Source organism: Argentina anserina, unplaced genomic scaffold (assembly GCF_933775445.1).
Source record: "Argentina anserina unplaced genomic scaffold, drPotAnse1.1, whole genome shotgun sequence".
Lineage (NCBI taxonomy): Eukaryota > Viridiplantae > Streptophyta > Magnoliopsida > Rosales > Rosaceae > Argentina > Argentina anserina.
Window position 1 is genome coordinate 13,124 of NW_026089443.1, and position 72,089 is coordinate 85,212.

Here is a 72,089-nt window from a genome sequence, read left to right on the forward strand (position 1 = left end):
AACTCTCAAATACAATAGAAACTCGCATCAGAAGCCTTATAGAAAGATACTCAAACGAGAAATGAAAAGATACAGATTTGGAATAGTAAAGATACGCAAACGATGTAAAGATACACAATTGGAATAGTAAATATAGGCAAACGATGTAAAGATACTCAATTTGAAAGAAACACACTCCCACACTTGCAAAACTCTCAAATACAATAGAAACTCGCATCAGAAGCCTTACAGAAAGATACTCAAACGAGAAATGAAAAGATACACAATTGGAATAGTAAAGATACGCAGACGATGTAAAGATAGACAATTGGAATAGTAAAGATACGCAAACGATGTAAAGATACTCAGTTTGAAAGAAACACACTCCCACACTTGCAAAACTATCAAATTCAATAGAAACTCGCATCAGAAAGCCTTACAGAAAGATACTCAAACGAGAAATGAAAAGATACACCATTGGAATAGTAAAGATACGCAAACGATGTTAAGATACTCAGTTTGAAAGAAACACACTCCCACACTTGCAAAACTCTAAAATGCAATAGAAACTCGCATCAGAAAGCCTTACAGAACGATACTCAAACCAGAAATGAAAAGATACACAATTGGAATCGTAAAGATACGCAAATGATTTAAAGATACACAATTGGAATAGTAAAGATACTCAGTTTGAAAGAAACACAATCCCACACTTGCAAAACTCTCAAATTCAATAGAAACTCGCATCAGAAAGACTTACAGAAAGATACTCAAACGAGAAATAAAAAGATACACAATTGGAATAGTAAAGATACGCAAACGATGTAAAGATACTCAGTTTAAAAGAAACACACTCCCACACTTGCAAAACTCTCAAATACAATAGAAACTTGCATCAGAAGCCTTACAGAAAGATACTCAAACGAGAAATGAAAAGATACACAATTGGAATAGTAAAGATACGCAAACGATGTAAAGATACTCAGTTTGAAAGAAACACACTCCCACTCTTGCAAAACTCTCAAATACAATAGAAACTCGCATCAGAAGCCTTCCAAAAAGATACTCAAACGAGAAATGAAAAGATACACAATTGGAATAGTAAACATACGCAAACGATGTAAAGATACACAATTGGAATAGTAAAGATACGCAAACGATGTAAAGATACTCAGTTTGAAAGAAACACACTCACACACTTGCAAAACTCTCAAATACAATAGAAACTCGCATCAGAAGCCTTATAGAAAGATACTCAAACGAGAAATGAAAAGATACACATTTGGAATAGTAAAGATACGCAAACGATGTAAAGATAGACAATTGGAATAGTAAAGATACGCAAACGATGTAAAGATACTCAGTTTGAAAGAAACACACTCCCACACTTGCAAAACTCTCAAATTCAATAGAAACTCGCATCAGAAAGCCTTACAGAAAGATACTCAAACGAGAAATGAAAAGATACACCATTGGAATAGTAAAGATACGCAAACGATGTAAAGATACTCAGTTTGAAAGAAACACACTCCCACACTTGCAAAACTCTCAAATTCAATAGAAACTCGCTTCAGAAAGCCTTACAGAAAGATACTCAAACCAGAAATGAAAAGATACACAATTGGAATCGTAAAGATACGCAAACGATTTAAAGATACACAAATGGAATAGTAAAGATACTCAGTTTGAAAGAAACACAATCCCACACTTGCAAAACTCTCAAATTCAATAGAAACTCGCATCAGAAAGCCTTACAGAAAGATACTCAAACGAGAAATAAAAAGATACACAATTGGAATAGTAAAGATACGCAAACGATGTAAAGATACACAATTGGAATAGTAAAGATACGCAAACGATGTAAAGATACTCAGTTTGAAAGAAACACACTCCCACACTTGCAAAACTCTCAAATTCAATAGAAACTCGCATCAGAAAGCCTTACAGAAAGATACTCAAACGAGAAATGAAAAGATACACCATTGGAATCGTAAAGATACGCAAACGATGTAAAGATACTCAGTTTAAAAGAAACACACTCCCACACTTGCAAAACTCTCAAATACAATAGATACTCGCAACAGAAGCCTTACAGAAAGATACTCAAACGAGAAATGAAAAGATCACAATTGGAATAGTAAAGATACGCAAACGATGTAAAGATACACAATTGGAATAGTAAAGATACGCAAACGATGTAAAGATACTCAGTTTGAAAGAAACACACTCCCACACTTGCAAAACTCTAAAATTCAATAGAAACTCGCATCAGAAGCCTTACAGAAAGATACTCAAACGAGAAATGAAAGGATACACAATTGGAATAGTAAAGATACGCAAACGATGTAAAGATACACAATTGGAATAGTAAAGATACGCAAACGATGTAAAGATACTCAATTTGAAAGAAACACACTCCCACACTTGCAAAACTCTCAAATACAATAGAAACTCGCATCAGAAGCCTTACAGAAAGATACTCAAACGAGAAATGAAAAGATACACAATTGGAATAGTAAAGATACGCAGACGATGTAAAGATAGACAATTGGAATAGTAAAGATACGCAAACGATGTAAAGATACTCAGTTTGAAAGAAACACACTCCCACACTTGCAAAACTATCAAATTCAATAGAAACTCGCATCAGAAAGCCTTACAGAAAGATACTCAAACGAGAAATGAAAAGATACACCATTGGAATAGTAAAGATACGCAAACGATGTAAAGATACTCAGTTTGAAAGAAACACACTCCCACACTTGCAAAACTCTCAAATTCAATAGAAACTCGCATCAGAAAGCCTTACAGAAAGATACTCAAACCAGAAATGAAAAGATACACAATTGGAATCGTAAAGATACGCAAACGATTTAAAGATACACAATTGGAATAGTAAAGATACTCAGTTTGAAAGAAACACACTCCCACACTTGCAAAACTCTCAAATACAATAGAAACTCGCATCAGAAGCCTTACATAAAGATACTCAAACGAGAAATGAAAAGATACACAATTGGAATAGTAAAGATACGCAAACGATGTAAAGATACACAATTGGAAAAGTAAAGATACGCAAACGATGTAAAGATACTCAGTTTAAAAGAAACACACTCCCACACTTGCAAAACTCTCAAATACAATAGAAACTCGCATCAGAAGCCTTACAGAGAGATACTCAAACGAGAAATGAAAAGATACACAATTGGAATCGTAAAGATACGCAAACGATGTAAAGATACACAATTGGAATAGTAAAGATACGCAAACGATGTAAAGATACTCAGTTTGAAAGAAACACACTCCCACACTTGCAAAACTCTCAAATACAATAGAAACTCGCATCAGAAGCCTTACAGAAAGATACTCAAACGAGAAATGAAAAGATACACAATTGGAATAGTAAAGATACGCAAACGATGTAAAGATACTCAGTTTGAAAGAAACACACTCTCACACTTGCAAAACTCTCAAATTCTATAGAAACTCGCATCAGAAGCCTTACAGAAAGATACTCAAACGAGAAATGAAAGGATACATAATTGGAATAGTAAAGATACGCAAACGATGTAAAGATACACAATTGGAATAGTAAAGATACGCAAACGATGTAAAGATACTCAATTTGAAAGAAACACACTCCCACACTTGCAAAACTCTCAAATACAATAGAAACTCGCATCAGAAGCCTTACAGAAAGATACTCAAACGAGAAATGAAAAGATACACAATTGGAATAGTAAAGATACGCAAACGATGTAAAGATAGACAATTGGAATAGTAAAGATACACAAACGATGTAAAGATACTCAGTTTGAAAGAAACACACTCCCACACTTGCAAAACTCTCAAATTCAATAGAAACGCGCATCAGAAAGCCTTACAGAAAGATACTCAAACGAGAAATGAAAAGATACACCATTGGAATAGTAAAGATACGCAAACGATGTAAAGATACTCAGTTTGAAAGAAACACACTCCCACCCTTGCAAAACTCTCAAATTCAATAGAAACTCGCATCAGAAAGCCTTACAGAAAGATACTCAAACGAGAAATGAAAAGATACACAATTGGAATCGTAAAGATACGCAAACGATGTAAAGATACTCAGTTTGAAAGAAACACACTCCCACACTTGCAAAACTCTCAAATACAAGAGAAACTCGCATCAGAAGCCTTACAGAAAGATACTCAAACGAGAAATGAAAAGATATACAATTGGAATAGTAAAGATACGCAAACGATGTAAAGATACACAATTGGAAAAGTAAAGATACGCAAACGATGTAAAGATACTCAGTTTAAAAGAAACACACTCCCACACTTGCAAAACTCTCAAATACAATAGAAACTCGCATCAGAAGCCTTACAGAGAGATACTCAAACGAGAAATGAAAAGATACACAATTGGAATCGTAAAGATACGCAAACGATGTAAAGATACACAATTGGAATAGTAAAGATACGCAAACGATGTAAAGATACTCAGTTTGAAAGAAACACACTCCCACACTTGCAAAACTCTCAAATACAATAGAAACTCGCATCAGAAGCCTTACAGAAAGATACTCAAACGAGAAATGAAAAGATACACAATTGGAATAGTAAAGATACGCAAACGATGTAAAGATACTCAGTTTAAAAGAAACACACTCCCACACTTGCAAAACTCTCAAATACAATAGAAACTCGCATCAGAAGCCTTACAGAAAGATACTCAAACGAGAAATGAAAAGATACACAATTGGAATAGTAAAGATACGCAAACGATGTAAAGATACACAATTGGAAAAGTAAAGATACGCAAACGATGTAAAGATACTCAGTTTAAAAGAAACACACTCCCACACTTGCAAAACTCTCAAATACAATAGAAACTCGCATCAGAAGCCTTACAGAAAGATACTCAAACGAGAAATGAAAAGATACACAATTGGAATCGTAAAGATACGCAAACGATGTAAAGATACACAATTGGAATAGTAAAGATACGCAAACGATGTAAAGATACTCAGTTTGAAAGAAACACACTCCCACACTTGCAAAACTCTCAAATACAATAGAAACTCGCATCAGAAGCCTTACAGAAAGATACTCAAACGAGAAATGAAAAGATACACAATTGGAATAGTAAAGACACGCAAACGATGTAAAGATACACAATTGGAATAGTAAAGATACGCAAACGATGTAAAGATACACAATTGGAATAGTAAAGATACACAAACGATGTAAAGATACTCAGTTTGAAAGAAACAGACTCCCACTCTTGCAAAACTCTCAAATACAATAGAAACTCGCATCAGAAGCCTTCTAAAAAGATACCCAAACGAGAAATGAAAAGATACACAATTGGAATCGTAAAGATACGCAAACGATGTAAAGATACTCAGTTTAAAAGAAACACACTCCCACACTTGCAAAACTCTCAAATACAATAGAAACTCGCATCAGAAGCCTTACAGAAAGATACTCAAACGAGAAATGAAAAGATACACAATTGGAATAGTAAAGATACGCAAACGATGTAAAGATACACAATTGGAATAGTAAAGATACGCAAACGATGTAAAGATACTCAGTTTGAAAGAAACACACTCTCACACTTGCAAAACTCTCAAATTCTATAGAAACTCGCATCAGAAGCCTTACAGAAAGATACTCAAACGAGAAATGAAAGGATACATAATTGGAATAGTAATGATACGCAAACGATGTAAAGATACACAATTGGAATAGTAAAGATACGCAAACGATGTAAAGATACTCAATTTGAAAGAAACACACTCCCACACTTGCAAAACTCTCAAATACAATAGAAACTCGCATCAGAAGCCTTACAGAAAGATACTCAAACGAGAAATGAAAAGATACACAATTGGAATAGTAAAGATACGCAAACGATGTAAAGATAGACAATTGGAATAGTAAAGATACACAAACGATGTAAAGATACTCAGTTTGAAAGAAACACACTCCCACACTTGCAAAACTCTCAAATTCAATAGAAACTCGCATCAGAAAGCCTTACAGAAAGATACTCAAACGAGAAATGAAAAGATACACCATTGGAATAGTAAAGATACGCAAACGATGTAAAGATACTCAGTTTGAAAGAAACACACTCGCACACTTGCAAAACTCTCAAATTCAATAGAAACTCGCATCAGAAAGCCTTACAGAAAGATACTCAAACGAGAAATGAAAAGATACACAATTGGAATAATAAAGATACGCAAACGATGTAAAGATACACAATTGGAAAAGTAAAGATACGCAAACGATGTAAAGATACTCAGTTTAAAAGAAACACACTCCCACACTTGCAAAACTCTCAAATTCAATCGAAACTCGCATCAGAAGCCTGACAGAAAGATACTCAAACGAGAAATGAAAAGATACACAATTGGAATAGTAAAGATACGAAAACGATGCAAAGATACACAATTTGAATAGTAAAGATACACAAACGATGTAAAGATACTCAGTTTGAAAGAAACACACTCCCACACTTGCTAAACTCTCAAATTCAATAGAAACTCGCATCAGAAAGCCTTACAGAAAGATACTCAAACGAGAAATGAAAAGATACACAATTGGAATCGTAAAGATACGCAAACGATGTAAAGATACTCAATTGGAATAGTAAAGATACGCAAACGATGTAAAGATACACAATTGGAATAGTAAAGATACGCAAACGATGTAAAGATACTCAGTTTAAAAGAAACACACTTCCACACTTGCAAAACTCTCAAATTCAACAGAAACTCGCATCAGAAAGCCTTACAGAAAGATACTCAAACGAGAAATGAAAAGATACACAATTGGAATCGTAAAGATACGCAAACGATGTAAAGATACTCAGTTTGAAAGAAACACACTCCCACACTTGCAAAACTCTCAAATTCAATAGAAACTCGCATCAGAAAGCCTTACAGAAAGATACTCAAACGAGAAATGAAAAGATACACAATTCGAATCGTAAAGATACGCAAACGATGTAAAGATACTCAGTTTGAAAGAAACACACTCCCACACTTGCAAAACTCTCAAATTCAATAGAAACTCGCATCAGAAAGCCTTACAGAAAGATACTCAAACGAGAAATGAAAAGATACACAATTGGAATAGTAAAGATACGTAAACGATGTAAAGATACAGAGTTGGAATAGTAAAGATAGGCAAACGATGTAAACATACTCAGTTTGAAAGAAACACACTCCCACACTTGCAAAACTCTCAAATTCAATAGAAACTCGCATCAGAAAGCCTTACAGAAAGATACTCAAACGAGAAATGAAAAGATACACAATTCGAATCGTAAAGATACGCAAACGATGTAAAGATACTCAGTTTGAAAGAAACACACTCCCACACTTGCAAAACTCTCAAATTCAATAGAAACTCGCATCAGAAAGCCTTACAGAAAGATACTCAAACGAGAAATGAAAAGATACACAATTGGAATAGTAAAGATACGTAAACGATGTAAAGATACAGAGTTGGAATAGTAAAGATAGGCAAACGATGTAAACATACTCAGTTTGAAAGAAACACACTCCCACACTTGCAAAACTCTCAAATTCAATAGAAACTCGCATCAGAAAGCCTTACAGAAAGATACTCAAACGAGAAATGAAAAGATACACAATTGGAATAGTAAAGATACGTAAACGATGTAAAGATACAGAGTTGGAATAGTAAAGATAGGCAAACGATGTAAACATACTCAGTTTGAAAGAAACACACTCCCACACTTGCAAAACTCTCAAATTCAATAGAAACTCGCATCAGAAACCTGACAGAAAGATACTCAAACGAGAAATGAAAAGATACACAATTGGAATAGTAAAGATACGAAAACGATGCAAAGATACACAATTTGAATAGTAAAGATACACAAACGATGTAAAGATACTCAGTTTGAAAGAAACACACTCCCACACTTGCTAAACTCTCAAATTCAATAGAAACTCGCATCAGAAAGCCTTACAGAAAGATACTCAAACGAGAAATGAAAAGATACACAATTGGAATCGTAAAGATACGCAAACGATGTAAAGATACTCAATTGGAATAGTAAAGATACGCAAACGATGTAAAGATACACAATTGGAATAGTAAAGATACGCAAACGATGTAAAGATACTCAGTTTAAAAGAAACACACTTCCACACTTGCAAAACTCTCAAATTCAACAGAAACTCGCATCAGAAAGCCTTACAGAAAGATACTCAAACGAGAAATGAAAAGATACACAATTGGAATAGTAAAGATACGCAAACGATGTAAAGATACTCAGTTTGAAAGAAACACACTCCCACACTTGCAAAACTCTCAAATACAATAGAAACTCGCATCAGAAGCCTTACAGAAAGATACTCAAACGAGAAATGAAAAGATACAAAATTGGAATAGTAAAGATACGCAAACGATGTAAAGATACACAATTGGAATAGTAAAGATACGCAAACGATGTAAAGATACTCAGTTTGAAAGAAACACACTCCCACACTTGCTAAACTCTCAAATTCAATAGAAACTCGCATCAAAAGCCTTATAGAAAGATACCTAAACGAGAAATGAAAAGATACACAATTGGAATAGTAAAGATACGCAAACGATGTAAACATACTCAGTTTGAAAGAAACACACTCCCTCACTTTTAAAACTCTCAAATACAATAGAAACTCGCATCAAAAGCCTTATAGAAAGATACTCAAACGAGAAATGAAAAGATACACAATTGGAATAGTAAAGATACGCAAACGATGTAAAGATACTCAGTTTGAAAGAAACACACTCCCACACTTGCAAAACTCTCAAATTCAATAGAAACTCGCATCAAAAGCCTTATAGAAAGATACCTAAACGAGAAATGAAAAGATACACAATTGGAATAGTAAAGATACGCAAACGATGTAAAGATACTCAGTTTGAAAGAAACACACTCCCTCACTTTTAAAACTCTCAAATACAATAGAAACTCGCATCAAAAGCCTTATAGAAAGATACTCAAACGAGAAATGAAAAGATACACAATTGGAATAGTAAAGATACGCAAACGATGTAAAGATACTCAGTTTGAAAGAAACACACTCCCACACTTGCAAAACTCTCAAATACAATAGAAACTCGCATCAGAAGCCTTACAGAATGATACTCAAACAAGAAATGAAAAAATACACAATTGGAATAGTAAAGATACGCAAACGATGTAAAGATACTCAGTTTGAAAGAAACACACTCACACACTTGCAAAACTCTCAAATACAATAGAAACTCGAATCAGAAGCCTTACAGAAAGATACTCAAACGAGAAATGAAAAGATACACATTTGGAATAGTAAAGATACGCAAACGATGTAAAGATACACAGTTGGAATAGTAAAGATAGGCAAACGATGTAAACATACTCAGTTTGAAAGAAACACACTCCCACACTTGCAAAACTCTCAAATTCAAAAGAAACTCGCATCAGAAAGCCTTACAGAAAGATACTCAAACGAGAAATGAAAATATACACAATTCGAATCGTAAAGATACGCAAACGATGTAAAGATACTCAGTTTGAAAGAAACACACTCCCACACTTGCAAAACTCTCAAATTCAATAGAAACTCGCATCAGAAAGCCTTACAGAAAGATACTCAAACGAGAAATGAAAAGATACACAATTGGAATAGTAAAGATACGCAAACGATGTAAAGATACACAGTTGGAATAGTAAAGATAGGCAAACGATGTAAACATACTCAGTTTGAAAGAAACACACTCCCACACTTGCAAAACTCTCAAATTCAATAGAAACTCGCATCAGAAAGCCTTACAGAAAGATACTCAAACGAGAAATGAAAAGATACACAATTGGAATCGTAAAGATACGCAAACGATGTAAAGATACTCAGTTTGAAATAAACACACTCCCACACTTGCAAAACTCTCAAATACAATAGAAACTCGCATCAGAAGCCTTACAGAAAGATACTCAAACGAGAAATGAAAAGATACAAAATTGGAATAGTAAAGATACGCAAACGATGTAAAGATACACAATTGGAATAGTAAAGATACGCAAACGATGTAAAGATACTCAGTTTGAAAGAAACACACTCCCACACTTGCTAAACTCTCAAATTCAATAGAAACTCGCATCAGAAGCCTAACAGAAAGATACTCAAACGAGAAATGAAAAGATACACAATTGGAATAGTAAAGATACGAAAACGATGCAAAGATACACAATTTGAATAGTAAAGATACACAAACGATGTAAAGATACTCAGTTTGAAAGAAACACACTCCCACACTTGCTAAACTGTCAAATTCAATAGAAACTCGCATCAGAAAGCCTTACAGAAAGATACTCAAACGAGAAATGAAAAGATACACAATTGGAATCGTAAAGATACGCAAACGATGTAAAGATACTCAATTGGAATAGTAAAGATACGCAAACGATGTAAAGATACACAATTGGAATAGTAAAGATACGCAAACGATGTAAAGATACTCAGTTTAAAAGAAACACACTTCCACACTTGCTAAACTCTCAAATTCAATAGAAACTCGCATCAGAAAGCCTTACAGAAAGATACTCAAACGAGAAATGAAAAGATACACAATTGGAATCGTAAAGATACGCAAACGATGTAAAGATACTCAATTAGAATAGTAAAGATACGCAAACGATGTAAAGATACACAATTGGAATAATAAAGATACGCAAACGATGTAAAGATACTCAGTTTAAAAGAAACACACTTCCACACTTGCAAAATTCTCAAATTCAATAGAAACTCGCATCAGAAAGCCTTACAGAAAGATACTCAAACGAGAAATGAAAAGATACACAATTCGAATCGTAAAGATACGCAAACGATGTAAAGATACTCAGTTTGAAAGAAACACACTCCCACACTTGCAAAACTCTCAAATTCAATAGAAACTCGCATCAGAAAGCCTTACAGAAAGATACTCAAACGAGAAATGAAAAGATACACAATTGGAATAGTAAAGATACGCAAACGATGTAAAGATACACAGTTGGAATAGTAAAGATAGGCAAACGATGTAAACATACTCAGTTTGAAAGAAACACACTCCCACACTTGCAAAACTCTCAAATTCAATAGAAACTCGCATCAGAAAGCCTTACAGAAAGATACTCAAACGAGAAATGAAAAGATACACAATTCGAATCGTAAAGATACGCAAACGATGTAAAGATACTCAGTTTGAAAGAAACACACTCCCACACTTGCAAAACTCTCAAATTCAATAGAAACTCGCATCAGAAAGCCTTACAGAAAGATACTCAAACGAGAAATGAAAAGATACACAATTGGAATAGTAAAGATACGCAAACGATGTAAAGATACAGAGTTGGAATAGTAAAGATAGGCAAACGATGTAAACATACTCAGTTTGAAAGAAACACACTCCCACACTTGCAAAACTCTCAAATTCAATAGAAACTCGCATCAGAAAGCCTTACAGAAAGATACTCAAACGAGAAATGAAAAGATACACAATTGGAATCGTAAAGATACGCAAACGATGTAAAGATACTCAGTTTGAAAGAAACGCACTCCCACACTTGTAAAACTCTCAAATACAATAGAAACTCGCATCAGAAGCCTTACAGAAAGATACTCAAACGAGAAATGAAAAGATACACAATTGGAATAGTAAAGATACGCAAACGATGTAAAGATACTCAGTTTGAAAGAAACACACTCCCACACTTGCAAAACTCTCAAATTCAATAGAAACTCGCATCAGAAGCCTAACAGAAAGATACTCAAACGAGAAATGAAAAGATACACAATTGGAATAGTAAAGATACGAAAACGATGCAAAGATACACAATTTGAATAGTAAAGATACACAAACGATGTAAAGATACTCAGTTTGAAAGAAACACACTCCCACACTTGCTAAACTCTCAAATTCAATAGAAACTCGCATCAGAAAGCCTTACAGAAAGATACTCAAACGAGAAATGAAAAGATACACAATTGGAATCGTAAAGATACGCAAACGATGTAAAGATACTCAATTAGAATAGTAAAGATACGCAAACGATGTAAAGATACACAATTGGAATAATAAAGATACGCAAACGATGTAAAGATACTCAGTTTAAAAGAAACACACTTCCACACTTGCAAAATTCTCAAATTCAATAGAAACTCGCATCAGAAAGCCTTACAGAAAGATACTCAAACGAGAAATGAAAAGATACACAATTCGAATCGTAAAGATACGCAAACGATGTAAAGATACTCAGTTTGAAAGAAACACACTCCCACACTTGCAAAACTCTCAAATTCAATAGAAACTCGCATCAGAAAGCCTTACAGAAAGATACTCAAACGAGAAATGAAAAGATACACAATTGGAATAGTAAAGATACGCAAACGATGTAAAGATACACAATTTGAATAGTAAAGATACGCAAACGATGTAAAGATACTCAGTTTGAAAGAAACACACTCCCACACTTGCAAAACTCTCAAATACAATAGAAACTCGCATCAGAAAGCCTTACAGAAAGATACTCAAACGAGAAATGAAAAGATACACAATTGGAATAGTAAAGATACGCAAACGATGTAAAGATACACAATTGGAATAGTAAAGATACGCAAACGAGAAATGAAAAGATACACAATTGGAATAGTAAAGATACGCAAACGATGTAAAGATACACAATTGGAATAGTAAAGATACGCAAACGATGTAAAGATACTCAGTTTGAAAGAAACACACTCCCACACTTGCAAAACTCTCAAATTCAATAGAAACTCGCATCAGAAGCCTTACAGAAAGATACTCAAACGAGAAATGAAAAGATACACAATTGGAATAGTAAAGATACGTAAACGATGTAAAGATACTCAGTTTGAAAGAAACACACTCCCACACTTGCAAAACTCTCAAATTCAATATAAACTCGCATCAGAAGCCTTACAGAAAGATACTCAAACGAGAAATGAAAAGATACACAATTGGAATAGTAAAGATACGCAAACGATGTAAAGATACACAATTGGAATAGTAAAGATACTCAGTTTTAAAGAAACACACTCCCACACTTGCCAAACTCTCAAATTCAATAGAAACTCGCATCAGAAGCCTGACAGAAAGATACTGAAACGAGAAATGAAAAGATACACAATTGGAATAGTAAAGATACGCAAACGATGTAAAGATACACAATTGGAATAGTAAAGATACGCATACGATGTAAAGATACTCAGTTTGAAAGAAACACACTCCCACACTTGCAAAACTTTCAAATTCAATAGAAACTCGCATCAGAAGCCTTACAGAAAGATACTCAAACGAGAAATGAAAAGATACACAATTGGAATAGTAAAGATACGCAAACAATGTAAAGATACACAATTGGAATAGTAAGGATACGCAAACGATGTAAAGATACTCAGTTTAAAAGAAACACACTCCCACACTTGCAAAACTCTCAAATTCAATAGAAACTCGCATCAGAATGCCTTATAGAAAGATACTCAAACGAGAAATGAAAAGATACACAATTGGAATAGTAAAGATACGCAAAAGATGTAAAGATACACAATTGGAATAGTAAAGATACGCAAACGATGTAAAGATACACAATTGGAATAGTAAAGATACGCAAACGATGTAAAGATGCACAATTGGAATAGTAAAGATACGCAAACGATGTAAAGACTCTCATTTTGAAAGAAACACACTCCCACACTTGCAAAACTCTCAAATACAATAGACACTCGCATCAGAAGCCTTACAGAAAGATACTCAAACCAGAAATGAAAAGATACACAATTGGAATAGTAAAGATACGCAAACGATGTAAAGATACTCAGTTTGAAAGAAACACACTCCCACACTTGCAAAACTCTCAAATTCAATAGAAACTCGCATCAGAAGCCTTACAGAAAGATACTCAAACAAGAAATGAAAAGATACACAATTGGTATAGTAAAGATACGCAAACGATGTAAAGATACACAATTGGAATAGTAAAGATACGCAAACGATGTAAAGATACTGAGTTTGAAAGAAACACACTCCCACACTTGCAAAACTCTCAAATACAATAGAAACTCGCATCAGAAGCCTTACAGAAAGATACTCAAACGAGAAATGAAAAGATACACAATTGGAATAGTAAAGATACGCAAACGATGTAAAGATACTCAGTTTGAAAGAAACACACTCCCACACTTGCAAAACTCTCAAATACAATAGAAACTCGCATCAGAAGCCTTACAGAAAGATACTCAAACGAGAAATGAAAAGATACACAATTGGTATAGTAAAGATACTCAAACGAGAAATGAAAAGATACACAATTGGAATAGTAAAGATACGTAAACGATGTAAAGATACTCAGTTTGAAAGAAACACACTCCCACACTTGCAAAACTCTCAAATTCAATATAAACTCGCATCAGAAGCCTTACAGAAAGATACTCAAACGAGAAATGAAAAGATACACAATTGGAATAGTAAAGATACGCAAACGATGTAAAGATACTCAGTTTGAAAGAAACACACTCCCACACTTGCAAAACTCTAAAATTCAATAGAAACTCGCATCAGAAGCCTTACAGAAAGATACTCAAACGAGAAATGAAAAGATACACAATTGGAATAGTAAAGATACGCAAACGATGTAAAGATACTCAGTTTGAAAGAAACACACTCCCACACTTGCAAAACTCTCAAATTCAATAGAAACTCGCATCAGAAAGCCTTACAGAAAGATACTCAAACGAGAAATGAAAAGATACACAATTGGAATAGTAAAGATACGCAAACAATGTAAAGATACACAATTGGAATAGTAAAGATACGCAAACGATGTAAAGATACTCAGTTTGAAAGAAACACACTCCCACACTTGCAAAACTCTCAAATACAATAGAAACTCGCATCAGAAGCCTTACAGAAAGATACTCAAACGAGAAATGAAAAGATACACAATTGGAATAGTAAAGATACGCAAACGATGAAAAGATACACAATTGGAATAGTAAAGATACGCAAACGATGTAAAGATACTCAGTCTGAAAGAAACACACTCCCACACTTGCAAAACTCTTAAATACAATAGAAACTCGCATCAGAAGCGATACAGAAAGATACTCAAACGAGAAATGAAAAGATACACAATTGGAATAGTAAAGATACGCAAACGATGTAAAGATACACAATTGGAATAGTAAAGATACGCAAACGATGTAAAGATACTCAGTTTTAAAGAAACACACTCCCACACTTGCCAAACTCTCAAATTCAATAGAAACTCGCATCAGAAGCCTGACAGAAAGATATTCAAACGAGAAATGAAAAGATACACAATTGGAATAGTAAAGATACGCAAACGATGTAAAGATACACAATTGGAATAGTAAAGATACGCATACGATGTAAAGATACACAATTGGAATAGTAAAGATACGCAAACGATGTAAAGATACACAATTGGAATGGTAAAGATACGCAAACGATGTAAAGATACTCATTTTGAAAGAAACACAGTCCCACACTTGCAAAACTCTCAAATACAATAGACACTCGCATCAGAAGCCTTACAGAAAGATACTCAAACCAGAAATGAAAAGATACACAATTGGAATAGTAAAGATACGCAAACGATGTAAAGATACTCAGTTTGAAAGAAACACACTCCCACACTTGCAAAACTCTCAAATTCAATAGAAACTCGCATCAGAAGCCTTACAGAAAGATACTCAAACAAGAAATGAAAAGATACACAATTGGTATAGTAAAGATACGCAAACGATGTAAAGATACACAATTGGAATAGTAAAGATACGCAAACGATGTAAAGATACTCAGTTTGAAAGAAACACACTCCCACACTTGCAAAACTCTCAAATACAATAGAAACTCGCATCAGAAGCCTTACAGAAAGATACTCAAACGAGAAATGAAAAGATACACAATTGGAATAGTAAAGATACGCAAACGATGTAAAGATACTCAGTTTGAAAGAAACACACTCCCACACTTGTAAAACTCTCAAATACAATAGAAACTCGCATCAGAAGCCTTACAGAAAGATACTCAAACGAGAAATGAAAAGATACACAATTGGAATAGTAAAGATACGCAAACGATGTAAAGATACTCAGTTTGAAAGAAACACACTCCCACACTTGCAAAACTCTAAAATTCAATAGAAACTCGCATCAGAAGCCTTACAGAAAGATACTCAAACGAGAAATGAAAAGATACACAATTGGAATAGTAAAGATACGCAAACGATGTAAAGATACTCAGTTTCAAAGAAACACACTCCCACACTTGCAAAACTCTCAAATTCAACAGAAACTCGCATCAGAAAGCCTTACAGAAAGATACTCAAACGAGAAATGAAAAGATACACAATTGGAATAGTAAAGATACGGAAACGATGTAAAGATACTCAGTTTGAAAGAAACGCACTCCCACACTTGTAAAACTCTCAAATACAATAGAAACTCGCATCAGAAGCCTTACAGAAAGATACTCAAACGAGAAATGAAAAGATACACAATTGGAATAGTAAAGATACGCAAACGATGTAAAGATACTCAGTTTGAAAGAAACACACTCCCACACTTGCAAAACTCTAAAATTCAATAGAAACTCGCATCAGAAGCCTTACAGAAAGATACTCAAACGAGAAATGAAAAGATACACAATTGGAATAGTAAAGATACGCAAACGATGTAAAGATACTCAGTTTAAAAGAAACACACTCCCACAGTTGCAAAACTCTCAAATTCAACAGAAACTCGCATCAGAAAGCCTTACAGAAAGATACTCAAACGAGAAATGAAAAGATACACAATTGGAATAGTAAAGATACGGAAACGATGTAAAGATACTCAGTTTGAAAGAAACACACTCCCACACTTGTAAAACTCTCAAATACAATAGAAACTCGCATCAGAAGCCTTACAGAAAGATACTCAAACGAGAAATGAAAAGATACACAATTGGAATAGTAAAGATACGCAAACGATGTAAAGATACTCAGTTTCAAAGAAACACACTCCCACACTTGCAAAACTCTCAAATTCAACAGAAACTCGCATCAGAAAGCCTTACAGAAAGATACTCAAACGAGAAATGAAAAGATACACAATTGGAATAGTAAAGATACGGAAACGATGTAAAGATACTCAGTTTGAAAGAAACGCACTCCCACACTTGCAAAACTCTCAAATTCAACAGAAACTCGCATCAGAAAGCCTTACAGAAAGATACTCAAACGAGAAATGAAAAGATACACAATTGGAATAGTAAAGATACGGAAACGATGTAAAGATACTCAGTTTGAAAGAAACACACTCCCACACTTGCAAAACTCTAAAATTCAATAGAAACTCGCATCAGAAGCCTTACAGAAAGATACTCAAACGAGAAATGAAAAGATACACAATTGGAATAGTAAAGATACGCAAACGATGTAAAGATACTCAGTTTCAAAGAAACACACTCCCACACTTGCAAAACTCTCAAATTCAACAGAAACTCGCATCAGAAAGCCTTACAGAAAGATACTCAAACGAGAAATGAAAAGATACACAATTGGAATAGTAAAGATACGGAAACGATGTAAAGATACTCAGTTTGAAAGAAACGCACTCCCACACTTGTAAAACTCTCAAATACAATAGAAACTCGCATCAGAAGCCTTACAGAAAGATACTCAAACGAGAAATGAAAAGATACACAATTGGTATAGTAAAGATACTCAAACGAGAAATGAAAAGATACACAATTGGAATAGTAAAGATACGTAAACGATGTAAAGATACTCAGTTTGAAAGAAACACACTCCCACACTTGCAAAACTCTCAAATTCAATATAAACTCGCATCAGAAGCCTTACAGAAAGATACTCAAACGAGAAATGAAAAGATACACAATTGGAATAGTAAAGATACGCAAACGATGTAAAGATACTCAGTTTGAAAGAAACACACTCCCACACTTGCAAAACTCTAAAATTCAATAGAAACTCGCATCAGAAGCCTTACAGAAAGATACTCAAACGAGAAATGAAAAGATACACAATTGGAATAGTAAAGATACGCAAACGATGTAAAGATACACAATTGGAATAGTAAAGATACGCAAACGATGTAAAGATACACAATTGGAATAGTAAAGATACGCAAACGATGTAAAGATACTCAGTTTAAAAGAAACACACTCCCACACTTGCAAAACTCTCAAATTCAACAGAAACTCGCATCAGAAAGCCTTACAGAAAGATACTCAAACGAGAAATGAAAAGATACACAATTGGAATAGTAAAGATACGGAAACGATGTAAAGATACACAATTGGAATAGTAAAGATACGCAAACGATGTAAAGATACTCAGTTTAAAAGAAACACACTCCCACAGTTGCAAAACTCTCAAATTCAATAGAAACTCGCATCAGAAGCCTTACAGAAAGATACTCAAACGAGAAATGAAAAGATACACAATTGGAATAGTAAAGATACGCAAACGATGTAAAGATACTCAGTTTAAAAGAAACACACTCCCACACTTGCAAAACTCTCAAATTCAACAGAAACTCGCACCAGAAAGCCTTACAGAAAGATACTCAAACGAGAAATGAAAAGATACAGAATTGGAATAGTAAAGATACGCAAACGATGTAAAGATACTCAGTCTGAAAGAAACACACTCCCACACTTGCAAAACTCTTAAATACAATAGAAACTCGCATCAGAAGCGATACAGAAAGATACTCAAACGAGAAATGAAAAGATACACAATTGGAATAGTAAAGATACGCAAACGATGTAAAGATACACAATTGGAATAGTAAAGATACGCAAACGATGTAAAGATACTCAGTTTTAAAGAAACACACTCCCACACTTGCCAAACTCTCAAATTCAATAGAAACTCGCATCAGAAACCTGACAGAAAGATACTCAAACGAGAAATGAAAAGATACACAATTGGAATAGTAAAGATACGCAAACGATGTAAAGATACACAATTGGAATAGTAAAGATACGCATACGATGTAAAGATACTCAGTTTGAAAGAAACACACTCCCACACTTGCAAAACTCTCAAATACAATAGAAACTCGCATCAGAAGCCTTACAGAAAGATACTCAAACGAGAAATGAAAAGATACACAATTGGAATAGTAAAGATACGCAAACGATGTAAAGATACTCAGTTTGAAAGAAACACACACCCACACTTGTAAAACTCTCAAATACAATAGAAACTCGCATCAGAAGCCTTACAGAAAGATACTCAAACGAGAAATGAAAAGATACACAATTGGAATAGTAAAGATACGCAAACGATGTAAAGATACTCAGTTTTGAAAGAAACACACTCCCACACTTGCAAAACTCTAAAATTCAATAGAAACTCGCATCAGAAGCCTTACAGAAAGATACTCAAACGAGAAATGAAAAGATACACAATTGGAATAGTAAAGATACGCAAACGATGTAAAGATACTCAGTTTAAAAGAAACACACTCCCACACTTGCAAAACTCTCAAATTCAACAGAAACTCGCATCAGAAAGCCTTACAGAAAGATACTCAAACGAGAAATGAAAAGATACACAATTGGAATAGTAAAGATACGGAAACGATGTAAAGATACACAATTGGAATAGTAAAGATACGCAAACGATGTAAAGATACTCAGTTTAAAAGAAACACACTCCCACAGTTGCAAAACTCTCAAATTCAATAGAAACTCGCATCAGAAGCCTTACAGAAAGATACTCAAACGAGAAATGAAAAGATACACAATTGGAATAGTAAAGATACGCAAACGATGTAAAGATACTCAGTTTAAAAGAAACACACTCCCACACTTGCAAAACTCTCAAATTCAACAGAAACTCGCATCAGAAAGCGTTACAGAAAGATACTCAAACGAGAAATGAAAAGATACAAAATTGGAATACTAAAGATACGCAAACGATGTAAAGATACTCAGTCTGAAAGAAACACACTCCCACACTTGCAAAACTCTTAAATACAATAGAAACTCGCATCAGAAGCGATACAGAAAGATACTCAAACGAGAAATGAAAAGATACACAATTGGAATAGTAAAGATACGCAAACGATGTAAAGATACACAATTGGAATAGTAAAGATACGCAAACGATGTAAAGATACTCAGTTTTAAAGAAACACACTCCCACACTTGCCAAACTCTCAAATTCAATAGAAACTCGCATCAGAAGCCTGACAGAAAGATACTCAAACGAGAAATGAAAAGATACACAATTGGAATAGTAAAGATACGCAAACGATGTAAAGATACACAATTGGAATAGTAAAGATACGCATACGATGTAAAGATACTCAGTTTGAAAGAAACACACTCCCACACTTGCAAAACTCTCAAATTCAATAGAAACTCGCATCAGAAGCCTTACAGAAAGATACTCAAACGAGAAATGAAAAGATACACAATTGGAATAGTAAAGATACGCAAACGATGTAAAGATACTCAGTTTGAAAGAAACACACACCCACACTTGTAAAACTCTCAAATACAATAGAAACTCGCATCAGAAGCCTTACAGAAAGATACTCAAACGAGAAATGAAAAGATACACAATTGGAATAGTAAAGATACGCAAACGATGTAAAGATACTCAGTTTTGAAAGAAACACACTCCCACACTTGCAAAACTCTAAAATTCAATAGAAACTCGCATCAGAAGCCTTACAGAAAGATACTCAAACGAGAAATGAAAAGATACACAATTGGAATAGTAAAGATACGCAAACGATGTAAAGATACTCAGTTTAAAAGAAACACACTCCCACACTTGCAAAACTCTCAAATTCAACAGAAACTCGCATCAGAAAGCCTTACAGAAAGATACTCAAACGAGAAATGAAAAGATACACAATTGGAATAGTAAAGATACGGAAACGATGTAAAGATACACAATTGGAATAGTAAAGATACGCAAACGATGTAAAGATACTCAGTTTAAAAGAAACACACTCCCACAGTTGCAAAACTCTCAAATTCAATAGAAACTCGCATCAGAAGCCTTACAGAAAGATACTCAAACGAGAAATGAAAAGATACACAATTGGAATAGTAAAGATACGCAAACGATGTAAAGATACTCAGTTTAAAAGAAACACACTCCCACACTTGCAAAACTCTCAAATTCAACAGAAACTCGCATCAGAAAGCCTTACAGAAAGATACTCAAACGAGAAATGAAAAGATACAGAATTGGAATAGTAAAGATACGCAAACGATGTAAAGATACTCAGTCTGAAAGAAACACACTCCCACACTTGCAAAACTCTTAAATACAATAGAAACTCGCATCAGAAGCGATACAGAAAGATACTCAAACGAGAAATGAAAAGATACACAATTGGAATAGTAAAGATACGCAAACGATGTAAAGATACACAATTGGAATAGTAAAGATACGCAAACGATGTAAAGATACTCAGTTTTAAAGAAACACACTCCCACACTTGCCAAACTCTCAAATTCAATAGAAACTCGCATCAGAAGCCTGACAGAAAGATACTCAAACGAGAAATGAAAAGATACACAATTGGAATAGTAAAGATACGCAAACGATGTAAAGATACACAATTGGAATAGTAAAGATACGCATACGATGTAAAGATACTCAGTTTGAAAGAAACACACTCCCACACTTGCAAAACTCTCAAATACAATAGAAACTCGCATCAGAAGCCTTACAGAAAGATACTCAAACGAGAAATGAAAAGATACACAATTGGAATAGTAAAGATACGCAAACGATGTAAAGATACTCAGTTTGAAAGAAACACACACCCACACTTGTAAAACTCTCAAATACAATAGAAACTCGCATCAGAAGCCTTACAGAAAGATACTCAAACGAGAAATGAAAAGATACACAATTGGAATAGTAAAGATACGCAAACGATGTAAAGATACTCAGTTTTGAAAGAAACACACTCCCACACTTGCAAAACTCTAAAATTCAATAGAAACTCGCATCAGAAGCCTTACAGAAAGATACTCAAACGAGAAATGAAAAGATACACAATTGGAATAGTAAAGATACGCAAACGATGTAAAGATACTCAGTTTAAAAGAAACACACTCCCACACTTCCAAAACTCTACAATTCAATAGAAACTCGCATCAGAAAGCCTTACAGAAAGATACTCAAACGAGAAATGAAAAGATACACAATTGGAATAGTAAAGATACGGAAACGATGTAAAGATACACAATTGGAATAGTAAAGATACGCAAACGATGTAAAGATACTCAGTTTTAAAGAAACACACTCCCACACTTGCCAAACTCTCAAATTCAATAGAAACTCGCATCAGAAGCCTGACAGAAAGATACTCAAACGAGAAATGAAAAGATACACAATTGGAATAGTAAAGATACGCAAACGATGTAAAGATACACAATTGGAATAGTAAAGATACGCATACGATGTAAAGATACTCAGTTTGAAAGAAACACACTCCCACACTTGCAAAACTCTCAAATACAATAGAAACTCGCATCAGAAGCCTTACAGAAAGATACTCAAACGAGAAATGAAAAGATACACAATTGGAATAGTAAAGATACGGAAACGATGTAAAGATACTCAGTTTGAAAGAAACACACTCCCACACTTGTAAAACTCTCAAATACAATAGAAACTCGCATCAGAAGCCTTACAGAAAGATACTCAAACGAGAAATGAAAAGATACACAATTGGAATAGTAAAGATACGCAAACGATGTAAAGATACTCAGTTTGAAAGAAACACACTCCCACACTTGCAAAACTCTAAAATTCAATAGAAACTCGCATCAGAAGCCTTACAGAAAGATACTCAAACGAGAAATGAAAAGATACACAATTGGAATAGTAAAGATACGCAAACGATGTAAAGATACTCAGTTTGAAAGAAACACACTCCCACACTTGCAAAACTCTAAAATTCAATAGAAACTCGCATCAGAAGCCTTACAGAAAGATACTCAAACGAGAAATGAAAAGATACACAATTGGAATAGTAAAGATACGGAAACGATGTAAAGATACACAATTGGAATAGTAAAGATACGCAAACGATGTAAAGATACTCAGTTTGAAAGAAACACACTCCCACACTTGTAAAACTCTCAAATACAATAGAAACTCGCATCAGAAGCCTGACAGAAAGATACTCAAACGAGAAATGAAAAGATACACAATTGGAATAGTAAAGATACGCAAACGATGTAAAGATACACAATTGGAATAGTAAAGATACGCATACGATGTAAAGATACTCAGTTTGAAAGAAACACACTCCCACACTTGCAAAACTCTCAAATACAATAGAAACTCGCATCAGAAGCCTTACAGAAAGATACTCAAACGAGAAATGAAAAGATACACAATTGGAATAGTAAAGATACGGAAACGATGTAAAGATACTCAGTTTGAAAGAAACACACTCCTACACTTGTAAAACTCTCAAATACAATAGAAACTCGCATCAGAAGCCTTACAGAAAGATACTCAAACGAGAAATGAAAAGATACACAATTGGAATAGTAAAGATACGCAAACGATGTAAAGATACTCAGTTTGAAAGAAACACACTCCCACACTTGCAAAACTCTAAAATTCAATAGAAACTCGCATCAGAAGCCTTACAGAAAGATACTCAAACGAGAAATGAAAAGATACACAATTGGAATAGTAAAGATACGCAAACGATGTAAAGATACTCAGTTTAAAAGAAACACACTCCCACACTTGCAAAACTCTCAAATTCAACAGAAACTCGCATCAGAAAGCCTTACAGAAAGATACTCAAACGAGAAATGAAAAGATACACAATTGGAATAGTAAAGATACGGAAACGATGTAAAGATACTCAGTTTGAAAGAAACGCACTCCCACACTTGTAAAACTCTCAAATACAATAGAAACTCGCATCAGAAGCCTTACAGAAAGATACTCAAACGAGAAATGAAAAGATACACAATTGGAATAGTAAAGATACGCAAACGATGTAAAGATACTCAGTTTGAAAGAAACACACTCCCACACTTGCAAAACACTCAAATACAATAGAAACTCGCATCAGAAAGCCTTACAGAAAGATACTCAAACGAGAAATGAAAAGATACAGAATTGGAATAGTAAAGATACGCAAACGATGTAAAGATACTCAGTCTGAAAGAAACACACTCCCACACTTGCAAAACTCTTAAATACAATAGAAACTCGCATCAGAAGCGATACAGAAAGATACTCAAACGAGAAATGAAAAGATACACAATTGGAATAGTAAAGATACGCAAACGATGTAAAGATACACAATTGGAATAGTAAAGATACGCAAACGATGTAAAGATACTCAGTTTTAAAGAAACACACTCCCACACTTGCCAAACTCTCAAATTCAATAGAAACTCGCATCAGAAGCCTGACAGAAAGATACTCAAACGAGAAATGAAAAGATACACAATTGGAATAGTAAAGATACGCAAACGATGTAAAGATACACAATTGGAATAGTAAAGATACGCATACGATGTAAAGATACTCAGTTTGAAAGAAACACACTCCCACACTTGCAAAACTCTCAAATACAATAGAAACTCGCATCAGAAGCCTTACAGAAAGATACTCAAACGAGAAATGAAAAGATACACAATTGGAATAGTAAAGATACGCAAACGATGTAAAGATACTCAGTTTGAAAGAAACACACACCCACACTTGTAAAACTCTCAAATACAATAGAAACTCGCATCAGAAGCCTTACAGAAAGATACTCAAACGAGAAATGAAAAGATACACAATTGGAATAGTAAAGATACGCAAACGATGTAAAGATACTCAGTTTTGAAAGAAACACACTCCCACACTTGCAAAACTCTAAAATTCAATAGAAACTCGCATCAGAAGCCTTACAGAAAGATACTCAAACGAGAAATGAAAAGATACACAATTGGAATAGTAAAGATACGCAAACGATGTAAAGATACTCAGTTTAAAAGAAACACACTCCCACACTTGCAAAACTCTCAAATTCAACAGAAACTCGCATCAGAAAGCCTTACAGAAAGATACTCAAACGAGAAATGAAAAGATACACAATTGGAATAGTAAAGATACGGAAACGATGTAAAGATACACAATTGGAATAGTAAAGATACGCAAACGATGTAAAGATACTCAGTTTTAAAGAAACACACTCCCACACTTGCAAAACTCTCAAATTCAATAGAAACTCGCATCAGAAGCCTGACAGAAAGATACTCAAACGAGAAATGAAAAGATACACAATTGGAATAGTAAAGATACGCAAACGATGTAAAGATACACAATTGGAATAGTAAAGATACGCATACGATGTAAAGATACTCAGTTTGAAAGAAACACACTCCCACACTTGCAAAACTCTCAAATACAATAGAAACTCGCATCAGAAGCCTTACAGAAAGATACTCAAACGAGAAATGAAAAGATACACAATTGGAATAGTAAAGATACGGAAACGATGTAAAGATACTCAGTTTGAAAGAAACACACTCCCACACTTGTAAAACTCTCAAATACAATAGAAACTCGCATCAGAAGCCTTACAGAAAGATACTCAAACGAGAAATGAAAAGATACACAATTGGAATAGTAAAGATACGCAAACGATGTAAAGATACTCAGTTTGAAAGAAACACACTCCCACACTTGCAAAACTCTAAAATTCAATAGAAACTCGCATCAGAAGCCTTACAGAAAGATACTCAAACGAGAAATGAAAAGATACACAATTGGAATAGTAAAGATACGCAAACGATGTAAAGATACTCAGTTTAAAAGAAACACACTCCCACACTTGCAAAACTCTCAAATTCAACAGAAACTCGCATCAGAAAGCCTTACAGAAAGATACTCAAACGAGAAATGAAAAGATACACAATTGGAATAGTAAAGATACGGAAACGATGTAAAGATACTCAGTTTGAAAGAAACGCACTCCCACACTTGTAAAACTCTCAAATACAATAGAAACTCGCATCAGAAGCCTTACAGAAAGATAGTCAAACGAGAAATGAAAAGATACACAATTGGAATAGTAAAGATACGCAAACGATGTAAAGATACTCAGTTTGAAAGAAACACACTCCCACACTTGCAAAACTCTAAAATTCAATAGAAACTCGCATCAGAAGCCTTACAGAAAGATACTCAAACGAGAAATGAAAAGATACACAATTGGAATAGTAAAGATACGCAAACGATGTAAAGATACTCAGTTTAAAAGAAACACACTCCCACACTTGCAAAACTCTCAAATTCAACAGAAACTCGCATCAGAAAGCCTTACAGAAAGATACTCAAACGAGAAATGAAAAGATACACAATTGGAATAGTAAAGATACGGAAACGATGTAAAGATACTCAGTTTGAAAGAAACACACTCCCACACTTGTAAAACTCTCAAATACAATAGAAACTCGCATCAGAAGCCTTACAGAAAGATACTCAAACGAGAAATGAAAAGATACACAATTGGAATAGTAAAGATACGCAAACGATGTAAAGATACTCAGTTTGAAAGAAACACACTCCCACACTTGCAAAACTCTAAAATTCAATAGAAACTCGCATCAGAAGCCTTACAGAAAGATACTCAAACGAGAAATGAAAAGATACACAACTGGAATAGTAAAGATACGCAAACGATGTAAAGATACACAATTGGAATAGTAAAGATACGCAAACGATGTAAAGATACTCAGTTTAAAAGAAACACACTCCCACACTTGCAAAACTCTCAAATTCAACAGAAACTCGCATCAGAAAGCCTTACAGAAAGATACTCAAACGAGAAATGAAAAGATACACAATTGGAATAGTAAAGATACGGAAACGATGTAAAGATACACAATTGGAATAGTAAAGATACGCAAACGATGTAAAGATACTCAGTTTAAAAGAAACACACTCCCACAGTTGCAAAACTCTCAAATTCAATAGAAACTCGCATCAGAAGCCTTACAGAAAGATACTCAAACGAGAAATGAAAAGATACACAATTGGAATAGTAAAGATACGCAAACGATGTAAAGATACTCAGTTTAAAAGAAACACACTCCCACACTTGCAAAACTCTCAAATTCAACAGAAACTCGCACCAGAAAGCCTTACAGAAAGATACTCAAACGAGAAATGAAAAGATACAGAATTGGAATAGTAAAGATACGCAAACGATGTAAAGATACTCAGTCTGAAAGAAACACACTCCCACACTTGCAAAACTCTTAAATACAATAGAAACTCGCATCAGAAGCGATACAGAAAGATACTCAAACGAGAAATGAAAAGATACACAATTGGAATAGTAAAGATACGCAAACGATGTAAAGATACACAATTGGAATAGTAAAGATACGCAAACGATGTAAAGATACTCAGTTTTAAAGAAACACACTCCCACACTTGCCAAACTCTCAAATTCAATAGAAACTCGCATCAGAAGCCTGACAGAAAGATACTCAAACGAGAAATGAAAAGATACACAATTGGAATAGTAAAGATACGCAAACGATGTAAAGATACTCAGTTTGAAAGAAACACACTCCCACACTTGTAAAACTCTCAAATACAATAGAAACTCGCATCAGAAGCCTTACAGAAAGATACTCAAACGAGAAATGAAAAGATACACAATTGGAATAGTAAAGATACGCAAACGATGTAAAGATACTCACTTTGAAAGAAACACAGTCCCACACTTGCAAAACTCTAAAATTCAATAGAAACTCGCATCAGAAGCCTTACAGAAAGATACTCAAACGAGAAATGAAAAGATACACAATTGGAATAGTAAAGATACGCAAACGATGTAAAGATACTCAGTTTAAAAGAAACACACTCCCACACTTGCAAAACTCTCAAATTCAACAGAAACTCGCATCAGAAAGCCTTACAGAAAGATACTCAAACGAGAAATGAAAAGATACACAATTGGAATAGTAAAGATACGGAAACGATGTAAAGATACTCAGTTTGAAAGAAACACACTCCCACACTTGTAAAACTCTCAAATACAATAGAAACTCGCATCAGAAGCCTTACAGAAAGATACTCAAACGAGAAATGAAAAGATACACAATTGGAATAGTAAAGATACGCAAACGATGTAAAGATACTCAGTTTGAAAGAAACACACTCCCACACTTGCAAAACTCTAAAATTCAATAGAAACTCGCATCAGAAGCCTTACAGAAAGATACTCAAACGAGAAATGAAAAGATACACAATTGGAATAGTAAAGATACGCAAACGATGTAAAGATACTCAGTTTAAAAGAAACACACTCCCACACTTGCAAAACTCTCAAATTCAACAGAAACTCGCATCAGAAAGCCTTACAGAAAGATACTCAAACGAGAAATGAAAAGATACACAATTGGAATAGTAAAGATACGGAAACGATGTAAAGATACTCAGTTTTGAAAGAAACACACTCCCACACTTGCAAAACTCTCAAATTCAATAGAAACTCGCATCAGAAGCCTTACAGAAAGATACTCAAACGAGAAATGAAAAGATACACAATTGGAATAGTAAAGATACGCAAACGATGTAAAGATACTCAGTTTAAAAGAAACACACTCCCACACTTGCAAAACTCTCAAATTCAACAGAAACTCGCATCAGAAAGCCTTACAGAAAGATACTCAAACGAGAAATGAAAAGATACAGAATTGGAATAGTAAAGATACGCAAACGATGTAAAGATACTCAGTCTGAAAGAAACACACTCCCACACTTGCAAAACTCTTAAATACAATAGAAACTCGCATCAGAAGCGATACAGAAAGATACTCAAACGAGAAATGAAAAGATACACAATTGGAATAGTAAAGATACGCAAACGATGTAAAGATACACAATTGGAATAGTAAAGATACGCAAACGATGTAAAGATACTCAGTTTTAAAGAAACACACTCCCACACTTGCCAAACTCTCAAATTCAATAGAAACTCGCATCAGAAGCCTGACAGAAAGATACTCAAACGAGAAATGAAAAGATACACAATTGGAATAGTAAAGATACGCAAACGATGTAAAGATACACAATTGGAATAGTAAAGATACGCATACGATGTAAAGATACTCAGTTTGAAAGAAACACACTCCCACACTTGCAAAACTCTCAAATACAATAGAAACTCGCATCAGAAGCCTTACAGAAAGATACTCAAACGAGAAATGAAAAGATACACAATTGGAATAGTAAAGATACGCAAACGATGTAAAGATACTCAGTTTGAAAGAAACACACACCCACACTTGTAAAACTCTCAAATACAATAGAAACTCGCATCAGAAGCCTTACAGAAAGATACTCAAACGAGAAATGAAAAGATACACAATTGGAATAGTAAAGATACGCAAACGATGTAAAGATACTCAGTTTTGAAAGAAACACACTCCCACACTTGCAAAACTCTAAAATTCAATAGAAACTCGCATCAGAAGCCTTACAGAAAGATACTCAAACGAGAAATGAAAAGATACACAATTGGAATAGTAAAGATACGCAAACGATGTAAAGATACTCAGTTTAAAAGAAACACACTCCCACACTTGCAAAACTCTCAAATTCAACAGAAACTCGCATCAGAAGCCTTACAGAAAGATACTCAAACGAGAAATGAAAAGATACACAATTGGAATAGTAAAGATACGGAAACGATGTAAAGATACTCAGTTTGAAAGAAACGCACTCCCACACTTGTAAAACTCTCAAATACAATAGAAACTCGCATCAGAAGCCTTACAGAAAGATACTCAAACGAGAAATGAAAAGATACACAATTGGAATAGTAAAGATACGCAAACGATGTAAAGATACTCAGTTTGAAAGAAACACACTCCCACACTTGCAAAACTCTAAAATTCAATAGAAACTCGCATCAGAAGCCTTACAGAAAGATACTCAAACGAGAAATGAAAAGATACACAATTGGAATAGTAAAGATACGCAAACGATGTAAAGATACTCAGTTTAAAAGAAACACACTCCCACACTTGCAAAACTCTCAAATTCAACAGAAACTCGCATCAGAAAGCCTTACAGAAAGATACTCAAACGAGAAATGAAAAGATACACAATTGGAATAGTAAAGATACGGAAACGATGTAAAGATACTCAGTTTGAAAGAAACACACTCCCACACTTGTAAAACTCTCAAATACAATAGAAACTCGCATCAGAAGCCTTACAGAAAGATACTCAAACGAGAAATGAAAAGATACACAATTGGAATAGTAAAGATACGCAAACGATGTAAAGATACTCAGTTTGAAAGAAACACACTCCCACACTTGCAAAACTCTAAAATTCAATAGAAACTCGCATCAGAAGCCTTACAGAAAGATACTCAAATGAGAAATGAAAAGATACACAATTGGAATAGTAAAGATACGCAAACGATGTAAAGATACACAATTGGAATAGTAAAGATACGCAAACGATGTAAAGATACTCAGTTTAAAAGAAACACACTCCCACACTTGCAAAACTCTCAAATTCAACAGAAACTCGCATCAGAAAGCCTTACAGAAAGATACTCAAACGAGAAATGAAAAGATACACAATTGGAATAGTAAAGATACGGAAACGATGTAAAGATACACAATTGGAATAGTAAAGATACGCAAACGATGTAAAGATACTCAGTTTAAAAGAAACACACTCCCACAGTTGCAAAACTCTCAAATTCAATAGAAACTCGCATCAGAAGCCTTACAGAAAGATACTCAAACGAGAAATGAAAAGATACACAATTGGAATAGTAAAGATACGCAAACGATGTAAAGATACTCAGTTTAAAAGAAACACACTCCCACACTTGCAAAACTCTCAAATTCAACAGAAACTCGCACCAGAAAGCCTTACAGAAAGATACTCAAACGAGAAATGAAAAGATACAGAATTGGAATAGTAAAGATACGCAAACGATGTAAAGATACTCAGTCTGAAAGAAACACACTCCCACACTTGCAAAACTCTTAAATACAATAGAAACTCGCATCAGAAGCGATACAGAAAGATACTCAAACGAGAAATGAAAAGATACACAATTGGAATAGTAAAGATACGCAAACGATGTAAAGATACACAATTGGAATAGTAAAGATACGCAAACGATGTAAAGATACTCAGTTTTAAAGAAACACACTCCCACACTTGCCAAACTCTCAAATTCAATAGAAACTCGCATCAGAAGCCTGACAGAAAGATACTCAAACGAGAAATGAAAAGATACACAATTGGAATAGTAAAGATACGCAAACGATGTAAAGATACTCAGTTTGAAAGAAACACACTCCCACACTTGTAAAACTCTCAAATACAATAGAAACTCGCATCAGAAGCCTTACAGAAAGATACTCAAACGAGAAATGAAAAGATACACAATTGGAATAGTAAAGATACGCAAACGATGTAAAGATACTCAGTTTGAAAGAAACACACTCCCACACTTGCAAAACTCTAAAATTCAATAGAAACTCGCATCAGAAGCCTTACAGAAAGATACTCAAACGAGAAATGAAAAGATACACAATTGGAATAGTAAAGATACGCAAACGATGTAAAGATACTCAGTTTAAAAGAAACACACTCCCACACTTGCAAAACTCTCAAATTCAACAGAAACTCGCATCAGAAAGCCTTACAGAAAGATACTCAAACGAGAAATGAAAAGATACACAATTGGAATAGTAAAGATACGGAAACGATGTAAAGATACTCAGTTTGAAAGAAACACACTCCCACACTTGTAAAACTCTCAAATACAATAGAAACTCGCATCAGAAGCCTTACAGAAAGATACTCAAACGAGAAATGAAAAGATACACAATTGGAATAGTAAAGATACGCAAACGATGTAAAGATACTCAGTTTGAAAGAAACACACTCCCACACTTGTAAAACTCTCAAATACAATAGAAACTCGCATCAGAAGCCTTACAGAAAGATACTCAAACGAGAAATGAAAAGATACACAATTGGAATAGTAAAGATACGCAAACGATGTAAAGATACTCAGTTTGAAAGAAACACACTCCCACACTTGCAAAACTCTAAAATTCAATAGAAACTCGCATCAGAAGCCTTACAGAAAGATACTCAAACGAGAAATGAAAAGATACACAATTGGAATAGTAAAGATACGCAAACGATGTAAAGATACACAATTGGAATAGTAAAGATACGCAAACGATGTAAAGATACTCAGTTTAAAAGAAACACACTCCCACACTTGCAAAACTCTCAAATTCAACAGAAACTCGCATCAGAAAGCCTTACAGAAAGATACTCAAACGAGAAATGAAAAGATACACAATTGGAATAGTAAAGATACGGAAACGATGTAAAGATACACAATTGGAATAGTAAATATACGCAAACGATGTAAAGATACTCAGTTTAAAAGAAACACACTCCCACAGTTGCAAAACTCTCAAATTCAATAGAAACTCGCATCAGAAGCCTTACAGAAAGATACTCAAACGAGAAATGAAAAGATACACAATTGGAATAGTAAAGATACGCAAACGATGTAAAGATACTCAGTTTAAAAGAAACACACTCCCACACTTGCAAAACTCTCAAATTCAACAGAAACTCGCACCAGAAAGCCTTACAGAAAGATACTCAAACGAGAAATGAAAAGATACAGAATTGGAATAGTAAAGATACGCAAACGATGTAAAGATACTCAGTCTGAAAGAAACACACTCCCACACTTGCAAAACTCTTAAATACAATAGAAACTCGCATCAGAAGCGATACAGAAAGATACTCAAACGAGAAATGAAAAGATACACAATTGGAATAGTAAAGATACGCAAACGATGTAAAGATACACAATTGGAATAGTAAAGATACGCAAACGATGTAAAGATACTCAGTTTTAAAGAAACACACTCCCACACTTGCCAAACTCTCAAATACAATAGAAACTCGCATCAGAAGCCTTACAGAAAGATACTCAAACGAGAAATGAAAAGATACACAATTGGAATAGTAAAGATACGCAAACGATGTAAAGATACTCAGTTTGAAAGAAACACACTCCCACACTTGCAAAACTCTAAAATTCAATAGAAACTCGCATCAGAAGCCTTACAGAAAGATACTCAAACGAGAAATGAAAAGATACACAATTGGAATAGTAAAGATACGCAAACGATGTAAAGATACTCAGTTTAAAAGAAACACACTCCCACACTTGCAAAACTCTCAAATTCAACAGAAACTCGCATCAGAAAGCCTTACAGAAAGATACTCAAACGAGAAATGAAAAGATACACAATTGGAATAGTAAAGATACAGAAACGATGTAAAGATACTCAGTTTGAAAGAAACGCACTCCCACACTTGTAAAACTCTCAAATACAATAGAAACTCGCATCAGAAGCCTTACAGAAAGATACTCAAACGAGAAATGAAAAGATACACAATTGGAATAGTAAAGATACGCAAACGATGTAAAGATACTCAGTTTTAAAGAAACACACTCCCACACTTGCCAAACTCTCAAATTCAATAGAAACTCGCATCAGAAGCCTGACAGAAAGATACTCAAACGAGAAATGAAAAGATACACAATTGGAATAGTAAAGATACGCAAACGATGTAAAGATACACAATTGGAATAGTAAAGATACGCATACGATGTAAAGATACTCAGTTTGAAAGAAACACACTCCCACACTTGCAAAACTTTCAAATTCAATAGAAACTCGCATCAGAAGCCTTACAGAAAGATACTCAAACGAGAAATGAAAAGATACACAATTGGAATAGTAAAGATACGCAAACGATGTAAAGATACACAATTGAAATAGTAAGGATACGCAAACGATGTAAAGATACTCAGTTTAAAAGAAACACACTCCCACACTTGCAAAACTCTCAAATTCAATAGAAACTCGCATCAGAATGCCTTACAGAAAGATACTCAAACGAGAAATGAAAAGATACACAATTGGAATAGTAAAGATACGCAAACGATGTAAAGATACACAATTGGAATAGTAAAGATACGCAAACGATGTAAAGATACACAATTGGAATAGTAAAGATACGCAAACGATGTAAAGATACACAATTGGAATAGTAAGGATACGCAAACGATGTAAAGATACTCAGTTTAAAAGAAACACACTCCCACACTTGCAAAACTCTCAAATTCAATAGAAACTCGCATCAGAATGCCTTACAGAAAGATACTCAAACGAGAAATGAAAAGATACACAATTGGAATAGTAAAGATACGCAAACGATGTAAAGATACACAATTGGAATAGTAAAGATACGCAAACGATGTAAAAATACACAATTGGAATAGTAAAGATACGCAAACGATGTAAAGATACTCATTTTGAAAGAAACACACTCCCACACTTGCAAAACTCTCAAATTCAACAGAAACTCGCATCAGAATGCCTTACAGAAAGATACTCAAACGAGAAATGAAAAGATACACAATTGGAATAGTAAAGATACGCAAACGATGTAAAAATACACAATTGGAATAGTAAAGATACGCAAACGATGTAAAGATACTCAGTTTAAAAGAAACACACTCCCACACTTGCAAAACTCTCAAATTCAACAGAAACTCGCATCAGAAAGCCTTACAGAAATATACTCAAACGAGAAATGAAAAGATACACAATTGGAATAGTAAAGATACGCAAACGATGTAAAGATACACAATTGGAATAGTAAAGATACGCAAACGATGTAAAGATACTCATTTTGAAAGAAACACACTCCCACACTTGCAAAACTCTCAAATACAATAGACACTCGCATCAGAAGCCTTACAGAAAGATACTCAAACCAGAAATGAAAAGATAAACAATTGGAATAGTAAAGATACGCAAACGATGTAAAGATACTCAGTTTGAAAGAAACACACTCCCACACTTGCAAAACTCTCAAATTCAATAGAAACTCGCATCAGAAGCGATACAGAAAGATACTCAAACGAGAAATGAAAAGATACATAATTGGAATAGTAAAGATACGCAAACGATGTAAAGATACACAATTGGAATAGTAAAGATACGCAAACGATGTAAAGATACTCAGTTTTAAAGAAACACACTCCCACACTTGCCAAACTCTCAAATTCAATAGAAACTCGCATCAGAAGCCTGACAGAAAGATACTCAAACGAGAAATGAAAAGATACACAATTGGAATAGTAAAGATACGCAAACGATGTAAAGATACACAATTGGAATAGTAAAGATACGCATACGATGTAAAGATACTCAGTTTGAAAGAAACACACTCCCACACTTGCAAAACTTTCAAATTCAATAGAAACTCGCATCAGAAGCCTTACAGAAAGATACTCAAACGAGAAATGAAAAGATACACAATTGGAATAGTAAAGATACGCAAACGATGTAAAGATACACAATTGAAATAGTAAGGATACGCAAACGATGTAAAGATACTCAGTTTAAAAGAAACACACTCCCACACTTGCAAAACTCTCAAATTCAATAGAAACTCGCATCAGAATGCCTTACAGAAAGATACTCAATCGAGAAATGAAAAGATACACAATTGGAATAGTAAAGATACGCAAACGATGTAAAGATACACAATTGGAATAGTAAAGATACGCAAACGATGTAAAGATACACAATTGGAATAGTAAAGATACGCAAACGATGTAAAGATACACAATTGGAATAGTAAGGATACGCAAACGATGTAAAGATACTCAGTTTAAAAGAAACACACTCCCACACTTGCAAAACTCTCAAATTCAATAGAAACTCGCATCAGAATGCCTTACAGAAAGATACTCAAACGAGAAATGAAAAGATACACAATTGGAATAGTAAAGATACGCAAACGATGTAAAGATACACAATTGGAATAGTAAAGATACGCAAACGATGTAAAAATACACAATTGGAATAGTAAAGATACGCAAACGATGTAAAGATACTCATTTTGAAAGAAACACACTCCCACACTTGCAAAACTCTCAAATACAATAGACACTCGCATCAGAAGCCTTACAGAAAGATACTCAAACCAGAAATGAAAAGATACACAATTGGAATAGTAAAGATACGCAAACGATGTAAAGATACTCAGTTTGAAAGAAACACACTCCCACACTTGCAAAACTCTCAAATTCAATAGAAACTCGCATCAGAAGCCTTACAGAGAGATACTCAAACAAGAAATGAAAAGATACACAATTGGTATAGTAAAGATACGCAAACGATGTAAAGATACACAATTGGAATAGTAAAGATACGCAAACGATGTAAAGATACTCAATTTGAAAGAAACACACTCCCACACTTGCAAAACTCTCAAATACAATAGAAACTCGCATCAGAAGCCTTACAGAAAGATACTCAAACGAGAAATGAAAAGATACACAATTGGAATAGTAAAGATACGCAAACGATGTAAAGATACACAATTGGAATAGTAAAGATACGCAAACGATGTAAAGATACTCAGTTTGAAAGAAACACACTCCCACACTTGCAAAACACTCAAATACAATAGAAACTCGCATCAGAAGCCTTACAGAAAGATACTCAAACGAGAAATGAAAAGATACACAATTGGAATAGTAAAGATACGCAAACGATGTAAAGATACTCAGTTTGAAAGAAACACACTCCCACACTTGCAAAACTCTCAAATTCAATAGAAACTCGCATCAGAAAGCCTTACAGAAAGATACTCAAACGAGAAATGAAAAGATACACAATTGGAATCGTAAAGATACGCAAACGATGTAAAGATACTCAGTTTGAAAGAAACACACTCCCACACTTGCAAAACACTCAAATACAATAGAAACTCGCATCAGAAGCCTTACAGAAAGATACTCAAACGAGAAATGAAAAGATACACAATTGGAATAGTAAAGATACGCAAACGATGTAAAGATACTCAGTTTGAAAGAAACACACTCCCACACTTGCAAAACTCTCAAATACAATAGACACTCGCATCAGAAGCCTTACAGAAAGATACTCAAACCAGAAATGAAAAGATAAACAATTGGAATAGTAAAGATACGCAAACGATGTAAAGATACTCAGTTTGAAAGAAACACACTCCCACACTTGCAAAACTCTCAAATTCAATAGAAACTCGCATCAGAAGCGATACAGAAAGATACTCAAACGAGAAATGAAAAGATACATAATTGGAATAGTAAAGATACGCAAACGATGTAAAGATACACAATTGGAATAGTAAAGATACGCAAACGATGTAAAGATACTCAGTTTTAAAGAAACACACTCCCACACTTGCCAAACTCTCAAATTCAATAGAAACTCGCATCAGAAGCCTGACAGAAAGATACTCAAACGAGAAATGAAAAGATACACAATTGGAATAGTAAAGATACGCAAACGATGTAAAGATACACAATTGGAATAGTAAAGATACGCATACGATGTAAAGATACTCAGTTTGAAAGAAACACACTCCCACACTTGCAAAACTTTCAAATTCAATAGAAACTCGCATCAGAAGCCTTACAGAAAGATACTCAAACGAGAAATGAAAAGATACACAATTGGAATAGTAAAGATACGCAAACGATGTAAAGATACACAATTGAAATAGTAAGGATACGCAAACGATGTAAAGATACTCAGTTTAAAAGAAACACACTCCCACACTTGCAAAACTCTCAAATTCAATAGAAACTCGCATCAGAATCCCTTACAGAAAGATACTCAAACGAGAAATGAAAAGATACACAATTGGAATAGTAAAGATACGCAAACGATGTAAAGATACACAATTGGAATAGTAAAGATACGCAAACGATGTAAAGATACACAATTGGAATAGTAAAGATACGCAAACGATGTAAAGATACACAATTGGAATAGTAAGGATACGCAAACGATGTAAAGATACTCAGTTTAAAAGAAACACACTCCCACACTTGCAAAACTCTCAAATTCAATAGAAACTCGCATCAGAAAGCCTTACAGAAAGATACTCAAACGAGAAATGAAAAGATACACAATTGGAATAGTAAAGATACGCAAACGATGTAAAGATACACAATTGGAATAGTAAAGATACGCAAACGATGTAAAAATACACAATTGGAATAGTAAAGATACGCAAACGATGTAAAGATACTCATTTTGAAAGAAACACACTCCCACACTTGCAAAACTCTCAAATACAATAGACACTCGCATCAGAAGCCTTACAGAAAGATACTCAAACCAGAAATGAAAAGATACACAATTGGAATAGTAAAGATACGCAAACGATGTAAAGATACTCAGTTTGAAAGAAACACACTCCCACACTTGCAAAACTCTCAAATTCAATAGAAACTCGCATCAGAAGCCTTACAGAGAGATACTCAAACAAGAAATGAAAAGATACACAATTGGTATAGTAAAGATACGCAAACGATGTAAAGATACACAATTGGAATAGTAAAGATACGCAAACGATGTAAAGATACTCAATTTGAAAGAAACACACTCCCACACTTGCAAAACTCTCAAATACAATAGAAACTCGCAACAGAAGCCTTACAGAAAGATACTCAAACGAGAAATGAAAAGATACACAATTGGAATAGTAAAGATACGCAAACGATGTAAAGATACACAATTGGAATAGTAAAGATACGCAAACGATGTAAAGATACTCAGTTTGAAAGAAACACACTCCCACACTTGCAAAACACTCAAATACAATAGAAACTCGCATCAGAAGCCTTACAGAAAGATACTCAAACGAGAAATGAAAAGATACACAATTGGAATAGTAAAGATACGCAAACGATGTAAAGATACTCAGTTTGAAAGAAACACACTCCCACACTTGCAAAACTCTCAAATTCAATAGAAACTCGCATCAGAAAGCCTTACAGAAAGATACTCAAACGAGAAATGAAAAGATACACAATTGGAATCGTAAAGATACGCAAACGATGTAAAGATACTCAGTTTGAAAGAAACACACTCCCACACTTGCAAAACTCTCAAATACAATAGAAACTCGCATCAGAAGCCTTACAGAAAGATACTCAAACGAGAAATGAAAAGATACACAATTGGAATAGTAAAGATACGCAAACGATGTAAAGATACTCAGTTTGAAAGAAACACACTCCCACACTTGCAAAACTCTCAAATACAATAGAAACTCGCATCAGAAAGCTTTACAGAAAGATACTCAAACGAGAAATGAAAAGATACACAATTGGAATCGTAAAGATACGCAAACGATGTAAAGATACTCAGTTTGAAAGAAACACACTCCCACACTTGCAAAACTATCAAATTCAATAGAAACTCGCATCAGAAAGCCTTACAGAAAGATACTCAAACGAGAAATGAAAAGATACACAATTGGAATCGTAAAGATACGCAAACGATGTAAAGATACTCAGTTTGAAAGAAACACACTCCCACACTTGCAAAACTCTCAAATACAATAGAAACTCGCATCAGAAGCCATACAGAAAGATACTCAAACGAGAAATGAAAAGATACACAATTGGAATAGTAAAGATACGCAAACAATGTAAAGATACTCAGTTTGAAAGAAACACACTCCCACACTTGCAAAACTCTCAAATACAATAGAAACTCGCATCAGAAAGCCTTACAGAAAGATACTCAAACGAGAAATGAAAAGATACACAATTCGAATCGTAAAGATACGCAAACGATGTAAAGATACACAATTGGAATAGTAAAGATACGCAAACGATGTAAAGATACTCAGTTTGAAAGAAACACACTCCTACACTTGCAAAACGCTCAAATACAATAGAAACTCGCATCAGAAGCCTTACAGAAAGATACTCAAATGAGAAATAAAAAGATACACAATTGGAATAGTAAAGATACGCAAACGATGTAAAGATACTCAGTTTGAAAGAAACACACTCCCACACTTGCAAAACTCTCAAATACAATAGAAACTCGCATCAGAAGCCTTACAGAAAGATACTCAAACGAGAAATGAAAAGATACACAATTGGAATAGTAAAGATACGCAAACGATGTAAAGATACTCAGTTTGAAAGAAACACACTCCCACACTTGTAAAACTCTCAAATACAATAGAAACTCGCATCAGAAGCCTTACAGAAAGATACTCAAACGAGAAATGAAAAGATACACAATTGGAATAGTAAAGATACGCAAACGATGTAAAGATACTCAGTTTGAAAGAAACACACTCCCACACTTGCAAAACTCTCAAATACAATAGAAACTCGCATCAGAAGCCTTACAGAAAGATACTCAAACGAGAAATGAAAAGATACACAATTGGAATAGTAAACATACGCAAACGATGTAAAGATACACAATTGGAATAGTAAAGATACGCAAACGATGTAAAGATACTCAGTTTAAAAGAAACACACTCCCACACTTGCAAAACTCTCAAATACAATAGAAACTCGCATCAGAAGCCTTACAGAAAGATACTCAAACGAGAAATGAAAAGATACACAATTGGAATAGTAAAGATACGCAAACGATGTAAAGATACACAATTGGAATAGTAAAGATACGCAAACGATGTAAAGATACTAAGTTTGAAAGAAACACACTCCCACTCTTGCAAAACTCTCAAATAAAATAGAAACTCGCATCAGAAGCCTTACAGAAAGATACTCAAACGAGAAATGAAAAGATACACAATTGGAATAGTAAAGATACGCAAACGATGTAAAGATACTCAGTTTGAAAGAAACACACTCCCACACTTGCAAAACTCTCAAATTCAATAGAAACTCGCATCAGAAGCCTTACAGAAAGATACTCAAATGAGAAATGAAAAGATACACAATTGGTATAGTAAAGATACGGAAACGAGAAATGAAAAGATACACAATTGGAATAGTAAAGATACGTAAACGATGTAAAGAGACTCAGTTTGAAAGAAACACACTCCCACACTTGCAAAACTCTAAAATTCAATAGAAACTCGCATCAGAAGCCTTACAGAAAGATACTCAAACGAGAAATGAAAAGATACACAATTGGAATAGTAAAGATACGCAAACGATGTAAAGATACACAATTGGAATAGTAACGATACGCAAACGATGTAAAGATACTCAGTTTGAAAGAAACACACTCCCACACTTGCAAAACTCTCAAATACAATAAAAACTCGCATCAGAAGCCTTACAGAAAGATACTCAAACGAGAAATGAAAAGATACACAATTGGAATAGTAAAGATACGCAAACGATGTAAAGATACTCAGTTTGAAAGAAACACACTCCCACACTTGCAAAACTCTCAAATACAATAGAAACTCGCATCAGAAGCCTTACAGAAAGATACTCAAACGAGAAATGAAAAGATACACAATTGGAATAGTAAAGATACGCAAACGATGTAAAGATACACAATTGGAATAGTAAAGATACGCAAACGATGTAAAGATACTCAGTTTGAAAGAAACACACTCCCACACTTGCAAAACTCTCAAATACAATAGAAACTCGCATCAGAAGCCTTACAGAAAGATACTCAAACGAGAAATGAAAAGATACACAATTGGAATAGTAAAGATACGCAAACGATGTAAAGATACTCAGTTTGAAAGAAACACACTCCCACACTTGCAAAACTCTCAAATTCAATAGAAACTCGCATCAGAAAGCCTTACAGAAAGATACTCAAACGAGAAATGAAAAGATACACAATTGGAATAGTAAAGATACGCAAACGATGTAAAGATACTCAGTTTGAAAGAAACACACTCCCACACTTGCAAAACACTCAAATACAATAGAAACTCGCATCAGAAGCCTTACAGAAAGATACTCAAACGAGAAATGAAAAGATACACAATTGGAATAGTAAAGATACGCAAACGATGTAAAGATACTCAGTTTGAAAGAAACACACTCCCACACTTGCAAAACTCTCAAATACAATAGAAACTCGCATCAGAAAGCTTTACAGAAAGATACTCAAACGAGAAATGAAAAGATACACAATTGGAATCGTAAAGATACGCAAACGATGTAAAGATACTCAGTTTGAAACAAACACACTCCCACACTTGCAAAACTATCAAATTCAATAGAAACTCGCATCAGAAAGCCTTACAGAAAGATACTCAAACGAGAAATGAAAAGATACACAATTGGAATCGTAAAGATACGCAAACGATGTAAAGATACTCAGTTTGAAAGAAACACACTCCCACACTTGCAAAACTCTCAAATACAATAGAAACTCGCATCAGAAGCCATACAGAAAGATACTCAAACGAGAAATGAAAAGATACACAATTGGAATAGTAAAGATACGCAAACGATGTAAAGATACTCAGTTTGAAAGAAACACACTCCCACACTTGCAAAACTCTCAAATACAATAGAAACTCGCATCAGAAAGCCTTACAGAAAGATACTCAAACGAGAAATGAAAAGATACACAATTCGAATCGTAAAGATACGCAAACGATGTAAAGATACACAATTGGAATAGTAAAGATACGCAAACGATGTAAAGATACTCAGTTTGAAAGAAACACACTCCTACACTTGCAAAACGCTCAAATACAATAGAAACTCGCATCAGAAGCCTTACAGAAAGATACTCAAATGAGAAATAAAAAGATACACAATTGGAATAGTAAAGATACGCAAACGATGTAAAGATACTCAGTTTGAAAGAAACACACTCCCACACTTGCAAAACTCTCAAATACAATAGAAACTCGCATCAGAAGCCTTACAGAAAGATACTCAAACGAGAAATGAAAAGATACACAATTGGAATAGTAAAGATACGCAAACGATGTAAAGATACTCAGTTTGAAAGAAACACACTCCCACACTTGTAAAACTCTCAAATACAATAGAAACTCGCATCAGAAGCCTTACAGAAAGATACTCAAACGAGAAATGAAAAGATACACAATTGGAATAGTAAAGATACGCAAACGATGTAAAGATACTCAGTTTGAAAGAAACACACTCCCACACTTGCAAAACTCTCAAATTCAATAGAAACTCGCATCAGAAGCCTTACAGAAAGATACTCAAATGAGAAATGAAAAGATACACAATTGGTATAGTAAAGATACGGAAACGAGAAATGAAAAGATACACAATTGAAATAGTAAAGATACGTAAACGATGTAAAGAGACTCAGTTTGAAAGAAACACACTCCCACACTTGCAAAACTCTAAAATTCAATAGAAACTCGCATCAGAAGCCTTACAGAAAGATACTCAAACGAGAAATGAAAAGATACACAATTGGAATAGTAAAGATACGCAAACGATGTAAAGATACACAATTGGAATAGTAACGATACGCAAACGATGTAAAGATACTCAGTTTGAAAGAAACACACTCCCACACTTGCAAAACTCTCAAATACAATAAAAACTCGCATCAGAAGCCTTACAGAAAGATACTCAAACGAGAAATGAAAAGATACACAATTGGAATAGTAAAGATACGCAAACGATGTAAAGATACTCAATTTGAAAGAAACACACTCCCACACTTGCAAAACTCTCAAATACAATAGAAACTCGCATCAGAAGCCTTACAGAAAGATACTCAAACGAGAAATGAAAAGATACACAATTGGAATAGTAAAGATACGCAAACGATGTAAAGATACACAATTGGAATAGTAAAGATACGCAAACGATGTAAAGATACTCAGTTTGAAAGAAACACACTCCCACACTTGCAAAACACTCAAATACAATAGAAACTCGCATCAGAAGCCTTACAGAAAGATACTCAAACGAGAAATGAAAAGATACACAATTGGAATAGTAAAGATACGCAAACGATGTAAAGATACTCAGTTTGAAAGAAACACACTCCCACACTTGCAAAACTCTCAAATTCAATAGAAACTCGCATCAGAAAGCCTTACAGAAAGATACTCAAACGAGAAATGAAAAGATACACAATTGGAATAGTAAAGATACGCAAACGATGTAAAGATACTCAGTTTGAAAGAAACACACTCCCACACTTGCAAAACACTCAAATACAATAGAAACTCGCATCAGAAGCCTTACAGAAAGATACTCAAACGAGAAATGAAAAGATACACAATTGGAATAGTAAAGATACGCAAACGATGTAAAGATACTCAGTTTGAAAGAAACACACTCCCACACTTGCAAAACTCTCAAATACAATAGAAACTCGCATCAGAAAGCTTTACAGAAAGATACTCAAACGAGAAATGAAAAGATACACAATTGGAATCGTAAAGATACGCAAACGATGTAAAGATACTCAGTTTGAAACAAACACACTCCCACACTTGCAAAACTATCAAATTCAATAGAAACTCGCATCAGAAAGCCTTACAGAAAGATACTCAAACGAGAAATGAAAAGATACACAATTGGAATCGTAAAGATACGCAAACGATGTAAAGATACTCAGTTTGAAAGAAACACACTCCCACACTTGCAAAACTCTCAAATACAATAGAAACTCGCATCAGAAGCCATACAGAAAGATACTCAAACGAGAAATGAAAAGATACACAATTGGAATAGTAAAGATACGCAAACGATGTAAAGATACTCAGTTTGAAAGAAACACACTCCCACACTTGCAAAACTCTCAAATACAATAGAAACTCGCATCAGAAAGCCTTACAGAAAGATACTCAAACGAGAAATGAAAAGATACACAATTCGAATCGTAAAGATACGCAAACGATGTAAAGATACACAATTGGAATAGTAAAGATACGCAAACGATGTAAAGATACTCAGTTTGAAAGAAACACACTCCTACACTTGCAAAACGCTCAAATACAATAGAAACTCGCATCAGAAGCCTTACAGAAAGATACTCAAATGAGAAATAAAAAGATACACAATTGGAATAGTAAAGATACGCAAACGATGTAAAGATACTCAGTTTGAAAGAAACACACTCCCACACTTGCAAAACTCTCAAATACAATAGAAACTCGCATCAGAAGCCTTACAGAAAGATACTCAAACGAGAAATGAAAAGATACACAATTGGAATAGTAAAGATACGCAAACGATGTAAAGATACTCAGTTTGAAAGAAACACACTCCCACACTTGTAAAACTCTCAAATACAATAGAAAATCGCATCAGAAGCCTTACAGAAAGATACTCAAACGAGAAATGAAAAGATACACAATTGGAATAGTAAAGATACGCAAACGATGTAAAGATACTCAGTTTGAAAGAAACACACTCCCACACTTGCAAAACTCTCAAATTCAATAGAAACTCGCATCAGAAGCCTTACAGAAAGATACTCAAATGAGAAATGAAAAGATACACAATTGGTATAGTAAAGATACTGAAACGAGAAATGAAAAGATACACAATTGGAATAGTAAAGATACGTAAACGATGTAAAGAGACTCAGTTTGAAAGAAACACACTCCCACACTTGCAAAACTCTAAAATTCAATAGAAACTCGCATCAGAAGCCTTACAGAAAGATACTCAAACGAGAAATGAAAAGATACACAATTGGAATAGTAAAGATACGCAAACGATGTAAAGATACACAATTGGAATAGTAACGATACGCAAACGATGTAAAGATACTCAGTTTGAAAGAAACACACTCCCACACTTGCAAAACTCTCAAATACAATAGAAACTCGCATCAGAAGCCTTACAGAAAGATACTCAAACGAGAAATGAAAAGATACACAATTGGAATAGTAAAGATACGCAAACGATGTAAAGATACTCAATTTGAAAGAAACACACTCCCACACTTGCAAAACTCTCAAATACAATAGAAACTCGCATCAGAAGCCTTACAGAAAGATACTCAAACGAGAAATGAAAAGATACACAATTGGAATAGTAAAGATACGCAAACGATGTAAAGATACACAATTGGAATAGTAAAGATACGCAAACGATGTAAAGATACTCAGTTTGAAAGAAACACACTCCCACACTTGCAAAACACTCAAATACAATAGAAACTCGCATCAGAAGCCTTACAGAAAGATACTCAAACGAGAAATGAAAAGATACACAATTGGAATAGTAAAGATACGCAAACGATGTAAAGATACTCAGTTTGAAAGAAACACACTCCCACACTTGCAAAACTCTCAAATTCAATAGAAACTCGCATCAGAAAGCCTTACAGAAAGATACTCAAACGAGAAATGAAAAGATACACAATTGGAATCGTAAAGATACGCAAACGATGTAAAGATACTCAGTTTGAAAGAAACACACTCCCACACTTGCAAAACACTCAAATACAATAGAAACTCGCATCAGAAGCCTTACAGAAAGATACTCAAACGAGAAATGAAAAGATACACAATTGGAATAGTAAAGATACGCAAACGATGTAAAGATACTCAGTTTGAAAGAAACACACTCCCACACTTGCAAAACTCTCAAATACAATAGAAACTCGCATCAGAAAGCTTTACAGAAAGATACTCAAACAAGAAATGAAAAGATACACAATTGGAATCGTAAAGATACGCAAACGATGTAAAGATACTCAGTTTGAAACAAACACACTCCCACACTTGCAAAACTATCAAATTCAATAGAAACTCGCATCAGAAAGCCTTACAGAAAGATACTCAAACGAGAAATGAAAAGATACACAATTGGAATCGTAAAGATACGCAAACGATGTAAAGATACTCAGTTTGAAAGAAACACACTCCCACACTTGCAAAACTCTCAAATACAATAGAAACTCGCATCAGAAGCCATACAGAAAGATACTCAAACGAGAAATGAAAAGATACACAATTGGAATAGTAAAGATACGCAAACGATGTAAAGATACTCAGTTTGAAAGAAACACACTCCCACACTTGCAAAACTCTCAAATACAATAGAAACTCGCATCAGAAAGCCTTACAGAAAGATACTCAAACGAGAAATGAAAAGATACACAATTCGAATCGTAAAGATACGCAAACGATGTAAAGATACACAATTGGAATAGTAAAGATACGCAAACGATGTAAAGATACTCAGTTTGAAAGAAACACACTCCTACACTTGCAAAACGCTCAAATACAATAGAAACTCGCATCAGAAGCCTTACAGAAAGATACTCAAATGAGAAATAAAAAGATACACAATTGGAATAGTAAAGATACGCAAACGATGTAAAGATACTCAGTTTGAAAGAAACACACTCCCACACTTGCAAAACTCTCAAATACAATAGAAACTCGCATCAGAAGCCTTACAGAAAGATACTCAAACGAGAAATGAAAAGATACACAATTGGAATAGTAAAGATACGCAAACGATGTAAAGATACTCAGTTTGAAAGAAACACACTCCCACACTTGTAAAACTCTCAAATACAATAGAAACTCGCATCAGAAGCCTTACAGAAAGATACTCAAACGAGAAATGAAAAGATACACAATTGGAATAGTAAAGATACGCAAACGATGTAAAGATACTCAGTTTGAAAGAAACACACTCCCACACTTGCAAAACTCTCAAATTCAATAGAAACTCGCATCAGAAGCCTTACAGAAAGATACTCAAATGAGAAATGAAAAGATACACAATTGGTATAGTAAAGATACGGAAACGAGAAATGAAAAGATACACAATTGGAATAGTAAAGATACGTAAACGATGTAAAGAGACTCAGTTTGAAAGAAACACACTCCCACACTTGCAAAACTCTCAAATACAATAGAAACTCGCATCAGAAGCCTTACAGAAAGATACTCAAACGAGAAATGAAAAGATACACAATTGGAATAGTAAAGATACGCAAACGATGTAAAGATACTCAGTTTGAAAGAAACACACTCCCACACTTGCAAAACTCTCAAATACAATAGAAACTCGCATCAGAAGCCTTACAGAAAGATACTCAAACGAGAAATGAAAAGATACACAATTGGAATAGTAAAGATACGCAAACGATGTAAAGATACACAATTGGAATAGTAAAGATACGCAAACGATGTAAAGATACTCAGTTTGAAAGAAACACACTCCCACACTTGCAAAACACTCAAATACAATAGAAACTCGCATCAGAAGCCTTACAGAAAGATACTCAAACGAGAAATGAAAAGATACACAATTGGAATAGTAAAGATACGCAAACGATGTAAAGATACTCAGTTTGAAAGAAACACACTCCCACACTTGCAAAACTCTCAAATTCAATAGAAACTCGCATCAGAAAGCCTTACAGAAAGATACTCAAACGAGAAATGAAAAGATACACAATTGGAATCGTAAAGATACGCAAACGATGTAAAGATACTCAGTTTGAAAGAAACACACTCCCACACTTGCAAAACACTCAAATACAATTGAAACTCGCATCAGAAGCCTTACAGAAAGATACTCAAACGAGAAATGAAAAGATACACAATTGGAATAGTAAAGATACGCAAACGATGTAAAGATACTCAGTTTGAAAGAAACACACTCCCACACTTGCAAAACTCTCAAATACAATAGAAACTCGCATCAGAAAGCTTTACAGAAAGATACTCAAACGAGAAATGAAAAGATACACAATTGGAATCGTAAAGATACGCAAACGATGTAAAGATACTCAGTTTGAAACAAACACACTCCCACACTTGCAAAACTATCAAATTCAATAGAAACTCGCATCAGAAAGCCTTACAGAAAGATACTCAAACGAGAAATGAAAAGATACACAATTGGAATCGTAAAGATACGCAAACGATGTAAAGATACTCAGTTTGAAAGAAACACACTCCCACACTTGCAAAACTCTCAAATACAATAGAAACTCGCATCAGAAGCCATACAGAAAGATACTCAAACGAGAAATGAAAAGATACACAATTGGAATAGTAAAGATACGCAAACGATGTAAAGATACTCAGTTTGAAAGAAACACACTCCCACACTTGCAAAACTCTCAAATACAATAGAAACTCGCATCAGAAAGCCTTACAGAAAGATACTCAAACGAGAAATGAAAAGATACACAATTCGAATCGTAAAGATACGCAAACGATGTAAAGATACACAATTGGAATAGTAAAGATACGCAAACGATGTAAAGATACTCAGTTTGAAAGAAACACACTCCTACACTTGCAAAACGCTCAAATACAATAGAAACTCGCATCAGAAGCCTTACAGAAAGATACTCAAATGAGAAATAAAAAGATACACAATTGGAATAGTAAAGATACGCAAACGATGTAAAGATACTCAGTTTGAAAGAAACACACTCCCACACTTGCAAAACTCTCAAATACAATAGAAACTCGCATCAGAAGCCTTACAGAAAGATACTCAAACGAGAAATGAAAAGATACACAATTGGAATAGTAAAGATACGCAAACGATGTAAAGATACTCAGTTTGAAAGAAACACACTCCCACACTTGTAAAACTCTCAAATACAATAGAAACTCGCATCAGAAGCCTTACAGAAAGATACTCAAACGAGAAATGAAAAGATACACAATTGGAATAGTAAAGATACGCAAACGATGTAAAGATACTCAGTTTGAAAGAAACACACTCCCACACTTGCAAAACTCTCAAATTCAATAGAAACTCGCATCAGAAGCCTTACAGAAAGATACTCAAATGAGAAATGAAAAGATACACAATTGGTATAGTAAAGATACGGAAACGAGAAATGAAAAGATACACAATTGGAATAGTAAAGATACGTAAACGATGTAAAGAGACTCAGTTTGAAAGAAACACACTCCCACACTTGCAAAACTCTAAAATTCAATAGAAACTCGCATCAGAAGCCTTACAGAAAGATACTCAAACGAGAAATGAAAAGATACACAATTGGAATAGTAAAGATACGCAAACGATGTAAAGATACACAATTGGAATAGTAACGATACGCAAACGATGTAAAGATACTCAGTTTGAAAGAAACACACTCCCACACTTGCAAAACTCTCAAATACAATAGAAACTCGCATCAGAAGCCTTACAGAAAGATACTCAAACGAGAAATGAAAAGATACACAATTGGAATAGTAAAGATACGCAAACGATGTAAAGATACTCAATTTGAAAGAAACACACTCCCACACTTGCAAAACTCTCAAATACAATAGAAACTCGCATCAGAAGCCTTACAGAAAGATACTCAAACGAGAAATGAAAAGATACACAATTGGAATAGTAAAGATACGCAAACGATGTAAAGATACACAATTGGAATAGTAAAGATACGCAAACGATGTAAAGATACTCAGTTTGAAAGAAACACACTCCCACACTTGCAAAACACTCAAATACAATAGAAACTCGCATCAGAAGCCTTACAGAAAGATACTCAAACGAGAAATGAAAAGATACACAATTGGAATAGTAAAGATACGCAAACGATGTAAAGATACTCAGTTTGAAAGAAACACACTCCCACACTTGCAAAACTCTCAAATTCAATAGAAACTCGCATCAGAAAGCCTTACAGAAAGATACTCAAACGAGAAATGAAAAGATACACAATTGGAATCGTAAAGATACGCAAACGATGTAAAGATACTCAGTTTGAAAGAAACACACTCCCACACTTGCAAAACACTCAAATACAATAGAAACTCGCATCAGAAGCCTTACAGAAAGATACTCAAACGAGAAATGAAAAGATACACAATTGGAATAGTAAAGATACGCAAACGATGTAAAGATACTCAGTTTGAAAGAAACACACTCCCACACTTGCAAAACTCTCAAATACAATAGAAACTCGCATCAGAAAGCTTTACAGAAAGATACTCAAACGAGAAATGAAAAGATACACAATTGGAATCGTAAAGATACGCAAACGATGTAAAGATACTCAGTTTGAAACAAACACACTCCCACACTTGCAAAACTATCAAATTCAATAGAAACTCGCATCAGAAAGCCTTACAGAAAGATACTCAAACGAGAAATGAAAAGATACACAATTGGAATCGTAAAGATACGCAAACGATGTAAAGATACTCAGTTTGAAAGAAACACACTCCCACACTTGCAAAACTCTCAAATACAATAGAAACTCGCATCAGAAGCCATACAGAAAGATACTCAAACGAGAAATGAAAAGATACACAATTGGAATAGTAAAGATACGCAAACGATGTAAAGATACTCAGTTTGAAAGAAACACACTCCCACACTTGCAAAACTCTCAAATACAATAGAAACTCGCATCAGAAAGCCTTACAGAAAGATACTCAAACGAGAAATGAAAAGATACACAATTGGAATCGTAAAGATACGCAAACGATGTAAAGATACACAATTGGAATAGTAAAGATACGCAAACGATGTAAAGATACTCAGTTTGAAAGAAACACACTCCTACACTTGCAAAACGCTCAAATACAATAGAAACTCGCATCAGAAGCCTTACAGAAAGATACTCAAATGAGAAATAAAAAGATACACAATTGGAATAGTAAAGATACGCAAACGATGTAAAGATACTCAGTTTGAAAGAAACACACTCCCACACTTGCAAAACTCTCAAATACAATAGAAACTCGCATCAGAAGCCTTACAGAAAGATACTCAAACGAGAAATGAAAAGATACACAATTGGAATAGTAAAGATACGCAAACGATGTAAAGATACTCAGTTTGAAAGAAACACACTCCCACACTTGTAAAACTCTCAAATACAATAGAAACTCGCATCAGAAGCCTTACAGAAAGATACTCAAACGAGAAATGAAAAGATACACAATTGGAATAGTAAAGATACGCAAACGATGTAAAGATACTCAGTTTGAAAGAAACACACTCCCACACTTGCAAAACTCTCAAATTCAATAGAAACTCGCATCAGAAGCCTTACAGAAAGATACTCAAATGAGAAATGAAAAGATACACAATTGGTATAGTAAAGATACGGAAACGAGAAATGAAAAGATACACAATTGGAATAGTAAAGATACGTAAACGATGTAAAGAGACTCAGTTTGAAAGAAACACACTCCCACACTTGCAAAACTCTCAAATACAATAGAAACTCGCATCAGAAGCCTTACAGAAAGATACTCAAACGAGAAATGAAAAGATACACAATTGGAATAGTAAAGATACGCAAACGATGTAAAGATACTCAATTTGAAAGAAACACACTCCCACACTTGCAAAACTCTCAAATACAATAGAAACTCGCATCAGAAGCCTTACAGAAAGATACTCAAACGAGAAATGAAAAGATACACAATTGGAATAGTAAAGATACGCAAACGATGTAAAGATACACAATTGGAATAGTAAAGATACGCAAACGATGTAAAGATACTCAGTTTGAAAGAAACACACTCCCACACTTGCAAAACTCTCAAATACAATAGAAACTCGCATCAGAAGCCTTACAGAAAGATACTCAAACGAGAAATGAAAAGATACACAATTGGAATAGTAAAGATACGCAAACGATGTAAAGATACTCAGTTTGAAAGAAACACACTCCCACACTTGCAAAACTCTCAAATTCAATAGAAACTCGCATCAGAAAGCCTTACAGAAAGATACTCAAACGAGAAATGAAAAGATACACAATTGGAATCGTAAAGATACGCAAACGATGTAAAGATACTCAGTTTGAAAGAAACACACTCCCACACTTGCAAAACACTCAAATACAAATGAAACTCGCATCAGAAGCCTTACAGAAAGATACTCAAACGAGAAATGAAAAGATACACAATTGGAATAGTAAAGATACGCAAACGATGTAAAGATACTCAGTTTGAAAGAAACACACTCCCACACTTGCAAAACTCTCAAATACAATAGAAACTCGCATCAGAAAGCTTTACAGAAAGATACTCAAACGAGAAATGAAAAGATACACAATTGGAATCGTAAAGATACGCAAACGATGTAAAGATACTCAGTTTGAAACAAACACACTCCCACACTTGCAAAACTATCAAATTCAATAGAAACTCGCATCAGAAAGCCTTACAGAAAGATACTCAAACGAGAAATGAAAAGATACACAATTGGAATCGTAAAGATACGCAAACGATGTAAAGATACTCAGTTTGAAAGAAACACACTCCCACACTTGCAAAACTCTCAAATACAATAGAAACTCGCATCAGAAGCCATACAGAAAGATACTCAAACGAGAAATGAAAAGATACACAATTGGAATAGTAAAGATACGCAAACGATGTAAAGATACTCAGTTTGAAAGAAACACACTCCCACACTTGCAAAACTCTCAAATACAATAGAAACTCGCATCAGAAAGCCTTACAGAAAGATACTCAAACGAGAAATGAAAAGATACACAATTCGAATCGTAAAGATACGCAAACGATGTAAAGATACACAATTGGAATAGTAAAGATACGCAAACGATGTAAAGATACTCAGTTTGAAAGAAACACACTCCTACACTTGCAAAACGCTCAAATACAATAGAAACTCGCATCAGAAGCCTTACAGAAAGATACTCAAATGAGAAATAAAAAGATACACAATTGGAATAGTAAAGATACGCAAACGATGTAAAGATACTCAGTTTGAAAGAAACACACTCCCACACTTGCAAAACTCTCAAATACAATAGAAACTCGCATCAGAAGCCTTACAGAAAGATACTCAAACGAGAAATGAAAAGATACACAATTGGAATAGTAAAGATACGCAAACGATGTAAAGATACTCAGTTTGAAAGAAACACACTCCCACACTTGTAAAACTCTCAAATACAATAGAAACTCGCATCAGAAGCCTTACAGAAAGATACTCAAACGAGAAATGAAAAGATACACAATTGGAATAGTAAAGATACGCAAACGATGTAAAGATACTCAGTTTGAAAGAAACACACTCCCACACTTGCAAAACTCTCAAATTCAATAGAAACTCGCATCAGAAGCCTTACAGAAAGATACTCAAATGAGAAATGAAAAGATACACAATTGGTATAGTAAAGATACGGAAACGAGAAATGAAAAGATACACAATTGGAATAGTAAAGATACGTAAACGATGTAAAGAGACTCAGTTTGAAAGAAACACACTCCCACACTTGCAAAACTCTAAAATTCAATAGAAACTCGCATCAGAAGCCTTACAGAAAGATACTCAAACGAGAAATGAAAAGATACACAATTGGAATAGTAAAGATACGCAAACGATGTAAAGATACACAATTGGAATAGTAACGATACGCAAACGATGTAAAGATACTCAGTTTGAAAGAAACACACTCCCACACTTGCAAAACTCTCAAATACAATAGAAACTCGCATCAGAAGCCTTACAGAAAGATACTCAAACGAGAAATGAAAAGATACACAATTGGAATAGTAAAGATACGCAAACGATGTAAAGATACTCAATTTGAAAGAAACACACTCCCACACTTGCAAAACTCTCAAATACAATAGAAACTCGCATCAGAAGCCTTACAGAAAGATACTCAAACGAGAAATGAAAAGATACACAATTGGAATAGTAAAGATACGCAAACGATGTAAAGATACACAATTGGAATAGTAAAGATACGCAAACGATGTAAAGATACTCAGTTTGAAAGAAACACACTCCCACACTTGCAAAACACTCAAATACAATAGAAACTCGCATCAGAAGCCTTACAGAAAGATACTCAAACGAGAAATGAAAAGATACACAATTGGAATAGTAAAGATACGCAAACGATGTAAAGATACTCAGTTTGAAAGAAACACACTCCCACACTTGCAAAACTCTCAAATTCAATAGAAACTCGCATCAGAAAGCCTTACAGAAAGATACTCAAACGAGAAATGAAAAGATACACAATTGGAATCGTAAAGATACGCAAACGATGTAAAGATACTCAGTTTGAAAGAAACACACTCCCACACTTGCAAAACACTCAAATACAATAGAAACTCGCATCAGAAGCCTTACAGAAAGATACTCAAACGAGAAATGAAAAGATACACAATTGGAATAGTAAAGATACGCAAACGATGTAAAGATACTCAGTTTGAAAGAAACACACTCCCACACTTGCAAAACTCTCAAATACAATAGAAACTCGCATCAGAAAGCTTTACAGAAAGATACTCAAACGAGAAATGAAAAGATACACAATTGGAATCGTAAAGATACGCAAACGATGTAAAGATACTCAGTTTGAAAGAAACACACTCCCACACTTGCAAAACTATCAAATTCAATAGAAACTCGCATCAGAAAGCCTTACAGAAAGATACTCAAACGAGAAATGAAAAGATACACAATTGGAATCGTAAAGATACGCAAACGATGTAAAGATACTCAGTTTGAAAGAAACACACTCCCACACTTGCAAAACTCTCAAATACAATAGAAACTCGCATCAGAAGCCATACAGAAAGATACTCAAACGAGAAATGAAAAGATACACAATTGGAATAGTAAAGATACGCAAACGATGTAAAGATACTCAGTTTGAAAGAAACACACTCCCACACTTGCAAAACTCTCAAATACAATAGAAACTCGCATCAGAAAGCCTTACACAAAGATACTCAAACGAGAAATGAAAAGATACACAATTCGAATCGTAAAGATACGCAAACGATGTAAAGATACACAATTGGAATAGTAAAGATACGCAAACGATGTAAAGATACTCAGTTTGAAAGAAACACACTCCTACACTTGCAAAACGCTCAAATACAATAGAAACTCGCATCAGAAGCCTTACAGAAAGATACTCAAATGAGAAATAAAAAGATACACAATTGGAATAGTAAAGATACGCAAACGATGTAAAGATACTCAGTTTGAAAGAAACACACTCCCACACTTGCAAAACTCTCAAATACAATAGAAACTCGCATCAGAAGCCTTACAGAAAGATACTCAAACGAGAAATGAAAAGATACACAATTGGAATAGTAAAGATACGCAAACGATGTAAAGATACTCAGTTTGAAAGAAACACACTCCCACACTTGTAAAACTCTCAAATACAATAGAAACTCGCATCAGAAGCCTTACAGAAAGATACTCAAACGAGAAATGAAAAGATACACAATTGGAATAGTAAAGATACGCAAACGATGTAAAGATACTCAGTTTGAAAGAAACACACTCCCACACTTGCAAAACTCTCAAATTCAATAGAAACTCGCATCAGAAGCCTTACAGAAAGATACTCAAACGAGAAATGAAAAGATACACAATTGGAATAGTAAAGATACGCAAACGATGTAAAGATACACAATTGGAATAGTAACGATACGCAAACGATGTAAAGATACTCAGTTTGAAAGAAACACACTCCCACACTTGCAAAACTCTCAAATACAATAGAAACTCGCATCAGAAGCCTTACAGAAAGATACTCAAACGAGAAATGAAAAGATACACAATTGGAATAGTAAAGATACGCAAACGATGTAAAGATACTCAGTTTGAAAGAAACACACTCCCACACTTGCAAAACTCTCAAATTCAATAGAAACTCGCATCAGAAGCCTTACAGAAAGATACTCAAACGAGAAATGAAAAGATACACAATTGGAATAGTAAAGATACGCAAACGATGTAAAGATACTCAGTTTAAAAGAAACACACTCCCACACTTGCAAAACTCTCAAATTCAACAGAAACTCGCATCAGAAAGCCTTACAGAAATATACTCAAACGAGAAATGAAAAGATACACAATTGGAATAGTAAAGATACGCAAACGATGTAAAGATACACAATTGGAATAGTAAAGATACGCAAACGATGTAAAGATACACAATTGGAATAGTAAAGATACGCAAACGATGTAAAGATACTCATTTTGAAAGAAACACACTCCCACACTTGCAAAACTCTCAAATACAATAGACACTCGCATCAGAAGCCTTACAGAAAGATACTCAAACCAGAAATGAAAAGATACACAATTGGAATAGTAAAGATACGCAAACGATGTAAAGATACTCAGTTTGAAAGAAACACACTCCCACACTTGCAAAACTCTCAAATACAATAGAAACTCGCATCAGAAGCGATACAGAAAGATACTCAAACGAGAAATGAAAAGATACACAATTGGAATAGTAAAGATACGCAAACGATGTAAAGATACACAATTGGAATAGTAAAGATACGCAAACGATGTAAAGATACACAATTGGAATAGTAAAGATACGCAAACGATGTAAAGATACTCAGTTTTAAAGAAACACACTCCCACACTTGCCAAACTCTCAAATTCAATAGAAACTCGCATCAGAAGCCTGACAGAAAGATACTCAAACGAGAAATGAAAAGATACACAATTGGAATAGTAAAGATACGCAAACGATGTAAAGATACACAATTGGAATAGTAAAGATACGCAAACGATGTAAAGATACTCAGTTTAAAAGAAACACACTCCCACACTTGCAAAACTCTCAAATTCAATAGAAACTCGCATCAGAATGCCTTACAGAAAGATACTCAAACGAGAAATGAAAAGATACACAATTCGAATCGTAAAGATACGCAAACGATGTAAAGATACACAATTGGAATAGTAAAGATACGCAAACGATGTAAAGATACTCAGTTTGAAAGAAACACACTCCCACACTTGCAAAACTCTTAAATACAATAGAAACTCGCATCAGAAGCCTTACAGAAAGATACTCAAATGAGAAATAAAAAGATACACAATTGGAATAGTAAAGATACGCAAACGATGTAAAGATACTCAGTTTGAAAGAAACACACTCCCACACTTGCAAAACTCTCAAATACAATAGAAACACGCATCAGAAGCCATACAGAAAGATACTCAAACGAGAAATGAAAAGATACACAATTGGAATAGTAAAGATACGCAAACGATGTAAAGATACACAATTGGAATAGTAAAGATATGCAAACGATGTAAAGATACTCAGTTTGAAAGAAACACACTCCCACACTTGCAAAACTCTCAAATTCAATAGAAACTCGCATCAGAAGCCTGACAGAAAGATACTCAAACGAGAAATGAAAAGATACACAATTGGAATAGTAAAGATACGCAAACGATGTAAAGATACTCAGTTTGAAAGAAACACACTCCCACACTTGCAAAACTCTCAAATACAATAGAAACTCGCATCAGAAGCCATACAGAAAGATACTCAAACGAGAAATGAAAAGATACACAATTGGAATAGTAAAGATACGCAAACGATGTAAAGATACACAATTGGAATAGTAAAGATATGCAAACGATGTAAAGATACTCAGTTTGAAAGAAACACACTCCCACACTTGCAAAACTCTCAAATTCAATAGAAACTCGCATCAGAAGCCTGACAGAAAGATACTCAAACGAGAAATGAAAAGATACACAATTGGAATAGTAAAGATACGCAAACGATGTAAAGATACACACTTGGAATAGTAAAGATACGCAAACGATGTAAAGATACTCAGTTTGAAAGAAACACACTCCCACACTTGCAAGACTCTCAAATTCAATAGAAACTCGCATCAGAAAGCCTTACAGAAAGATACTCAAACGAGAAATGAAAAGATACACAATTGGAATCGTAAAGATACGCAAACGATGTAAAGATACTCAGTTTGAAAGAAACACACTCCCACACTTGCAAAACTCTCAAATACAATAGAAACTCGCATCAGAAGCCATACAGAAAGATACTCAAACGAGAAATGAAAAGATACACAATTGGAATAGTAAAGATACGCAAACGATGTAAAGATACACAATTGGAATAGTAAAGATACGCAAACGATGTAAAGATACTCAGTTTGAAAGAAACACACTCCCACACTTGCAAAACTCTCAAATTCAATAGAAACTCGCATCAGAAGCCTGACATAAAGATACTCAAACGAGAAATGAAAAGATACACAATTGGAATAGTAAAGATACGCAAACGATGTAAAGATACACAATTGGAATAGTAAAGCTACGCAAACGATGTAAAGATACTCAGTTTGAAAGAAACACACTCCCACACTTGCAAAACTCTCAAATTCAATAGAAACTCGCATCAGAAAGCCTTACAGAAAGATACTCAAACGAGAAATGAAAAGATACACAATTGGAATAGTAAAGATACGCAAACGATGTAAAGATACTCAGTTTGAAAGAAACACACTCCCACACTTGCAAAACTCTCAAATTCAATAGAAACTCGCATCAGAAAGCCTTACAGAAAGATACTCAAACGAGAAATGAAAAGATACACAATTGGAATCGTAAAGATACGCAAACGATGTAAACATACTCAATTTGAAAGAAACACACTCCCACACTTGCAAAACTCTCAAATTCAATAGAAACTCGCATCAGAAGCCTGACATAAAGATACTCAAACGAGAAATGAAAAGATACACAATTGGAATAGTAAAGATACGCAAACGATGTAAAGATACACAATTGGAATAGTAAAGATACGCAAACGATGTAAAGATACTCAGTTTGAAAGAAACACACTCCCACACTTGCAAAACTCTCAAATTCAATAGAAACTCGCATCAGAAAGCCTTACAGAAAGATACTCAAACGAGAAATGAAAAGATACACAATTGGAATAGTAAAGATACGCAAACGATGTAAAGATACTCAGTTTGAAAGAAACACACTCCCACACTTGCAAAACTCTCAAATTCAACAGAAACTCGCATCAGAAAGCCTTACAGAAAAATACTCAAACGAGAAATGAAAAGATACACAATTGGAATAGTAAAGATACGCAAACGATGTAAAGATACACAATTGGAATAGTAAAGATACGCAAACGATGTAAAGATACACAATTGGAATAGTAAAGATACGCAAACGATGTAAAGATACTCATTTTGAAAGAAACACACTCCCACACTTGCAAAACTCTCAAATACAATAGACACTCGCATCAGAAGCCTTACAGAAAGATACTCAAACCAGAAATGAAAAGATACACAATTGGAATAGTAAAGATACGCAAACGATGTAAAGATACTCAGTTTGAAAGAAACACACTCCCACACTTGCAAAACTCTCAAATACAATAGAAACTCGCATCAGAAGCGATACAGAAAGATACTCAAACGAGAAATGAAAAGATACACAATTGGAATAGTAAAGATACGCAAACGATGTAAAGATACACAATTGGAATAGTAAAGATACGCAAACGATGTAAAGATACACAATTGGAATAGTAAAGATACGCAAACGATGTAAAGATACTCAGTTTTAAAGAAACACACTCCCACACTTGCCAAACTCTCAAATTCAATAGAAACTCGCATCAGAAGCCTGACAGAAAGATACTCAAACGAGAAATGAAAAGATACACAATTGGAATAGTAAAGATACGCAAACGATGTAAAGATACTCAGTTTAAAAGAAACACACTCCCACACTTGCAAAACTCTCAAATTCAATAGAAACTCGCATCAGAATGCCTTACAGAAAGATACTCAAACGAGAAATGAAAAGATACACAATTCGAATCGTAAAGATACGCAAACGATGTAAAGATACACAATTGGAATAGTAAAGATACGCAAACGATGTAAAGATACTCAGTTTGAAAGAAACACACTCCCACACTTGCAAAACTCTTAAATACAATAGAAACTCGCATCAGAAGCCTTACAGAAAGATACTCAAATGAGAAATAAAAAGATACACAATTGGAATAGTAAAGATACGCAAACGATGTAAAGATACTCAGTTTGAAAGAAACACACTCCCACACTTGCAAAACTCTCAAATACAATAGAAACACGCATCAGAAGCCATACAGAAAGATACTCAAACGAGAAATGAAAAGATACACAATTGGAATAGTAAAGATACGCAAACGATGTAAAGATACACAATTGGAATAGTAAAGATATGCAAACGATGTAAAGATACTAAGTTTGAAAGAAACACACTCCCACACTTGCAAAACTCTCAAATTCAATAGAAACTCGCATCAGAAGCCTGACAGAAAGATACTCAAACGAGAAATGAAAAGATACACAATTGGAATAGTAAAGATACGCAAACGATGTAAAGATACTCAGTTTGAAAGAAACACACTCCCACACTTGCAAAACTCTCAAATACAATAGAAACTCGCATCAGAAGCCATACAGAAAGATACTCAAACGAGAAATGAAAAGATACACAATTGGAATAGTAAAGATACGCAAACGATGTAAAGATACACAATTGGAATAGTAAAGATATGCAAACGATGTAAAGATACTCAGTTTGAAAGAAACACACTCCCACACTTGCAAAACTCTCAAATTCAATAGAAACTCGCATCAGAAGCCTGACAGAAAGATACTCAAACGAGAAATGAAAAGATACACAATTGGAATAGTAAAGATACGCAAACGATGTAAAGATACACACTTGGAATAGTAAAGATACGCAAACGATGTAAAGATACTCAGTTTGAAAGAAACACACTCCCACACTTGCAAGACTCTCAAATTCAATAGAAACTCGCATCAGAAAGCCTTACAGAAAGATACTCAAACGAGAAATGAAAAGATACACAATTGGAATCGTAAAGATACGCAAACGATGTAAAGATACTCAGTTTGAAAGAAACACACTCCCACACTTGCAAAACTCTCAAATACAATAGAAACTCGCATCAGAAGCCATACAGAAAGATACTCAAACGAGAAATGAAAAGATACACAATTGGAATAGTAAAGATACGCAAACGATGTAAAGATACACAATTGGAATAGTAAAGATACGCAAACGATGTAAAGATACTCAGTTTGAAAGAAACACACTCCCACACTTGCCAAACTCTCAAATTCAATAGAAACTCGCATCAGAAGCCTGACATAAAGATACTCAAACGAGAAATGAAAAGATACACAATTGGAATAGTAAAGATACGCAAACGATGTAAAGATACACAATTGGAATAGTAAAGCTACGCAAACGATGTAAAGATACTCAGTTTGAAAGAAACACACTCCCACACTTGCAAAACTCTCAAATTCAATAGAAACTCGCATCAGAAAGCCTTACAGAAAGATACTCAAACGAGAAATGAAAAGATACACAATTGGAATAGTAAAGATACGCAAACGATGTAAAGATACTCAGTTTGAAAGAAACACACTCCCACACTTGCAAGACTCTCAAATTCAATAGAAACTCGCATCAGAAAGCCTTACAGAAAGATACTCAAACGAGAAATGAAAAGATACACAATTGGAATCGTAAAGATACGCAAACGATGTAAAGATACTCAGTTTGAAAGAAACACACTCCCACACTTGCAAAACTCTCAAATACAATAGAAACTCGCATCAGAAGCCATACAGAAAGATACTCAAACGAGAAATGAAAAGATACACAATTGGAATAGTAAAGATACGCAAACGATGTAAAGATACACAATTGGAATAGTAATGATACGCAAACGATGTAAAGATACTCAGTTTGAAAGAAACACACTCCCACACTTGCAAAACTCTCAAATTCAATAGAAACTCGCATCAGAAAGCCTTACAGAAAGATACTCAAACGAGAAATGAAAAGATACACAATTGGAATAGTAAAGATACGCAAACGATGTAAAGATACTCAGTTTGAAAGAAACACACTCCCACACTTGCAAAACTCTCAAATTCAATAGAAACTCGCATCAGAAGCCTGACATAAAGATACTCAAACGAGAAATGAAAAGATACACAATTGGAATAGTAAAGATACGCAAACGATGTAAAGATACACAATTGGAATAGTAAAGCTACGCAAACGATGTAAAGATACTCAGTTTGAAAGAAACACACTCCCACACTTGCAAAACTCTCAAATTCAATAGAAACTCGCATCAGAAAGCCTTACAGAAAGATACTCAAACGAGAAATGAAAAGATACACAATTGGAATCGTAAAGATACGCAAACGATGTAAACATACTCAGTTTGAAAGAAACACACTCCCACACTTGCAAAACTCTCAAATTCAATAGAAACTCGCATCAGAAGCCTGACATAAAGATACTCAAACGAGAAATGAAAAGATACACAATTGGAATAGTAAAGATACGCAAACGATGTAAAGATACACAATTGGAATAGTAAAGATACGCAAACGATGTAAAGATACTCAGTTTGAAAGAAACACACTCCCACACTTGCAAAACTCTCAAATTCAATAGAAACTCGCATCAGAAAGCCTTACAGAAAGATACTCAAACGAGAAATGAAAAGATACACAATTGGAATAGTAAAGATACGCAAACGATGTAAAGATACTCAGTTTGAAAGAAACACACTCCCACACTTGCAAAACTCTCAAATTCAATAGAAACTCGCATCAGAAGCCTGACATAAAGATACTCAAATGAGAAATGAAAAGATACACAATTAGAATAGTAAAGATACGCAAACGATGTAAAGATACACAATTGGAATAGGAAAGATACGCAAAAGATGTAAAGATACTCAGTTTGAAAGAAACACACTCCCACACTTGCAAAACACTCAAATACAATAGAAACTCGCATCAGAAGCCTTACAGAAAGATACTCAAACGAGAAATGAAAAGATACATAATTGGAATAGTAAAGATACGCAAACGATGTAAAGATACTCAGTTTGAAAGAAACACACTCCCACACTTGCAAAACTCTCAAATACAATAGAAACTCGCATCAGAAGCCATACAGAAAGATACTCAAACGATGTAAAGATACACAATTGGAATAGTTAACATACGCAAACGATGTAAAGATACTCAGTTTGAAAGAAACACACTCCCACACTTGCAAGACTCTCAAATTCAATAGAAACTCGCATCAGAAAGCCTTACAGAAAGATACTCAAACCAGAAACGAAAAGATACACAATTGGAATCGTAAAGATACGCAAACGATGTAAAGATACTCAGTTTGAAAGAAACACACTCCCACACTTGCAAAACTCTCAAATACAATAGAAACTCGCATCAGAAGCCATACAGAAAGATACTCAAACGAGAAATGAAAAGATACACAATTGGAATAGTAAATATACGCAAACGATGTAAAGATACTCAGTTTGAAAGAAACACACTCCTACACTTGCAAAACTCTCAAATTCAATAGAAACTCGCATCAGAAGCCTGACAGAAAGATACTCAAACGAGAAATGAAAAGATACACAATTGGAATAGTAAAGATACGCAAACGATGTAAAGATACTCAGTTTGAAAGAAACACACTCCCACACTTGCAAAACTCTCAAATTCAATAGAAACTCGCATCAGAAAGCCTTACAGAAAGATACTCAAACGAGAAATGAAAAGATACACAATTGGAATCGTAAAGATACGCAAACGATGTAAAGATACTCAGTTTGAAAGAAACACACTCCCACACTTGCAAAACTCTCAAATTCAATAGAAACTCGCATCAGAAGCCTGACATAAAGATACTCAAACGAGAAATGAAAAGATACACAATTGGAATAGTACAGATACGCAAACGATGTAAAGAACACAATTGGAATAGTAAAGATACGCAAACGATGTAAAGATACTCAGTTTGAAAGAAACACACTCCCACACTTGCAAAACTCTCAAATTCAATAGAAACTCGCATCAGAAAGCCTTACAGAAAGATACTCAAACGAGAAATGAAAAGATACACAATTGGAATAGTAAAGATACGCAAACGATGTAAAGATACTCAGTTTGAAAGAAACACACTCCCACACTTGCAAAACTCTCAAATTCAATAGAAACTCGCATCAGAAGCCTGACATAAAGATACTCAAATGAGAAATGAAAAGATACACAATTGGAATAGTAAAGATACGCAAACGATGTAAAGATACACAATTGGAATAGTAAAAATACGCAAACGATGTAAAGATACTCAGTTTGAAAGAAACACACTCCCACACTTGCAAAACTCTCAAATTCAATAGAAACTCGCATCAGAAAGCCTTACAGAAAGATACTCAAACGAGAAATGAAAAGATACACAATTGGAATCGTAAAGATACGCAAACGATGTAAAGATACTCAGTTTGAAAGAAACACATTCCCACACTTGCAAAACACTCAAATACAATAGAAACTCGCATCAGAAGCCTTACAGAAAGATACTCAAACGAGAAATGAAAAGATACATAATTGGAATAGTAAAGATACGCAAACGATGTAAAGATACTCAGTTTGAAAGAAACACACTCCCACACTTGCAAAACTCTCAAATACAATAGAAACTCGCATCAGAAGCCATACAGAAAGATACTCAAACGAGAAATGAAAAGATACACAATTGGAATAGTAAATATACGCAAACGATGTAAAGATACTCAGTTTGAAAGAAACACACTCCCACACTTGCAAAACTCTCAAATTCAATAGAAACTCGCTTCAGAAAGCCTTACAGAGAGATACTCAAACGAGAAATGAAAAGATACACAATTGGAATAGTAAAGATACGCAAACGATGTAAAGATACACAATTGGAATAGTAAAGATACGCAAACGATGTAAAGATACTCAGTTTGAAAGAAACACACTCCCACACTTGCAAAACTCTCAAATACAATAGAAACTCGCATCAGAAGCCTTACAGAAAGATACTCAAATGAGAAATAAAAAGATACACAATTGTTATAGTAAAGATACGCAAACGATGTAAAGATACTCAGTTTGAAAGAAACACACTCCCACACTTGCAAAACTCTCAAATTCAATAGAAACTCGCATCAGAAAGCCTTACAGAAAGATACTCAAACGAGAAATGAAAAGATACACAATTGGAATAGTAAAGATACGCAAACGATGTAAAGATACTCAGTTTGAAAGAAACACACTCCCACACTTGCAAAACTCTGAAATTCAATAGAAACTCGCATCAGAAGCCTGACATAAAGATACTCAAACGAGAAATGAAAAGATACACAATTGGAATAGTAAAGATACGCAAACGAAGTAAAGATACACAATTGGAATAGTAAAGATACGCAAACGATGTAAAGATACTCAGTTTGAAAGAAACACACTCCCACACTTGCAAAACTCTCAAATTCAATAGAAACTCGCATCAGAAAGCCTTACAGAAAGATACTCAAACGAGAAATGAAAAGATACACAATTGGAATAGTAAAGATACGCAAACGATGTAAAGATACTCAGTTTGAAAGAAACACACTCCCACACTTGCAAAACTCTCAAATTCAATAGAAACTCGCATCAGAAGCCTGACATAAAGATACTCAAACGAGAAATGAAAAGATACACAATTGGAATAGTAAAGATACGCAAACGATGTAAAGATACACAATTGGAATAGTAAAGATACGCAAACGATGTAAAGATACTCAGTTTGAAAGAAACACACTCCCACACTTGCAAAACTCTCAAATTCAATAGAAACTCGCATCAGAAAGCCTTACAGAAAGATACTCAAACGATAAATGAAAAGATACACAATTGGAATCGTAAAGATACGCAAACGATGTAAAGATACTCAGTTTGAAAGAAACACACTCCCACACTTGCAAAACACTCAAATACAATAGAAACTCGCATCAGAAGCCTTACAGAAAGATACTCAAACGAGAAATGAAAAGATACACAATTGGAATAGTAAAGATACGCAAACGATGTAAAGATACACAATTGGAATAGTTAACATACGCAAACGATGTAAAGATACTCAGTTTGAAAGAAACACACTCCCACACTTGCAAAACTCTCAAATTCAATAGAAACTCGCATCAGAAAGCCTTACAGAAAGATACTCAAACGAGAAATGAAAAGATACACAATTGGAATCGTAAAGATACGCAAACGATGTAAAGATACTCAGTTTGAAAGAAACACACTCCCACACTTGCAAAACTCTGAAATTCAATAGAAACTCGCATCAGAAGCCTGACATAAAGATACTCAAACGAGAAATGAAAAGATACACAATTGGAATAGTAAAGATACGCAAACGAAGTAAAGATACACAATTGGAATAGTAAAGATACGCAAACGATGTAAAGATACTCAGTTTGAAAGAAACACACTCCCACACTTGCAAAACTCTCAAATTCAATAGAAACTCGCATCAGAAAGCCTTACAGAAAGATACTCAAACGAGAAATGAAAAGATACACAATTGGAATAGTAAAGATACGCAAACGATGTAAAGATACTCAGTTTGAAAGAAACACACTCCCACACTTGCAAAACTCTCAAATACAATAGAAACTCGCATCAGAAGCCTTACAGAAAGATACTCGAATGAGAAATAAAAAGATACACAATTGTTATAGTAAAGATACGCAAACGATGTAAAGATACTCAGTTTGAAAGAAACACACTCCCACACTTGCAAGACTCTCAAATTCAATAGAAACTCGCATCAGAAAGCCTTACAGAAAGATACTCAAACGAGAAATGAAAAGATACACAATTGGAATGGTAAAGATACGCAAACGATGTAAAGATACTCAGTTTGAAAAAAACACACTCCCACACTTGCAAAACTCTGAAATTCAATAGAAACTCGCATCAGAAGCCTGACATAAAGATACTCAAACGAGAAATGAAAAGATACACAATTGGAATAGTAAAGATACGCAAACGAAGTAAAGATACACAATTGGAATAGTAAAGATACGCAAACGATGTAAAGATACTCAGTTTGAAAGAAACACACTCCCACACTTGCAAAACTCTCAAATTCAATAGAAACTCGCATCAGAAAGCCTTACAGAAAGATACTCAAACGAGAAATGAAAAGATACACAATTGGAATAGTAAAGATACGCAAACGATGTAAAGATACTCAGTTTGAAAGAAACACACTCCCACACTTGCAAAACTCTCAAATTCAATAGAAACTCGCATCAGAAGCCTGACATAAAGATACTCAAACGAGAAATGAAAAGATACACAATTGGAATAGTAAAGATACGCAAACGATGTAAAGATACACAATTGGAATAGTAAAGATACGCAAACGATGTAAAGATACTCAGTTTGAAAGAAACACACTCCCACACTTGCAAAACTCTCAAATTCAATAGAAACTCGCATCAGAAAGCCTTACAGAAAGATACTCAAACGATAAATGAAAAGATACACAATTGGAATCGTAAAGATACGCAAACGATGTAAAGATACTCAGTTTGAAAGAAACACACTCCCACATTTGCAAAACACTCAAATACAATAGAAACTCGCATCAGAAGCCTTACAGAAAGATACTCAAACGAGAAATGAAAAGATACACAATTGGAATAGTAAAGATACGCAAACGATGTAAAGATACACAATTGGAATAGTTAACATACGCAAACGATGTAAAGATACTCAGTTTGAAAGAAACACACTCCCACACTTGCAAGACTCTCAAATTCAATAGAAACTCGCATCAGAAAGCCTTACAGAAAGATACTCAAACGAGAAATGAAAAGATACACAATTGGAATCGTAAAGATACGCAAACGATGTAAAGATACTCAGTTTGAAAGAAACACACTCCCACACTTGCAAAACTCTCAAATACAATAGAAACTCGCATCAGAAGCCATACAGAAAGATACTCAAACGAGAAATGAAAAGATACACAATTGGAATAGTAAAGATACGCAAACGATGTAAAGATACTCAGTTTTAAAGAAACACACTCCCACACTTGCAAAACTCTCAAATTCAATAGAAACTCGCATCAGAAAGCCTTACAGAAAGATACTCAAACGAGAAATGAAAAGATACACAATTCGAATCGTAAAGATACGCAAACGATGTAAAGATACACAATTGGAATAGTAAAGATACGCAAACGATGTAAAGATACTCAGTTTGAAAGAAACACACTCCCACACTTGCAAAACTCTCAAATACAATAGAAACTCGCATCAGAAGCCTTACAGAAAGATACTCAAATGAGAAATAAAAAGATACACAATTGGAATAGTAAAGATACGCAAACGATGTAAAGATACTCAGTTTGAAAGAAACACACTCCCACACTTGCAAAACTCTCAAATTCAATAGAAACTCGCATCAGAAAGCCTTACAGAAAGATACTCAAACGATAAATGAAAAGATACACAATTGGAATCGTAAAGATACGCAAACGATGTAAAGATACTCAGTTTGAAAGAAACACACTCCCACATTTGCAAAACACTCAAATACAATAGAAACTCGCATCAGAAGCCTTACAGAAAGATACTCAAACGAGAAATGAAAAGATACACAATTGGAATAGTAAAGATACGCAAACGATGTAAAGATACACAATTGGAATAGTTAACATACGCAAACGATGTAAAGATACTCAGTTTGAAAGAAACACACTCCCACACTTGCAAGACTCTCAAATTCAATAGAAACTCGCATCAGAAAGCCTTACAGAAAGATACTCAAACGAGAAATGAAAAGATACACAATTGGAATCGTAAAGATACGCAAACGATGTAAAGATACTCAGTTTGAAAGAAACACACTCCCACACTTGCAAAACTCTCAAATACAATAGAAACTCGCATCAGAAGCCATACAGAAAGATACTCAAACGAGAAATGAAAAGATACACAATTGGAATAGTAAAGATACGCAAACGATGTAAAGAAACTCAGTTTTAAAGAAACACACTCCCACACTTGCAAAACTCTCAAATTCAATAGAAACTCGCATCAGAAAGCCTTACAGAAAGATACTCAAACGAGAAATGAAAAGATACACAATTCGAATCGTAAAGATACGCAAACGATGTAAAGATACACAATTGGAATAGTAAAGATACGCAAACGATGTAAAGATACTCAGTTTGAAAGAAACACACTCCCACACTTGCAAAACTCTCAAATACAATAGAAACTCGCATCAGAAGCCTTACAGAAAGATACTCAAATGAGAAATAAAAAGATACACAATTGGAATAGTAAAGATACGCAAACGATGTAAAGATACTCAGTTTGAAAGAAACACACTCCCACACTTGCAAAACTCTCAAATACAATAGAAACTCGCATCAGAAGCCTTACAGATAGATACTCAAATGAGAAATAAAAAGATACACAATTGTTATAGTAAAGATACGCAAACGATGTAAAGATACTCAGTTTGAAAGAAACACACTCCCACACTTGCAAAACTCTCAAATTCAATAGAAACTCGCATCAGAAAGCCTTACAGAAAGATACTCAAACGAGAAATGAAAAGATACACAATTGGAATCGTAAAGATACGCAAACGATGTAAAGATACTCAGTTTGAAAGAAACACACTCCCACACTTGCAAAACTCTCAAATTCAATAGAAACTCGCATCAGAAGCCTTACATAAAGATACTCAAACGAGAAATGAAAAGATACACAATTGGAATAGTAAAGATACGCAAACGAAGTAAAGATACACAATTGGAATAGTAAAGATACGCAAACGATGTAAAGATACTCAGTTTGAAAGAAACACACTCCCACACTTGCAAAACTCTCAAATTCAATAGAAACTCGCATCAGAAAGCCTTACAGAAAGATACTCAAACGAGAAATGAAAAGATACACAATTGGAATAGTAAAGATACGCAAACGATGTAAAGATACTCAGTTTGAAAGAAACACACTCCCACACTTGCAAAACTCTCAAATTCAATAGAAACTCGCATCAGAAGCCTGACATAAAGATACTCAAACGAGAAATGAAAAGATACACAATTGGAATAGTAAAGATACGCAAACGATGTAAAGATACTCAGTTTGAAAGAAACACACTCCCACACTTGCAAAACTCTCAAATTCAATAGAAACTCGCATCAGAAGCCTGACATAAAGATACTCAAACGAGAAATGAAAAGATACACAATTGGAATAGTAAAGATACGCAAACGATGTAAAGATACACAATTGGAATAGTAAAGATACGCAAACGATGTAAAGATACTCAGTTTGAAAGAAACACACTCCCACACTTGCAAAACTCTCAAATTCAATAGAAACTCGCATCAGAAAGCCTTACAGAAAGATACTCAAACGATAAATGAAAAGATACACAATTGGAATCGTAAAGATACGCAAACGATGTAAAGATACTCAGTTTGAAAGAAACACACTCCCACACTTGCAAAACACTCAAATACAATAGAAACTCGCATCAGAAGCCTTACAGAAAGATACTCAAACGAGAAATGAAAAGATACACAATTGGAATAGTAAAGATACGCAAACGATGTAAAGATACACAATTGGAATAGTTAACATACGCAAACGATGTAAAGATACTCAGTTTGAAAGAAACACACTCCCACACTTGCAAGACTCTCAAATTCAATAGAAACTCGCATCAGAAAGCCTTACAGAAAGATACTCAAACGATAAATGAAAAGATACACAATTGGAATCGTAAAGATACGCAAACGATGTAAAGATACTCAGTTTGAAAGAAACACACTCCCACACTTGCAAAACTCTCAAATTCAATAGAAACTCGCATCAGAAAGCCTTACAGAAAGATACTCAAACGAGAAATGAAAAGATACACAATTGGAATAGTAAAGATACGCAAACGATGTAAAGATACTCAGTTTGAAAGAAACACACTCCCACACTTGCAAAACTCTCAAATTCAATAGAAACTCGCATCAGAAGCCTGACATAAAGATACTCAAACGAGAAATGAAAAGATACACAATTGGAATAGTAAAGATACGCAAACGATGTAAAGATACACAATTGGAATAGTAAAGATACGCAAACGATGTAAAGATACTCAGTTTGAAAGAAACACACTCCCACACTTGCAAAACTCTCAAATTCAATAGAAACTCGCCTCAGAAAGCCTTACAGAAAGATACTCAAACGATAAATGAAAAGATACACAATTGGAATAGTAAAGATACGCAAACGATGTAAAGATACACAATTGGAATAGTTAACATACGCAAACGATGTAAAGATACTCAGTTTGAAAGAAACACACTCCCACACTTGCAAGACTCTCAAATTCAATAGAAACTCGCATCAGAAAGCCTTACAGAAAGATACTCAAACGAGAAATGAAAAGATACACAATTGGAATCGTAAAGATACGC